Source organism: Pinus tabuliformis, chromosome 1_1 (genome assembly GCF_031772625.1).
Source record: "Pinus tabuliformis cultivar Carrire ecotype Pingquan chromosome 1_1, CPIR1, whole genome shotgun sequence".
NCBI classification, from domain to species: Eukaryota; Viridiplantae; Streptophyta; class Pinopsida; order Pinales; family Pinaceae; genus Pinus; species Pinus tabuliformis.
Genome location: NC_142297.1, coordinates 465,562,540 through 465,634,628, shown reverse-complemented (window position 1 = coordinate 465,634,628; position 72,089 = coordinate 465,562,540). Strand labels below are relative to the sequence as shown.

Genomic DNA, 72,089 nt, shown 5'->3' with positions numbered 1-72,089 from the left:
TGCCTAGCTTGGAGGCAATTTGTTGACCTACTATTGGAAGGGGCTCTAACTAAAGAATGGAACAAATATATTGAAACTCTTAGTCATAATATGGTATCTCTCTCAAATTCTAAAGACACTCTAGTCTGGTCAAACACCCCCTCGAGTAGCTGCAATCCCAAGTTTGGTTATTTGTCTTTATCCCATCAACCTCAGGCTTACCCTCCTCCCTGGTGGGTTAAAAAGATCTAGAATCAAAACTATTCGCCTAAAACTAAATTATTCATGTGGTTTCTCCTTAAAAACGAAGTGCCAACATGGGATATCTTACAAAAAAAGGTTTTTCTTTATGCCCAGTAGATGCCCACTTTGCTTGAGGACATCTCACATCTCTTCATAAATTTCCCCTTCACTATCAGAGTATGGCTTGAAATTCAGAAGTATATTGGTAACTCACATCAATGGCATGGGGACTCTATGGATATGTGTAAAAAAATGGCTATAAAGAAAACATCCAAAAAACATATGAGCTCTCCCTTTGATGGTCACTTGGGGCATATGGCTGGAAAGGAACAGCTCCATTTTCGAAAATCAAGGACAATCCTTTCTCAAAGTCCTTCCTAATATTTCCTCCAAATGTCTTAAAATGCAAAACAAAATTCAAACATCATCCTTAAACATCTCCCTTAAATATAACGTTGGACCATAAATTCTTCACTTTTATTGTTATCGGCTCTGGAATGATTTTTCTATATGCAATTATATAATGAAATATGTGTGCATTAATGAAAAAACATTGAGTTTCATTTTTCATAATCACAAACAATGAAAAAAGAATCACACGTAACTAGCATAATTTTGGAAATTTTATATTTATTAAAAATCTTTAACATGTTTTCCTCCCATATCTCATAAAAAGGTGTGAAATTTTTGATATACTGTCCAATAAGCCCAAGGATCGCATACCTTTTAAAACTTTGCATTACCATTATATGTTTCTCCTTGAAGATATATAATATGTTTCTTCTTTAACATATATATTATGTTTCGCATTTCTTAATATTTGACAAAATACTAAAGTTGAAAAGAATATAAAATCTCACTTTTTAGAATATTTTATGATATAAGAGATTGATTTAAGTGATGTTTTGGGTTAGGAGAGGTTAGCTTTATATAATAAAAAAATATTAACAATTTTAAAGTCTAAATTTTGACAATTCAACATAATTTGGCTTTACATAATAATAATAAAAGAAATTAAGAATTTTTATTTCATATATCTTATTCATAACATTTTAATGGTTTATTCATATAGTAATAAAAAAATTCATATTTATAGGCAATTTGAAAATGATAATTTTAAGAGTGTTTACATCTAAAAAGTGCGGGAATAGTTTGAGATATGGTAGCACACACTATCCCATCATTGTGAGTTTTTAATACCATGAAAATGATCATTTAAGAGTGTTTACGGCGAGGGAATAGTTTGAGATATGATAGAACACATTATCCCATCATTGTGAGTTTTTAATACCATGTTTGTTAACTAGTGAGAAAAAATCACATGGAGAGAACATAGAAAAATAATCCAATGTAGAGAATAAAAAAAAAAAACAAAAAACAAGAAAAAACAAAAACAAAATTTGTAAAAAAAATCATAAAACAAATATTATATACTTTTAAATTTTGTATTTGTAATTTAACTTAAAAAAAAAAAAAACAAACAAACAAACAAACAAAAAAACAAAAAAAAAATTAGTAAGAAAAATTCATAAAACAAATATGATATACTTTTAAATTTTATATTTGTAATCTAACTTAGAAAACTAACACACTCGTAGAGGAGCTAATTTATTTGCAGATATTTCCTGGTACCTAAAGCCATCACTTATATTTTATTAATTTATAAATAATTTTGATTCTATTAATTTATAAGTAAATAAACAATTAACACTGTAAATTGTTACACCCGGATGCGGGTGACACTAACAGCAATCAATGACAAACTCCGCTCTTCAGACATCTGGCCTGACGGATGGCAGGCGGATGGTATGCAGGGTACGCGTCGTAGGATGGCGTATTAAGTTTAAGGCAGATGAAGTAAATTTCGAGCAGTCTCGAATTTGGTCTGGCATTAATGCGAGCATGGCTGCACTGCAAACAAGTTGGCTTATTGGCATGGATCCGCTCAACGCCCCTGTCGCAGTTAATGGCTCTTTTTATTATGAAGAAAAGCCGCTTCAGCTCCCCTGTCTGGTCTTTCGTGTCTGGCTGTTAGTTTGGCTCTGGAAGCGCCCTGAATCTTTCAGCGCTCTGGCTGTTTCTAGTCTGCTTTGTCTCAATCGATCTCCCAGCACATTTGCCTCTTTGATTATGCCTCGCAGCCGAGGAATCCCACGTCGAGGAAGCCATTCAGGGAACAGAGGTCGCCCTTCTCGCCCTGCTCCTCAGAATGTTGCTCCCATCGCCTCAGCTCCTCCTTCTTCTCCGCCTCTGGATCAAGATAGGCTTATCCCGAACAATTCATACCAGACCTCCAGGTTTACGTTTCAAAGTCGGCTCAACAGGCCTGTGGTGACAGTAAATTTTACCATATTTGTCTCGGAGGAGGAGAGCAACCAGCTCAGTTCGACTCCTTCTATCTCCTCACACTCTCAGGATGATAGTGTTCTGCTAGGGGACTTGACAGGGATAGTGTTCCATGCGGATCACATGCAAGAGGATGCCCCTGTTTCGGAAGCGCCTCAGCAGCCAGTTGATCCGACTCAGAATGATGCTTTAGTCTGCGGGCCATCTCAAAGGGCAGTTGGTATTTTACATCTGGTTACTACTCCTGATGGAGGTGCACCGGCACTGGATGAAGACGGTTTCGTGACCTGGGCAGCTTCTACCAGCCAGGTGAATGAGGATACGCCAGCTTCACCAAAACATGCAGATTAATCATGTCTCCTCTCTGTCGGGTGGCCTTCTAGCCTATATGCTATGCAATTTTGGTTTTGTGTCTTTGATTCTGAAGTTAGATGTCTGTGTCTGGTTCATTCTCATGCTACAGGCAGTGGCAATAACCAATATAGGTTCTACTTTCTATTATAAATACGGCTATGCTAGTTGCTCTTTTGTTTTTTTGGTCAGTGAAGGGCATGACGATTGTAGTCCTGGTAAAATTTTTCAGTATGTCAGAGTCCAAAGTCAAAATTTTGAAGTCTGTACTGTAAATCTGGTTGAAGGCCTGAACTGTAATGTCTCTGAGTTTCTGGTTGAGGAATGGCCTCGGCCTCCTCTGAGGTCTTGACCTCATTGTATATATTTTTTCACCTTTTTTAATAGAATTAGTATTTACGAAGAAAAAAAAAACACTGTAAATTGTTACACAATTTTTTCCCATAGGAAAAATCGTAATTTCATAAATTGTTACACAATTAATGCTATATAAAAAAGGTTAAAATTTTATCTATGATTTAGTATTAATGTTTTAACATGGTCTACGATGAAGCCATTATCACCTAAATCAATTTAAACTATTTATGATTTAATATTCAATAATCCAACAAAACTACAATGAACATCTTCCACGAGCTTATCATCTTTATAACATATATTGCTTCAGCTGAGATTCGAGTGTGTCGATTTTGTTTCATAACTACGGGTTATCGCTCTGTATAATTTTATTGGTATTAACGTGACCTCGGAGAATTTTTCTGATGAGATAAGAAAAACGCTCTGATCGAAGGATGGTAATGTATTCATAGAAATCATTGGAAAAAATCATTTGGGTATGAGGATTTTCAGGATTTCAATGGAAATCTGGATGTGGGATGCGATGTTACGATGTGGGTCGAAGAGATTGAGCTCTTTCTTTTTCTGGATTATGGGATTTGAATGCAAGAGTTGTTTCTATGGATGATAAAATTATGAGATTGAGGATTGTGGTCTTTGAATGCAGAAATTGCTTCTCTGGATGATAAACTTGTGCTTTTTTTATAAACAGTTGTGGGGATTCTCCTAAGTTTTTATTGATTTCTCTTTTGCGTATCATTCTTGTCATTGTCAACCCCATTATCATATCAATGTCTTGGATGAGAAAGACAGGGATGGGATCAGTGAGGGCTCAATGTCTTTGTTGTCATCAGAGTCCAGGTGGGTTGATGGCAGTGAAATGGAAGGGGAATCCCCAAGGTGGTTTGTTGACGATGATCAGACAGGACACAAAATGAGGCGCGGGCTCGTTCTGAAGACCAAGTGAGTGGATTCCTTTGATGTGGAGGCCATGGAGGTGCCTGGTGTTCATAAGGGCCATGATAAGGACCTTTCATTAGGACAGACGCTCGGCTTGGCATTCCAAACACTTGGAGTGGTCTATGGTGATATGGGTACCAACCCCTTGTATGTTTTCACTAGTGTATTCATCCAAGCTCGTACCAAAGGAGAGGAAGATGTTTTGGGTGCATTAGCTTTAGTGATGTACACAATAGCCCTCATCCCTTTGGCTAAATATGTGTTCATTATGCTCAAAGCCAATGACAATGGTGAAGGGGGGACATTTTCCTTGTACTCTTTGATTTGCATATATGCAAAGGTCAATCTGCTCCCCAACCAGCAACCATCAGATGAAAAAAATTCCAGTTTCAAGCTCAAGTTGCCCACCCTGGAACTGGAAAGATGATTAAGAATCAAAGAAAGCCTTCAGAGAAGTACAAAATTGAAGACCCTACTGCTACTCTTGTTTCTCATGGGTACTTCCATGGTAATTGGGGATGGCATACTTACACCTGCAATATCAGTCATGTCTGTTGTGAGTGGCCTGCAAGATGAAATATCTAGCTTTACGGAAGACACAGTGGTCATTGTCTCAATCATATTCCTGGTGATCTTGTTCAGCATAAAACAGTTTGGTACAAGCAAAGTAGGCATGACATTTTCTCCAACACTCATGATATGGTTTTTCTCTATTGGTTCTATTGGACTTTACAATATTATTTAACATGACATGACAATTTTAAGGGCATTCAATCCTGTTTATATCTATTACTTGTTCAAGAGGAACACTATCAAAGCATGGATGTCCCTAGGAGGTTGCGTGTTATGCATAATAGGAGTTGAAGCTATGTTTGCTGATTTGGGTCACTTCTCAGTAAGATCCATCCAGATAGCCTTCACATGTGTAGTATTCCCATGCCTACTATTGGCTTACATGGATCAAGTTGCATATCTTATGAAGCATCCCTCTGTGGTGGAGAAGGTATTCTATGCTTCAATTCCAGATGGTTTTATCTGGCCAGTCTTCGTGATAGCTACTGTTGTTGCCATGATTGCAAGCTAGGCAATGATCTCGGCAACAATTTCATCTATTAAAATGTCCATGGCCCTAGGATGCTTTCCCAGATTGAAAATAATTCACACATCCCGACGGTTCATGGGTCAGATCTACATTCTTGTCATCAACTGGGTTCTAATGATAATGTGTGTCTTGGTATGTGACTGTTTTAGGAGCACGACCGAGATATCAAATGCATATGGCATTGCAAAGGTAGGGATGATGATGGTGACTACAAGCCTAGTGACTCTTGTCATGGTTCTTATATGGGCAAAAAATATATTCCTTGCGATTGGATTTCCTGTTCTATTTGGATCAATTGAGCTGATTTATTTTTCTGCAGTTTTGATGAAAGTGGGGGAAAATGGTTGGATAAATGGTTTTTGCCACCTGCTTCCTTCTTGTGATGTACATTTGGAACTATGGAAGTGTTCTGAATTATCAGGAGTTGTATATCTTGTTGGTCACGGAGATGTCAAGGCTAGAAAGGATTCATGGTTTCTTAAGAAACTAGTTATAATCTACTTCTATGCTTTCATGAGGGCAAACTGCAGGGCAGGCCCTACAAGCCTCAATGTACCTCACACCAATCTCTTGCAAGTTAGCATGACATATACTGTCTAACTTGAAGGTTTCAATGAGTCAGACATGTTGAATGTTTTTCAAGGACCAAGTCACAACATCAATATGGTGATGGATAACAAAGATTTCCTTGAAGGTGGCGGAGATGAAGTGAATTTTAATGTGAAGTTAATAATCATAAGTTCTGTTGTCGACCAAGATCTTCATTACTTAGTCCTTGATTTTGTTTGATAGAGAATAATAGCCATTCCTATGATTAATCACTGATATTTATGAACAAAGACACCATTCTTTTTTCAATAAAGGTGATAGGTGGTATTTTATATGCATGGTTAAGCCTAAGATAAGCCATGTTTTCTACATTAGAAAGTTATATTACGTTATATCCATGAAAATGAGAGGAAGATGACATTGCATGTTTCCTTGTATAGCTAACCATCGCTCAATAACTTTGGATGCTTCTCCACCTCATTCATTACATCATTGCTTAAGAACCTCAGATACTTCTTCATTTTTTTTGACATCATGTATTGATTATGTCGATGATGGAGGTTTTACACTAGGTTTTTCAGCATCGAGCTTACTAGTACGAATCTTACTAGGGGCTTGCACTAGAGGGGTTATTAGTAAGAATCTCATGAGGTTTGCATAGCCATGATTATTAGAATCAAAATAGTAGGATTTGCACTAAAAAACAATTCATAGAGCTTTCCTGCCTGCTGGCGATGTTCTCAATCCTCTTCCTCTACATCTTTCCCCTCAATATTCTTGTATGTCCTCTTTCGTTTTTCCCTCCAAACAAACCCTCTCAAATCGAGAAAGCAGAACAACTCACTCGATGAGAATCCAATTATCGCTTCTAACGATAACCCAATACGATACCAGAAGTGATCACACAAAACCTCATTGACTCTTCATTTGTTTGGAAAAGACCCAAGCATATATTTCTGACGAGGGTTTTCGTCTCAAGTCTGGCTCGCAGGACGTCGCTTAGTCAATTGCGAGAAAAGTTTTCCACCTGCCTGTCACATACGGTCTGTCACACTATATATTAAAATCAGGGACAATCCTTTCTCAGAGTGGACAATCCATTTGAATGCATTGATCAATGCTTTGTGCAACGCTGGTAGAGTGGACCATGTAAGGAACTATCTAATGGAGATGAAAAATTTTAAATCCTGATATAGTTTGCTATAGGACATTCATTGGAGGCCTATGCAAGTTGGGTATGGTGGATGAGGCAGTGAATCAACTGGAGATAATGATTAGAAAGGGTCTCTCACCCACATATGCTCTATACTCTTCACTCATCAAAGCTTGCTGCAAATCAAAGAAAGTTCAAGCGCTACCCAGATACTGAACCAAATGCTTAGGGAACGTGTTGTTCCAAGTTATGCAAGTTTTATCTATGGCATGCATCATCTTGGGAAGGTAGGAAAAAAAATTGAGGCATAAAAAGTTCTTGAGGAAGTGATAGATTGTAAATTCTCTGTACATGTTAAAGTATACACAGAAGTAATGTCTGCTCTATTTCAGGCCAGTGAAGTGGAAAAATCATTACAATTAGAAGACAAAATAATTAGGAGAGGTTGTGAACTGACTTTTTGACATATGGCCTTTCTGTAAAACAGTGTTTCTCTAAGGGAAAATTTGATGAGGTATCCAAGCTTTTAGAAGGCATAAACCAAAGATATCTGGTACCAGGTATTACATTATGAAAAAATTGAAATGGTCAGATTTATTGTTTTTCCAAGGAGACCACTCTTGCTTGAAGGAATGGAGAGGGCTCTGCTCATAAGAAAGTACTGAACCAAGACCATTGTCAAAAAATGTTGAACCAAGGGTATTGTTAAAATGCAATGTTGCTTAGTTGCATGAAAATTTAATTGTCCAAAATTTAATTTGGACTCTTGGCTGGCAAAATTTCATATAAAGGTATGCCCTTTTGCCTTATAACAGGATGATTTTTATGAAAATGGAGGAAGGGAATCAATTTCAGAGAATCCCCTGTCGTCGCTAATCTCTTCATGGAGGAGTTTGAGTCTAAGGCTTTGGCCTCCTCTCGTCTCTTACCAAAGCTTTGGAAAAGATTCGTGGATGACACTGGTGTCGTCTGGTCTCATGGTCCTGACGAGCTGGATCGTTTCTTCAGTCACCTCAATAACCAATCCGCCGCCATTAAATTCACGATGGAAAAAGAAGATAATGGTTGTCTTCCGTTCTTGGATGTTCTCATCTCTAAGAAGGTGGATGGTTCCTTTTCTCATCAGGTGTATAGAAAGAAGACGCATACTGAGCAATACTTGCATGCTTCTTCGCATCATTTCCCCGCTCAGAAGTTAGGGGTTCTTAGCACGCTTGCCACCCGTGTTGTTAGAATTTCGGATGAGGAGAACTTGGAAACGGAGAAGGCTCACCTCCTAGAAGTCTTTGAGAAGAATGGTTACAATAGGCACCTCGGTCAAAAAGCCTTCCTCAGGGCCAAGAAGGAGCCTTCAATCCGAAGGGTTCCCAATGATCTTATCATGGGTGTGAACCTTCCTTACATCCAAGGAACCACGGACAAGATTGCGAGGATTCTGAGAAAGTATGATGTGCCCACAACTTTTAGACCTCTCAATACTATCCGTGGCTCCCTCAGGTCTGTGAAAGACCCGATTGACCCTAAGGACATGAAGGGCGTCTATGTCATTCCCTGTTCCTGTGGGACCCCTTATATTGGTGAGACTGGTCGCTCTATCAATCAGCGGATTAGCGAGCATTCGGCTGACTTAAGACATGGTAGGACCAAGTCCTCGGCCCTGGCTGAGCATGCGGGGAAGACTATGCATCATGTATGTATAGAGGAGGCTCAAGTCATTGCCAAAATTGCGCAGTTTCACCATCGCAAATTTAGAGAGGCCCTGGAGATTGAGAAAAGGCCGAACAATCTTAATAGGGATGATGGCTGGAAGATTAGCAGTTGCTGGGTCCCAGCCTTGTCTTCCTAGCCTCCTCATTCTCCTTTTTTGTTAGGTCTTAGGGTTTCTGTCTTCCCCCTCCTTTAATTTTTCTTGTAGCAGATTTGTCTTATTATTATGGAGTGGGAGTCATTAATAAGTTTGAATTAGTTTCGGGCTAATTATTGTATTAACCTTAACCTGTTTATGATTCTATTGAGCATATTAAAATTAGATTTGATTTTTTCCATAATTTCATTATTTATACATTTTTAAAAAAAAAATTCTATTATAACCTTAGAATTGAGTTTCCCTTTAACTAATAAACCCCATTTTAAACCTTATAAATAATAATATATTTACCTAATGACATAGTTAACTTTAATATTTTTTGGAATAAATAAATATTGATTATTAATAGAAATTTGACCATTAGGTTTAAAGGATAAATTATGATATACCAATAATATTAGTTATACTATTAGTAATAAACATGGACTTTATCAACCCTAAAGTATGGTATTTACCTTATAAGTAATAATATATTTATCTAAGGACTTAGTTACCTTTAATATTTTTATTGGAATTAATAAATATTGAACTAATATTGATTATTTGACCATTAGGTTTAAAGGATAAATTATGATACACCAATAATATTAGTTATACTATTATTAATAAACTAGAACTTTAACAACCCTAAATTATGATATTTACCTAATGTAACTAAATTCTAGGAATAATAATGATATAACGATTTGTTTGGAATTATAAATTATTAAGTAGATATAGATTATTTAATAAACATATATTATTTTATATAACTTATTATTTTAATGGACCATTATATTTAAATAATAAATATGATATATTTTAAAGAACAAAATAGGGAAGATCTAACTTACCAATGGACCATTAAATATTTATTACACAATTACCTAGTGTAACTAAATTCTAAAAATAATAATGATTTATTACCATTTACTTGTATTTAAATAATATTGGAATAATAATAGATATAAATTAATTAATATATATTATGAGATATAATTTATTAATGACCATTATAATTAAAATATATTAATATTATACTATGAATTCTATTAATATTTGAGATAATAATAATATTATATCTATTTATTTTTAAATTAACAAATAAATTCATTTATTTACCTATTTTAGCTATTTCTAGAAATATTAATTAACTAATTTAGTGGTTTGACCAGGATCATTAGGTCAAAATTAGCCGTTAGCATTATAGCTGTTGGAGTCTCTGCACACTCTATTTAATCATGCTTATCCGGATTGGTTCTTCAACTTGTCCTGACGATGAACCACACTGGTTGGTTCGAAACGCGTCGACAAAAGATTGGTTATGTGATTTTGCCGAAGATTATCTAAACAATGTTATGGATCACAGAAGTCTAAATTCCTTAATAATTTCCCTGCACGGAGAAGCCGCTGCTAAGAAGGTTCATCAATTCGAGCGGTCACGCATGCAGGTTACTAAGTTGAAATCTGATCTGGTATTTCTTAAACGTTGCAGAGATTCCTCGGTTATTCCTAACTTTGCCCGGATTAAGCATAATCTCAATATTCCAAAAAATCATGGTGTTTTTCTGAAGGCTAGCTTAGGGTTGGTCAGATCTGAGATTAGCAGAGTTAGGAGGGATCTGGATCATCGATCCAGACTTCTTCTGGCGGCTCATTTGGAGCTGGCGAATATTTTCCCTGCTTCTCTCTGGTCCAGGATTGATGCCTGTTCGGCATTGAAGTCCCTGAGATTGGAAGAGTCCCTTAAGCTCAGACAGTCCGCGAAGTATAATAAACTTTCGGGCTGTGCGATTCAGGAGTCAAGTCTATTCGATGATCGGGGTTCAGACTGTCGTGTCTCCTTTAACCAGGTCTCCTCCCTGAGGGCTTGGGTTTTAAGCGGCCCTTCTTCTGATGGTCTCGAACCGCCAACCTCTGGCTCTAGTTTAGTGAGAAGAAGCGGTGGTGTGAGTAGCGGCAAGGTATCGAACAATGAAGAAGTATGCGGTAACCGAGGGCCCGTTAGTCTGATCAACCAAGCAGTGGGTTCTATTGTTCGCTCTCCAATCCGTTCTCAGTAGTCAGAAGGTGTTGCAGCTGACTCAGTGAATGAAAAGCTGCGCGTAGGTTTTGTTCCGGATGGCATTACTATTAGTGGGTCAGCGGTTTTAGATCTGCGCGGAAGCTCTGATGAGCTGATATGCGCGGAGGGATCAGGCCATTCTAATGTGCGTTGCTTGCGGAGTGATCCGGCCGTTTATGAGCTGGAGTCGGTGATTCCACGTACGTCTTTTCAGGGGAGCGTTTCGTTGGAGAATGAGACCGTGAGTAGCTCTTTAAGTAATAAAGACCCAAATTCGGGCAAGAATATTAGTGTTAATTTGAATAGCGAGAAGGATAAGCATAATATTATTATAAACAATTGTGATTATAGTAATAAATCTGTAATATATAAAAGTAACTATGATGTAATCGATATTCCTAATTGTGATTTTATTAAAGTATATAATAATAATAGTGGTCGTGGTAATAAAGTATTGGATGGGATTGATAGCCTTTATTGTAAGATTGATATTAAGGGTATGTCGGTGGGTAATTCGAGTTCCCTACCTCAGGGCAATAAGGTGGTGAATCTGTTGAGTTTTTCCTTTCCGCCTGCGGTTTTTAATCTCTTAGGGAAAGGTCTTAATTTTGCCTTAGCACCCAAAAAAATCTCGGTTGAAGACATCATTTGCGATGTAGAATATGGCATTAAGAACCTTCCGGATAAGATTAAAGACACGATTAGGCAGGATTGTGTTGTTACCCTGAGGAGGGCTAAGCCTCCCCGTAGCAATATCAGCAAGGCTAAGTTTGAGGCTCTGAAGAGCTTGAACGGAAATCGTGACGTCGTGGTCTTAAAAGCTGATAAAGGTGGGGCTGCTGTTATCTTGGATAGAAAGGATTACAGAAATAAGATGCTTGACCATCTTTGTAACAGTGGGAGTTATAAGAAGCTTTCGAAGAATCCCCTCAAAAAGGTTTCCAGAGTGGTCGCTCTTGCGATCAAGTCGTGCAATTCCACGATTCCTCTAGCCCAGAAACTTATTGAGGGTAACCCCATCACTCCTAGGATTTATGGTCTTCCTAAAATCCATAAGGATGGGGTCCCCCTGAGACCCATTGTCAATACCATCGGTGGTCCGACTTACCTCCTGGCCAAGTTCCTCGCTGCAAAGTTGAGACCCTTGGTTGGGCAGACTGAGTCCTTTGTCAAAGACTCAGCTTCTTTTATTGAGGATCTTAAGAAAATTAATCTTGAGCCCGAGGACATTTTGGTAAGTTTCGACGTGGTCTCTCTTTATACTTGCATTCCTATCAATGAGGCCATGAAGGTAATTAATAAGCTAACTGACCCTGATACGGCTAAGTTAGTTGAGCTTTGCCTTACCTCTACCTTTTTCAGCTTCGAGGGAGAATTCTATGAGCAGACTTGCGGAGTTGCCATGGGCTCCCCCTTGTCCCCTGTCGTCGCTAATCTCTTCATGGAGGAGTTTGAGTCTAAGGCTTTGGCCTCCTCTCGTCTCTTACCAAAGCTTTGGAAAAGATTCGTGGATGACACTGGTGTCGTCTGGTCTCATGGTCCTGACGAGCTGGATCGTTTCTTCAGTCACCTCAATAACCAATCCGCCGCCATTAAATTCACGATGGAAAAAGAAGATAATGGTTGTCTTCCGTTCTTGGATGTTCTCATCTCTAAGAAGGTGGATGGTTCCTTTTCTCATCAGGTGTATAGAAAGAAGACGCATACTAAGCAATACTTGCATGCTTCTTCGCATCATTTCCCCACTCAGAAGTTAGGGGTTCTTAGCACGCTTGCCACCCGTGCTGTTAGAATTTCGGATGAGGAGAACCTGGAAACGGAGAAGGCTCACCTCCTAGAAGTCTTTGAGAAGAATGGTTACAATAGGCACCTCGGTCAAAAAGCCTTCCTCAGGGCCAAGAAGGAGCCTTCAATCCGAAGGGTTCCCAATGATCTTATCATGGGTGTGAACCTTCCTTACATCCAAGGAACCACGGACAGGATTGCGAGGATTCTGAGAAAGTATGATGTGCCCACAACTTTTAGACCTCTCAATACTATCCGTGGCTCCCTCAGGTCTGTGAAAGACCCGATTGACCCTAAGGACATGAAGGGCGTCTATGTCATTCCCTGTTCCTGTGGGACCCCTTATATTGGTGAGACTGGTCGCTCTATCAATCAGCGGATTAGCGAGCATTCGGCTGACTTAAGACATGGTAGGCACAATTCCTCGACCCTGGCTGAGCATGCGGGGAAGACTATGCATCATGTATGTATAGAGGAGGCTCAAGTCATTGCCAAAATTGCGCAGTTTCACCATCGCAAATTTAGAGAGGCCCTGGAGATTGAGAAAAGGCCGAACAATCTTAATAGGGATGATGGCTGGAAGATTAGCAGTTGCTGGGTCCCAGCCTTGTCTTCCTAGCCTCCTCATTCTCCTTTTTTGTTAGGTCTTAGGGTTTCTGTCTTCCCCCTCCTTTAATTTTTCTTGTAGCAGATTTGTCTTATTATTATGGAGTGGGATTCATTAATAAGTTTGAATTAGTTTCGGGCTAATTATTGTATTAACCTTAACCTGTTTATGATTCTATTGAGCATATTAAAATTAGATTTGATTTTTTCCATAATTTCATTATTTATACATTTTAAAAAAATAAATTCTATTATAACCTTAGAATTGAGTTTCCCTTTAACTAATAAACCCCATTTTAAACCTTATAAATAATAATATATTTACCTAATGACATAGTGAACTTTAATATTTTTTGGAATAAATAAATATTGATTATTAATAGAAATTTGACCATTAGGTTTAAAGGATAAATTATGATATACCAATAATATTAGTTATACTATTAGTAATAAACATGGACTTTATCAACCCTAAAGTATGGTATTTACCTTAGCAGTTGTCTATAACACGACTTTTTGAAAGCCTTTCTGGCGGGTTTTTCCGGTCGAAATCCGGCAGAAATTTATTGGAATCGCAAGTTTGATAGCTAGTTTCTGCACAATGAAAGCGTCCAAGGGGTTTTCGAGGGTGCTGAATCCAAATATGCAGTTAAAAAACCATTTTAACTGCAACAAATCAAGATTTAACCTCAATTTCTTCCGCCGGATTCCGTCACCGGAATCTCCAAAAAGTCGCATTATAGACAACTCCTTTACCTTATAAGTAATAATATATTTACCTAAGGACTTAGTTACCTTTAATATTTTTATTGGAATTAATAAATATTGAACTAATATTGATTATTTGACCATTAGGTTTAAAGGATAAATTATGATACACCAATAATATTAGTTATACTATTATTGATAAACTAGAACTTTAACAACCCTAAATTATGATATTTACCTAATGTAACTAAATTCTAGGAATAATAATGATATAACGATTTGTTTGGAATTATAAATTATTAAGTAGATATAGATTATTTAATAAACATATATTATTTTATATAACTTATTATTTTAATGGACCATTATATTTAAATAATAAATATGATATAATTTAAAGAACAAAATAGGGAAGATCTAACTTACCAATGGACCATTAAATATTTATTACACAATTACCTAGTGTAACTAAATTCTAAAAATAATAATGATTTATTACCATTTACTTGTATTTAAATAATATTGGAATAATAATAGATATAGATTAATTAATATATATTATGAGATATAATTTATTAATGACCATTATAATTAAAATATATTAATATTATACTATGAATTCTATTAATATTTGAGATAATAATATATTATATCTATTTATTTTTAAATTAACAAATAAATTCCTTTATTTACCTATTTTAGCTATTTCTAGAAATATTAATTAACTAATTTAGTGGTTTGACCAGGATCATTAGGTCAAAATTAGCCGTTAGCATTATAGCTGTTGGAGTCTCTGCACACTCTATTTAATCATGCTAAGCCAGATTGGTTCTTCAACTTGTCCTGACGATGAACCACACTGGTTGGTTCGAAACGCGTCGACAAAAGATTGGTTATGTGATTTTGCCGAAGATTATCTAAACAATGTTATGGATCACAGAAGTCTAAATTCCTTAAGTTAAAAAATATTAGATTATCAATTATAATCCATAGGAAGGGGGGAAATAAAGGGTATGGTTGTGCTTAGCCTAAAACGTTTGCCTCTCATTTGAGAACTTTGCAAAAACTCAACTTTATTTCTGAATCTATAAACACAACTCTAAGTTTACATCTCAGTTTACAGGTAAAGATTCGGTTTAAAGCAAATCTAGAAATGATAATAAGCAAATCCAGAACTAAGAATTTGAAGCATTATTATTGTGGCAGAGCAAGGCAACTAAAATTTGAGTGCGTGGGAACAAAGTGGGATCTAGAACATGGAAAACTCACCAAAAAAACAACGAATATTGTGGAAAGCGGAAAAGAGGAAAAAGAGCATAATTCCTTTGTTAATTCTCATACAGAATACAAATTAGATGCATGGTGTGAAGGAAAATGAAATTTACAGGCTTGTGGTTGAAATTTATTGGTGTATCTGTACGTGTGGCCCCAAATCATTTGTAGGTATCATACCTGTAATTATGGGTAAGGCCATATTTAATTTGATTTATTTGAAACTAGGTTTGTGGTTAATTCCAACCTAGGAAAACTTGATATGTAGGTTCAATAACCTTCTTGTGTTGTATGCCCTCATTGTGTAGGCTCAATAACCCTCTTGCTGTGTGTGCCCTTGTTATGTGGGCCAATAACCCCTCTTGAGAGGATGCCTCATTCGAGTTCAACTCGAGCTCTCATTTGTCTCGTCTCATCTTGTGGTTGGAATTTTCCCACACTCTTGCATCTATGTTTTAACTTTTCAGCACAATTGTACTTGGGTTTTGCTCTCTCTGGTGCACTTTTGAGGAGGCTATTTCAATATTTTGGGTGAGATTTGATTCCATCACTTCTCTCATTGACCCTTGTAAATATCAATGGTCGTAGGTTATGTAACAAATTCACATGCTTTCATAACTTCCAGTGTTGTAAGTCGCAGCTGCAATAGCAGTTCATTGCGGCACCATAGGTTTTGGTATCAAGTTCTTCTGGATTATCTGCGATTAAATCCATTTCTGGTCATTATTTCAAACCTTCTATCAACAATTCATTTTCAGGACAAGACAATGTCAAGGAAATTAACACACCTCTCTACTATTATTTATATTAATATTTATTCAACTATCGTTGGTTGAATGACTATCAACTTTTCCATAGAATTCATCACCTCATAACTCCTTCAGAAACCATTATATTCATCTTGTTCTTAACAGAAACAACCCCCCAATTTTAAGAGTTGTTATCAAGCGCTGGGAGCTATTTCCACAAATGCAACATTTTGGCAAACATTTCTTTATCCACCCACGACACACACATTCATTTATCCGTTTAAGGCATGTTCACATTCAACAACATTCCAAGAAAAATACAGTGAAACATGGCATGTAAACTAATGCAGCCTTGCAGGTGCACACATATCTATTACTCTTTCATATTCACAAACTTAACCTATAATTGCTCGTCTTTATATTCATCGACTTTCAAACTTAATAAATAAAATCAGCCCAAGACAGACTAAAAGTAAAACCTGAGAACTATAATTATCATGGACACCATAAATAACATGCACGAACCAAAGAGGGCCTACAAGGCATAACACTAAAACCATTGATGATGTTAATAACAGAGTGCGTGAGGATGCCATCACATCATACCGAGAACTTCCAGATCGGAAAAATTTAATAAATAAAATCAGCCTAAGACAGTGACTAAGACTAAGACCTAAGAACTGTAATTATCATGGACACCATAAATAACAAACACAAACCAAAGAGGGCTTACAAGGCATAACACTAAAACCATTGATGATGTTAATAACAGAGTGCAGGAGGATGCTATCGCATCATACCGAGAACCTCCAGATTGGCAAAACTTTGGGCACATGTAATGCCTTATAAACCACTTCGTCCATACACACATAATTAGGAGGAGAGTCTTAATGTGGAATCAGATCCCAACATAAGGATAAGCCACTATATGGATGTGGAATCAGATGTCCAACCATGGATACTTAAGATAAATCCATATGAGGTTTTAGTAGTAAACTTTGCATTCCAACTGCATCACATGCTCGATCAAAGTGTGTCTACAAAGAACCCATGTGACCGACTTCTGAGGATGGTGAAGTCTCTCAACCCTAAAGTAGTCATAGTAGTAAAACAAGAGGTTAACACTAATAATACACCTTTCATCCCCCGGTCCATGGAAGCATTAAACTATTACTCATCAGTGTTTGAGTCGCTAGATGCTACACTTAAAAGGGATAGCAGAAATCGTATGAATGTTGAAAAACAATGCCTTGCCTGAGACATAGTGAACATAATTGCTTGTGAGGGAGAAGAAAGGATTGAGAGGTATGAAGTTACAGGAAAATGGAGAGCTAGAGTGATTATGGCAGAATTTAGTGTATATCATCTCAGTGCTAATGTTAAGGACACGGTTAAATCTTTGCTCTGTTAATCATATTGCAATAGCTATAAGACTAAGGAAGAAGGAGGAGCTATGTATTCACTATTTTGGATGGTTCGACAAAATTCTCATTGCAACATTCTGCTTAGCATTGAGAGGCAAGGACTATAAGAATGTTCTTGTACACGAATTTCTTACAATTTATCAATACCATTGTTGAAATTGCATGTGACTTTAATGTGTGTGAGGGAAGAGTTTAGAAACCTGACACAATAACTTATTATAGGGGTAAAAGATGAAACTAATTTAAGGAAACAATGGTTTTTACCTGTCCTGTTCAACCAGGGATAATAGTGATAGTTATTCGTTTGTATTTTGCTTCCTTATCCAGGTAGACAGGAAAATGCTAAGGCTTGCTAAAATCAGTGATATGCCTGCGGGTAATTGGATAGAGATAGTTACTATTTAACTTTCAAGAACTTATGCTTCACTAGCTAAAAAGTTTTGGATTTTTTTTTTCTTATGACCTTGAGTACAGAGTCTCATAATCAACTAGATGAAAAATCAAGTCTATCTTTCAAATGCTTGAACCAGGACTATATCACGGATATTACAGCAATAAAAGAAATAATTCTAGTCTATAGAAAGGTAGCATAGTAATAACATACTTGAGTTTTCGGGGTGCTTCAAACAATCTCGTCCTAAAGATAGGATTCCAGGTTGTTTGCAGATTTTAATTGGTGAGGTTGGCTCTAATTTTGGAACTTTGTTGGCTCTGCTACAGGTATCATTTTGCACCAAATCTTCGCCAAGCCTTTTTCATGGACTCACTAAAGGACTCTCATTTTCTGCATCCTTCATATGAGTAAACCTTCGACCCAGCACTGGTTTTCAATACAAACTTTCAAAGAGAGAAACTGGCAGTTTGGAGCAGGTTACAAGACCTCCTTCTATAATGAACAGAGATGACCCCGGAATGTGGCAAAAGTTCTCCCCTTCAGCCGGTGCTAAAGAAAACAAAGAGCTTCTCTCTAAAATCTCTAACGGCGTGCTTGGATGGCCTACCAAAACTACAAAAATGTACCATGAGTTTTCCTCTACGTTGTTATATTGTGAAGGATAGTGTTTCCCTCAATTACTAACCGTTCCAATAGCCCCTGCTTCCTGATCCATTAGTTTTGACTTCTCCAGACACTAAAGAGCATTAAAGATTGTATTCCATTGCACAAAGATGAGCTGGAAGGGAAAACCCTTCGGAGCATAGTATTTCATGTTGAGGTATCAAATTCTTGGTTCCATGCAAATAGAAACCGCATGAAGATATCTACGAACCACTTGAACATTAAAAATGTTCAGTCTCAAAACTCTGAAGTAAATTTGTAAAGAATGTAGCATTAGCTTTCTTGGCTTAGTGAAATCCCTAATGTTCTATCCTATTTGCCAGTCTTAAAAATCTCACGAAAACCTGTAAAGATTGTGGCATTGTGTACGCTTAGCCTCTAAAAGCCCTAGCTTTCTATCTTCTTCTGTGTAATTTGAATAGAACACCATCAAATACCAGAATTATCAATTCCCATTCTCCAAAAACTTTGAAATGTGCGGAACTGAGACAGAAATCATTCAATCAAACCACTCGAAATGCATCTGAATGCTGATCCATTAACTCAAAGAACTTCTTCCCAAACTCTGCCGTTTTTTAAACAAAATTTTGAGCACAACCTTGTCTAGTCCATTTATAGAGAGCGTTAGTTTATGAAATCTTGCCTGTAAGCCAAAATAGAGTCAAAATTTTCCATTGAAAGCTCAGAATAACTGAACCAGAAAGAACCCTTGTGAAATTTGTTGCTTAAAACATTGTTTTGAGCACGACCTCTTTCATCAGATTTAGTTTAGATAATACGATAGCTTATTTAATGAAATATTTCTAGAAAGTCGAAATATGGCAAATTTTTACAGTCAAGAACTCTAAATAATTTCATTAGGACAAAGCGTAGAGGATTCATGACGGCGACAAGAAAATAATGGCGCTTTGCAATTTTAGCACTCTCTTGCAGAAAAATACCTTTTCTGAACTCGTTTTGACCACGAAGAAACGCAGATGAACTGTTGGAAGTCGTGCAGAGAGAGATCTGGTGGCTCGTGGATCAATTCTGGGGCAATGTTTATGCGATTGCAAACCATGATTGTTCAAATGCGAGCTACTGAGCTCGTTGAGAGGGATACGCGCAATGGCGCCAAACTACCAAGAGGATTTGAATTTAAAGGCAGGATAGAATATCTACCGTCCGATCATGTCATCGACGACCATATATTTGTGTTTCAGTAAAACGGATTTTCAAAGAATTTGAAATATTATACATTTTATTATTTAAGCTGAATAATAGTTTTACTTGGAAAAATAATTGGGCACATCAAATAAAATATTGATGCGACGGACATAGAACTCTGAAACAATAATGCACCCTTCTCTAGCTGATGTGTCAGTGCTTTCTTTGAAGTAGAACTTAAAGAATTTGAAATATTATATATTTTATTATTTAAGCTGAATAATTTTTTTACTTGGAAAAATAATTGGGCACATCAAATAAAATAATGATGCCACATCCGGACATAGAACGAAACAATAATGCACTTTTCTCTAGCTGATGTGTCAGTGCTTTCTTTGAAGTATTATGAGAGTCCTAGGCTTTGTAGATGGATAGAATTTAAGAAGACAAAGGAATGAGCCTAAACCTAAGTGTGTGGGATAATAATGGTTTATCTCAATTTTTTGAGCCACAAAATTGATATAAATTAAGATTCTACATAAATCAATTAAGTAATTATTCATTATTAAATTGGGATTTTATATAAATTAATTGATTATTTATTAATGTTAATTTCATTTTATAATTTTATAGTAATTTTTAATAGATTTTTGTTAAAGATAATTATTTGAGCTATTATTGTATCAAGATTTTTGTTGTGTCTTTTATTATTATATTTTAATCCACTTTAAACATGCTCAAAATATGTTTTCATCTTCATTTGTGGAGATTATCTACTTGCATATTCAAAAAGTTTTGATGTAGTTTTTGCCTTAAAAAATGACTATTGTGATTGTGATGGTGAGAAATTATTCTATAAACAGTGTTAAGGGTTATTTAGAATAAATGAGAAATTCTTTTTGAATATATAAGACTAATCTTTGAGAGAATAGATATATATTCCCTAATTATCACATAAACAAGGGGTTAATCTTGCATTTAGTGCTTTATCTCTGTGGAGTTTCGCTAAACAAAGGGAATACCTCCTCCTGCGTGACTTCGATTGTCCCTCCCTCTTACAGGATTGCAAAGCATTAAGAATTGAATCTTCTTTATTTTAAAGATGTAGTCTTGTCGAATATACCAAAAACATAGTAGGATTCTTTCATTATTGACAAAATCAAGTACATGTGCAAGGGAAGTATTCATCTATGGATGGTTAACAAGTTCATTAATAACTACAAGCAAATGCTTCAAACTATGTATTTAATGATCTCTAGTCATCATCTAAAGAGTTCAAGAATCAAATCAATTCCAACCTAAGTTCTAAGTATATGGTAAACCTCTACTCTAGAGGTTCTATTATTGTAAAATTTCACAACTATGGAAGTTGTGGCAAGGTCTCGAAGGAGGGACTTTCTTTTTGGGGCAAAACTAACCTTTTTTCAAAAGATAGTTTCTATAATTGAATCCATCTTCAATGTCCATTTCTTCAGCCCCACTCTGGATTTGAATATTGAATCTCCCCCTACTTATTTTGGGATGAGATGATCTTTCAAAAGCCAACATAAATATATTGGGGACTTACAACAATATACAAACCAAGCAAGGAAGGGTATACACACATGTGTTAGAATTTGCATTGAAGTTGACTTGAGCAAAGGTATAACAATGCATATTTAATTAAATATTGGTGATTTTAACAACCACGTCCATTAGATTAAAATAATGATACTTTATGTGTATCTATGTGCAAAGACAAAATACTTGAAAGGCACCTTCCCAACAACAAAGGTCATTATAAGAAAAATGGAAAAATAACAAGTTGATGGGTGGTATGATTGAATGAAGAATCAAAGGGCAAGAAAGAAGAGACATCCAAGTTTAGTCCCAATAAAAGATTTTATGACCCCTTCCAAGGAGTGCATTATTAAGAGGGACACAAACATGATCATGGAGTCCGTGCTAAAGTCTTATGGGAGAAATAGGAAGCATGTGAATGAGATATTATGGATTTCAAAGAGAAATCATGTTATTCAATCCAATAGAAGCAAGGGGATTGGTGCTACTTGAGACTCCATAAGCTCTAAATCAATTGGTGAAAGCAAGAAGTCTAAAAGATAAATGCAAAGAAAGGAATATCCATCTATGTACAAATTTACAATAAATAAATTCAAAATTATACAGTGTTTCCATATAGAGAATGTTAGGTCCCTATAATACTAGTGATTCCCCCATTACTATTGTCATTGTAGCGCTTATTGTTATTGTTGTGCCCTTATTGTCCCCATATTGTTATTATTGTGCCCCATAGAAGTCCACTATTGTTATTTTTGTGCCCTTATATTATTATTGTTATGTCGACTTTGATTATATTGTGACCCCTTAGACTCCTATATATAGAAAGGAGGTTTTGTCATTTGTATCATCCAATAATTGTTCATTTGTGTAATGTAAAGGAGGTTGCCCCCTCGAAGAGGCTGATTTCTAAGTTGTTGATCTATCTTTTCTATCTTTTTGTGAGTTGGTTTCATAACAGACAACCTAGGTTCAAACCCTAAAAAGTGTAGGGCCTTTGTGAGTGTTTGTGAGGGAATGTGTTTGACATCACATAATTGGTCTCCCTTCATCATCAAAGAGACATGTGTCCCAAAAGTCAATTTGGTTTAAGTGGATGTTAATATGATACATTGTATATTGTTTGAGGGTAGTAGCACAATTGGAAAAAAGCATGTCGGCAAGCCCTTGTGTATCCAAGTGATCGAAAGTTCAATCCCCTAGACATGTCTCACCAATTGAACTTAAAAAAAAAAATGATAGATTGTATATTGCAAAGCCATTAAGTTAAGTAATGACCTTGGCTAACCCAAATATTTAATTAGAATTTAAGCTCAAACATAACATTAGAAATGAAACCTTCACTATAGATCTAAGGATATAGGGGTCAACATTGGATATAGGATACGAGACAAGGTGATCAAATGTATCTCTTGGACTAGCATTTTTTTACAAAGGAACACAAATTTTAATGCTTATATTAATATGTATGTATAATATAATAATGAAATGGTCACTCTTTAGTTCATGGAGAAAAGTGTTGGTGTGGAAGGAAATCTCGAGGGATGTGTCACTATAGTCATAAAAATTGCATTTATTGTGGCACATGGAGAACTTATTAATTGGGTGTAACTTTAACAATGGATATGAGTGTTATCCTCCCCACCTAACTGCAATTCCTACAAATGACATATTCAATGATTAATGGGTATATTGTTGTAATAATTTTGAACCCCGTGTTAAGAAATCCCTATGCAATCCAATTTAACTTGGGTACCATCCTCAAAATGAGGAGAAGTCATTTGTGGGTTTCCTTAAAATGTGTATTTCAAGGAAGAATGTGTACTATGTCGATATGTTGAAAGGTTTTACGGTCTTTGTGTTTTAGTGTACCATGTCATGTTTGGCATTGAACGTTGGGTGTGTTGGAAGCCAACTCTTGGTAAAGTCAGATACACTTGTCCTAAGGAGGGAGTTGGGGTTTTAAGGTTCTCTAGTTGTAAAAGCTTTCAAAGTCAATGTTTTTTATCCTCTTCTTGCATATCACAGCCTCAGGACCATTCGATGAGTTGGCGTTCATGCTTAAGGTTTTCATCCTATTCTTGCATTGTGCTTAAGGTTGATTGGTACCTTGTTCCATGAATTATGATCAACTTTGGGTCCTCTTTCAGTAGACACCTCCTAGCCACATTATTAAAGGCAACATATTGGGTTCCTTTACTAATTTTAGCTTGTAATAAATTTAGATGTAATGGTTGTCACATGCGTTCATATACAACTACCTCATAACAAAGCTAACACAAGCACTTCTACCCATGCCTACATCACATCACAGAGGAGGAATCAATCAAGATTATTCAATATCCTGCATTCGAGTATCCCTCCTTTGAGGATTCAATCCAACATTTCTGGAGATTAGGTCATCCATTTACAATAACTAGCTTTGCCATATAGCATGTTCATATTCCTATTGTCATGGCCGAAAGTACCACCGACATATATCTTATGCAATACGAATAAATAACTAGAATGCCTCAATGGATGCAATTCATCCTATAATGCATAATGCATATATTAGATAACTCGAACCATAGGCTCTACCATTTCAAAACAAAATCATTTATCATACATAATCAATAATCCGTCTGCCACAGTTGCATGACATGTTAACATGTGTATCTTAGGGATTATGCACAATTAATTAGAAGAGCAGCATTGGATGCATAGCATAAATAACTTGTACCATAGTTTATACAGTTGAGCCTTAACCACAGTTAACAAATTTGCATAGCGGCTCAAGCACGACTATTCACTATCTTAACAAAAGACAGGTTAACACCAATTCTACATAAGATCCACATATTGTGACTGTAATTAGAATTTCATTTATGTGCATCCATAAAATCATCTCATTAACGCCACATGCAGTTCATTTAAAACTCAAGCAAATTCTCTCATATGCTAAGGAATTTATAACATAGAGGGTAAGAAACCAACATATAGAACAACCCACGCAAGTGAGTCAAACTAGATCAAAAGAGAGAACGACACTTGGAAAACAGAGCACCGCCACCCAACCTAGAAATGACTCTTCAGTTCACCACCGAGTCGAGGTTCTTGCCATGGATCAACCGCCTCCAATTGATCTATGCAATGGGTATTTAATACCTTCTTTCATGATATGGTTTCCATTAGTGGCGTCCTACTTTTATGGATCTTTTTATCCATTTTCCTAGGCTTATCTCAGAAAATCTCGCCTTTCTCTCCCGTGAGGATTTTCCTCATAAAAGATTGCCTTTCTCTCCCGCACAACTTTTATGTTTTTCTCGATGGATATTTATCTCCAATCCATCCAACTTATCTAGAATTAAATCTAGAAGCTTTATCATGAAAGAATTATCCTTTCCCATTCACCAATGTGATTTGGCAAGAATCTCATCTCTTGGTGTCTCGCTTTTCCAAGTGATTAATTTATTAATAATGTATTTACTTTTTATATTACACATCATACCTAGCTTTTCTCAACTTAGGTTTGCAAAGTTTGACACACAAGGGAGGGGTGTTACATTTTGGATCCCTTTCTTTCCTTAAGATCCCTCCAACTACGGCTAGAGTTCTTAGATGACTGTAAGGAGGAAGCCCCTTTCAGAAAGGGACAGATAGTTTGAAGGTGTCTATCTTGTTGGTAATTCCTATATCGAAAAGTTGTATTTTCATAGTCCAGGGGTTGGGAATACACAATGCCCATCCACTTGAGCTCAATTTTATCTCGCAAAACTTCATTGAGATCTACCTAAACACATATGCAAACGTAGGTGAAAATGCCTTTCAAAAGTCTTTCCCCGTCTACTTTGACGAATCTTCCAATAAAATTGCCCACTTTTTCTAAGAGATCTAGATGGGTAAAGTGAATGCTAAAACTGGGAATCTTACCCATACTAGAGTAGTCATCGGCAACATAGTGAGAGGATTGAAGTTGGGAAACCATGGCTTCACTAGAAGACCAACTCATCCCCAAAACCATGGACCTTGGTCAAGGATTTTTTTCTTATCCTCAAGACATTTGAAGATCACCACAAAAAAACATGGGTCTACATCCACCCAAACCGGCGTTCATCCAATCCTATCATAATCGAACAGAAAAACACTACTTTTTCAATAGCAAATGGGGAATACAAGTATCACCCAAGGATAATGACCATCACATGAAGCGCTCAATCATAAGGGAGGAGCAATAATTCGACAATCACACGTCTTCGATTTCTGTTGATTTAACTCTGAACTCTCACGTGATATTCTCTTGCTTGGCAAATTGAACACCACTGCATGGAATGGATGAAGATTGAGCCGAACCCTAGATGAAGCCCACTTCATTCTCATCTAAACACAAAACTGTATATACGTCAAAGCTATTACAATAGATTTTGATTGTCAACACCCCGAGGCTCTGTTTATATGTGGCTACCTTTTATGGTTACTATTGAATGTGTGATTGACAATAGTAATGGCAACTTAGGGCTGCCAAATTTCCTTCGATTCCATCACTACATCCTAACACAAATAGTTGTTCAATGCCTTGGTTGTCTTTCAAAACTGGCAGGCAGCGTCTTCTCTGATATTTCTCGGTGGTTTTAATTCCACTACAATCACAACTTTCATTGTTCCAAGGTGAAATGTCACTTGGATGGTTTCAATGTTGTTGACCCGTCATAACTAACTAATGGATATGCCCATTACAATTTTTATACCACCCCATTATCAATATCAATTCTGCATGGGAACCAATTAAAGCAACTTTTCACATTAATTTTATATGAGCATGAGAACATGTATTAACAAGCAGCCCATAAAGCCTCATTTTGAATGCCATAGTCGCTTAGAAGGAATTCCTCTTGTAGCATCCTGCCTTTGTAGATAAGCCTCGAAAGCGCAACTAGAATTCTTATACGTTCCTAGAGTTTGGTAGCAAGCATGGCTACCAAGTTAGCTGTTGACATCGTGATACAGATAGTCCCTTGTGAGAGAGGTTTTACAAATATTATGAAAAGGGGTGGTTATGAATTTGAAAATCCATGCTTTACTAGTTTTTTCCACGGGAAGTGAGGGACAAATTCATGCCTACCCTCTTCATCATGGTGAAAATTTTTGACAAACATATCCCAAATGGCCCAAGTGCTGCCCCACTTAGCTCATTCAGGTGTTTCTTCAAACACTGTGTGAGCAACCAAAGAACTTGTAGATTTGGGAAGCAACTTGGCAGATTGGACAACTACATTGTAGTAGCTCCCATACCCTGAGCGACCAACTCAATCCAATGCCTTGGGCCATGGTCGAGACCAATGATCTTTCAAAAAATAGTTTGATGAACTGTTGTTTCAAGCCTTAAAAGACAATGGCCACCAACGCCCATATTCCACTGCACGATATTGATCATCCTTGGTGCCACTACCAACAATCTAACGAGAGGTGGTGATACCAAACCCAGTGCTTTGAAAACTGGAAACCTCTGAGCTCCTCTCAGTTGCCTCGGGGTGGCCCACATGAGATTGTGGTGCCGCAAGTTCCAATGTCTTCTCCTTCTTGGCATCCTACTTATGGTCGTCTGGGGAGCCCTTGTGATTCAAGCCACCATTGATTGTGGTGCCACGAGTTCCAATGTCTTCTCCTTCTTGGCATCCTACTTATGGTCGTCTAGGAAGCCCTTGTGATTCAAGGCACCACCATGCACTTACCCCTTTACCTTGACATGATTCAAACTCAGAACAACTACAAAGATGTGATTCTCATAAAACATTGAAATCTCTTCTCATGTGAACCTAAGTCATCAACCACACTCTTTAAAAAAAACCTTAAAGTGAATTGAACCTAGGTAGAAATATCACCATAGTCATCTAATAAGTGATGGGGAGATTTTCAATAATATTAAAATACAATAAAAAATTAAATTAATTGTTCACATGAAATTTGAACAAAGAGATTATTAATTCCTCCCTGCCTGTTAAAATATTTTCAATCAGCTAAAATTGCAAAAAAATAAACAATGTAACTAAACAAACTCATGGGCCTCTCGAATCATTATTCGACTTTCATTCAGGGACTTCGGAGCTTCATTACTGTGGGAATTCGTTCAAGCGATTCAGATCCATTCACATCTTTGAGCTTGCCTCCTCCTCAGCTATCCGTGGATTTTCATTTTGCAGGATTTGGCCATTTTTTCACCGTTAGACCCTTGGCGTCAGGTTTTCTACAAGGTATATTTTCCTCTAATACTGAGGTTTTACCAGGCTTTTAAAGCTGGAGAGGTTACACAGAGACCAACAAATTAATAGGTTTAATAATAAGCCGCAGTTCCCAGCGGCTAAGCTCGAGGCCTCGTATAGTTTGAGGTATCCAGTGAAACGTGGTCCTATGGGAGGAGGGCAGTAGCAGCGGGGGCTGGTAGTAATAATACTCATCACAGTAATAATAATCATAATGCCCAGATATATTCATCAATGGAATTTCATGGACCTGGCAATCGGTGCACGGGGCAGAAGTCCTCGAGTATGGGAAGCACATCGTCGACCATAGGGCAGAAACTGGTTAACATAATTTTCATCACCTAAGCCCCCAGCCAGTGGCAGTTTCTCCAGGTGAGAAAAATTTCGAGCCCATCCACATCTGTTAGGGTTCAATATGGAGTTACATACCTTTTTGAATTCGATATCCGTTAATTTTAAGTTGTCGATGCATTGAATGAACTCTGTTGCCGCATTATTCAGATTGCATTTTTTGCAGATTTTGTTGAGATATTGTTGTATTTTTTGTTGTCGTTTTAAAGTATTCCCTCTCTATTTGTTTAATTAAAATGAAAATCACCATGAAGGTGATGCACATAGTGCATAAATATAATAGTCTTCCATAACCAGGTCCCCTATTTCATTAAACACTGGAGACCAAAACAGATGACTTAGCGTACGCATCTGGCCTTCCTACAATCACTTAGATTTACAAAAAATTCTTTAACAAGTTCTGTGATTTGGATTCAAACTTTCAACTCCAACAAACAGAAAGGTCGCATTATCATTGTAGATATCCTATGGATCGTTTGAATTTCTGCATCTAGATTACATGCCTTGCTTTCAATGAAAGTTGGCATTGGTATTGTATGTACCATTTGGCTACCTATTCTCTGGAATGACATTCTCTATAATGGAGAACGGAGCACGTAAAGGGCCACTATTCAAAGCCCAATTTGAAGGAGAGATCTTGGAAGAGAGATTTGATCCTGGGATCAAGATATTTCATTTACCTTTTTCCCATTTCTTTCATCGAACTTTGCCTCTGCATCCCGAGGATCTACTATAGGATATTGGATTGGATCTGCTGCTAGTACAACATTGCGCCTGGTCGAGTTCTCAGGGAAGGAGTGATGCGGAACTGTAATGTTTCTAACTAGGAAATTAAGTGATACCAAAGCAAACAGACAATCCAGCAATCAGAAATGCGAAATAAACATCATACACCCATGAAAACATTGGAAATAGAGAATTGCTGAGCCATTTTATTAAATCATCAAGGGAAAATACAACATTGAATGGAATGGTGCCCCTGGGCTTGGGCTTGTCTCCAAGGACAAGCGTGACAAAACCCAGGTGAGCAAACGCCGATCTGAGAGCTGCCCAACTGCTGCTTTAGAACTGATTTGCGCTATCTGCTGGAACAAAAAGGCTGGAATCACTGCTTCCCGTGCTTAGAAAATTATAAAACTTCAGCTCCCGGATCCTCAACAAAAACCCACCAAAACCCAGGAAGGGTTTGGCCTAGTTCAGACTTCTGAAATTCAATCCCCAAGGAGTCCGTCCTCTGCCGAAGCTGGCAAACTCGGCCTGTCTGAATGAAGCTAGGAAAGCTCTCCAAAACTGCCCCAAATCATCGGAATGAGACCCCTTGTGAATTTCCTTCCTTCCCAACTGTAATTCCGGTGCTATGGCTCTCTCCCTCAAGACCCATGTGTTGCTCAGTCTGGCCCTCTGCGCTGTCCTCCAAGGATGAGTTTTGAACTGCCCAATTGTTGCACTCACCTGCTCCAAAACTCCTCCCAAGTGCTGACCTCCTAAAGTCCCTCAACTCTTCAGATTCCTCCGGCAAGTGCTGACCCAATAAAGCTTTGTCCCCAACCGCGTGTTCCCTTCTCTGCTGGCCCAAAAATACGCACTGCTGGTTTGTGGCTGAATGTGCTGGCTATGAATCCTCCCTGGTGCTCCTCAAAGTGCTCTGAAAATGCCTTCCTAGGGTGGCACTCGTAGTCCCCCGAAGGTAAGGTTGAATCTCCTGCTTGAGAGATTCGTGGCTATTAGCTAAGCAACCAGTTGACTTAGCTAAGCAACTTGAGCAAACAGTCAAGTGATTTTCGATATGCAAGAATGAATGAATCCCCAAGTGAGGAACTCTTCCTTCTAATGACTTCATGGACCTCCCTTTTCCCCATGTGGGCCCCTCCAAAATCCATACGATTTCCCTCCAAGGCAATTCGAATTGCCCAATGCGTTTTCCCATGTGGGTGGCCCCCACCTTCCACTAGCAAATTAATTTGGCCTTCATTTCTCCTAAGTTCCTAAGTCAAAATTGCTTAGGTCCTTTTCCTTAACAGAATTTGTACAAAATTGTGGAGAGACAAAACCTGTTACAAATTCTTTGGGGAAGGGACATGACAGGAACAAAACTCCCAGACTTGGATTTCAGGCAAACAACTCACACTATCTACCTTCTTTTGCATTACTTTATTTTGTTGTTCGTGACAATCTCCTGTTACCTTGAGCTTCTGAATTGAATCTGGGTGCTACTAGACAACTTCATTCACCAATTGTTGCAACTCAGATAATTTAAATTCTTTGACCGATTAGGATATTTTTTCATTTTTATCTTCATCCCAGGAAGAGCAACTAGTTGCAACTTCACTATTTTCTAATGGGGAAAATCCTTTCCGCCTGCTGCTGCGGCATCTTCCTCCGACCATCTTGGTAAACAAATAAAAGAGTTTGCAGGTTCGACAATCCACTAGTAAAGTCTGGTAGAACCGTTGAATTGATGATTACTTCTCCACCAAACGACCCACAAAAAATGATATTCCCTTCAGTTTATAGATAATGTTTCGACAACGATTGCACGACACGCAGTGTCAAGCGGTGATGCGATGGAAAATATAGTGAGATAAAGAACCAATGATAATGTTGATGTTATATGTTGTCTGTCAATATAAAATTTTGAGGCCTGTGACCGAGATATGATATCATTTTCATTAATTATTGGGTCCATGCGATGGATCTTTTCTTTTGGTTGGGGATGGTCATGGAGTTATTTTTAAATTTATTTGATTACGGTTCATTTTTTTAATAAATGAATGAATGAAATTTTAACGTCCATGAGACTAAAAATAGTCTATGGGATCACCAACCTCCATGCTTTTCGATTTTTGTAATTCAACCATTTTCTTATTCAAATTGATGATGAACTGACCCAACCTTCTAACAATCACCTCGCTGAAAAGACAATGCCAAGGGACCGATGCGAACATATTGCCATAATTGTCCCTGATGTTTCTGAAAGCCTCACATTCCAAAGTGGAATGGGTCGTGGAGCGAATTTTTGGCATGGAAAGATAAAATAAATTAATTAACTGGATTTGATTGCATTAAAAACTAAAAAACATGACAATTATTTGTGTAGTAGTAGGGATTGATTGAGGCTACTGCTTTCCCAGTGCAACTTCTGCAAAAATTGACGAAATTTATTTTCTAGTACTCACATTTTGGTGTGAAAATGTCTTGTTTTGAGTGCCTCTTGAGTCAATTGGAACTTATTGCTTCTGTAGCATTTTTTATTTGCAACCAAATCTTTGTTGAGTTCCAAAAATTTTGGGAGTTAACACCACTCTTTGACTTTTACCTGAGTTCGATCGAGTTTTTGGTGATATTTTTTTTATTTGATTTGTTTTCTCCCCAGGCGAAGGAACCCTTTTGGACCTGTTAATTATTCTATGTGTTATCGAAGACTTGTGTTTATTTGGTAAAAAGTTGAGTTCGAGTTTAGGAATGGAAGCTTGAGACCTCTTTTTGTTTTTGTTTTATTTGATTTGTTTTCTCCCCAAGCGAAGGAACCCTTTTGGACCTGTTAATTATTCTATGTGTTATTGAAGACTTGTGTTTATTTGGTAAAAAGGTGAGTTCAAGTTTAGGAATGGAAGCTTGAGACCTCTTTTTGTTTTTGTTTTATTTGATTTGTTTTCTCCCCAAGCGAAGGAACCCTTTTGGACTTGTTAATTATTCTATGTGTTACTGAAGACTTGTGTTTATTTGGTAAAAGGTTGAGTTCAAGTTTAGGAATGGAAGCTTGAGACCTAAGTTACCAGAAAACGGATACGGGTACGGGGTTTGAAACGGATACGGCAAATTTTCAAAAAATCTGGATACGATACGGTAGGAAACGGCACATAATAAATATATAAAAATTTAAAATATATATATATATATATATATATAATATATATATATATATATATATATATATATATTAAAAATAAAAAATTCATATTACCATTCATATTTCAGAATCTAAATTATCATCTATGATCTATCATGATTCATGATTCATCATCATCAATTCAAGTTTCAACTTTCAACATATGCCATATGGCATAAACATTCAACATTGCCATCATCATTAACGATTATTATAACATTCATGATTCAAGTTTCAAGTTTCAAGTTTCAACATATCATCAATGATCAGACATCAAGTTTTTGTTTCAAATTTCAAACATCAAGTTATCAACATGACAAGTTACACAAACACCATCATTACCAAAATTAATAATGCATACTAATTACTACATACTATGAAAGTACAAAATGAACTATGAACTTTTAATATTAACAATTTAATAAAAGGAAAATATGAGTAACAGCCTGGAACTGTGTAAAAGGAAGAAGCTGAAGCCTGAGATAGTCCTGGAATTATGTGAAGCCTGAAGGGTAAAGCCTGAATTTTGAAACTCTATATGAACTCTTGAACGGATTGCTTCAGCAGTAGTGTCATTGAAATAGATATCAAGTACTGAGTCCTGACACTAAACTGTAATTCAGGGAGGGTCTGATAAGTAATTATGAATGCCCATAATACTGTATTGTCTTTCACAAGTGCTGACTCCTGAGCTAAGAGGCCTCCATTGCATTCTGTTTGTGGTACTGGTGCACTGGTTTTAATGATAACTATTTCTGAGCTTATTTTATAGGTAAAGTCGTTCAATAGCATCGAATAAAAGGTTGTGTTTTAAATTATACATGTAATGTTTCCATGTTTTACAGATCTCCTTTTCTGACAGCACATTGGCGAACAAATGTGTAGCAATAGTAAATACCAATGTTGTTAAAAGCGCGAGCGGGATTAAATCGGCGCCGGGAATGAAGCGGAAAAAATCGGAAAAAGCGGGAAAAAAGCGGAAAAAAGCGGGAAAAAAGCGTTTGGTACAAAAATATTCATTTTTTTTCAATTTTCATTATAAATCGCGCTGCCAGGGACCCCCGAGCTTTTTTACGAAAAAAGCGGCAAAAAAAATTTTAGGCGCTTTTTTCCCATAAAAAGCGCGATTAAATCGGCTTAGGGAAAAAAGCGCGCTTTTAACAACACTGGTAAATACTTCCATGTACCTTGTTTGTTTTATCTGAAAGACTGGAAATCAACAGAACTGAGAAGAGCTTTCACTAGGGGTGCAAAGAAACACGCTATTGTTTTATCTGAAAGACTGGAAATAAACAGAAGAGCTTTATTAGTAAGAAAGTTACGCTGAATTATTGAAATACTTTAATCAGTGAGAGACTTCTTGAAGGGATTGATGAGTTAGGTGAAGAACAACCTGTTCATTTATTGGTTGGAAAGAGTTTGATCATATACGTTTCAGGAAAGGTATAATTTCTGTGCAATAATCGATTGATGTGAAACTCACCTAATGATCCAAGTCTGTCAAGGCCAGGGCCTACATGAGGAATAACTGAGCAGCGAGAACCAGTATATAATATGTGTTTGTAAATTTACTATAGTCACTGACACGTATCTGATGATGTAATGCATATATGCAAAGGTTTTTGAATCGGGCCCTAGGTTTTTGAATCGGGCCATAGGATCGGGTCAAAATATGATGCATATATATTATAAATCCCAAACTTATTTTTATGAAAACCCAAGCAAAGCTATTAAAATACGTTTTAAGTTTCTCTGAAACGTATCAATTTTTTTTAAACGGGACGTTTTTTCCTTCAAAACGCCTGAAAAACGGCAAAAAAAAATTTGATACGTTTCCAAATAAAAAAAAAACGTTTTTCAGCCGTTTTTTGGCCGTTTCTGGGCTGAATACGTTTCTGATACGTAAAACGGCGTTTTTGCCTGCCAGGGAGCCGTTTCCGGTATCTTAGCTTGAGACCTCTTTTTGTTTTTGTTTTTGTTTTTGGTGGGTAATGCTTCTTTTTATTATTAATGATGACAATACATACATGGTGTGTTTCAATCGAAAAATGGTGCTACTAAGGGCTACAAAACTGGTTTGGAAGAAAACCATATAAAGTCTCAAACCTTGACCTTAATACGCCTAGCTAGTAAAGTGCCATATGACATGCCAAAACCAAAATCAAGGAAAGTCCAAAATTAAAGGCCCTGATCATTAGTACATCATAACAGTTTGTATCAGATCCCGATGTGGGCATTTCATCCTTTTGTCATTATGTTGGTGGCTTCTTGATGGATTGTTTTTTGGCTCAGTCTTTGGGGCACTAACTTCTCAGTGATTATTTTCTTGTTGCTTCTCACCCTTCAAAATTATCGATGGACTTTGTTTAGCTTATCATTTGGAGGCTGGTCTAGAGGATGAGGCCACCTATGGTGATTCTAGGTATAGACAATGATATGCAACCCAACAAAAGTCACTAATGACCAGAGTTTGATTAAACAATATATTATTTCCTGTTTTTCTAAATGAATAAAAAGTTTTCAGTTCACATAAGCTGCCAAGTTGAGTGGAAGTCCACAGTTTATTGTAATTAATCTCCAAGGAAGGGATTCCTTTTACGGGATGGAAATGTGAAGTAAGTGACTACAGTAGGTCAATACCTATTGCCAAGCAGAGTTGGGGAATTGGTACAACTAGAATATATGTTTTCACGGCTCAAGTCATTTATCAAAAATTATTTATCGTGGGGATGCCAAGGTGGATTATATGGAGGTTTTGGCTTTATAACCTTCCAATTTTTACATATGCTATGGACCAGAAAGGTACATTTAATCTTAAAATTGTCCGGGGTAATGCTCATTGATAAATGATTGAAGGTTCAGTCCCCAATAGAAATTTTTACTATGTGAATGCAATTTACTTCCTTTCCTTCCAGAGCAAAAACAATCCACTTAGCATAGAGGGATGAGTTGGAGTGTGAGTTTTGTGGATACCCAAGCCACTCCATTCCTTCCATGTGTATTAAAGGTTCCTGAATCTATGAAAAGTTGAAGACCATCCCCCCATCAAAGTTGGCACAAAGAAGCAACCAAGGGCACATACAATAAATAATAACATGCATGGGAGCCAACTTTTAGTGCAGATTTGAAATCATGCTGCTAAAGTCTTGGGCTTATAAATCCATTTACCAAAATTCTTTTCCCGTATTTGGATAAGCATGTCCCATTGTTCCTCAAATGTTGCTTGAAAAGAGAAAGAAATGCCTAGGAATTTGAAAATTTGGCTTGACTTGACACAAGCCCGCCCTTGTAATTTAAGTCAATCTGGCATCTTCTGTGAGCTCTACCTTTAAGTCAATCTGGCATGTCCTGTGAGCTCTACCTGTAGCAATAGGTTTTAGCTCACTGAATGTTTAGAGCTTAGGGCCTTGCAGAAAATGCCTAAGTAATCCATAGCACATTATTAATTGACTCCTGTTCTAGAACATTGAGTTTTAGCACATTCACAAGCATCATTGGGTATGGTTTGTGCAGACGAATCCACTTTAATGAGACCTTGCTTGACCCTATGAGTTATCAGACATTGGGTATAAACTTGATAATGCCTTTGTTTAAGTTGGTTCTCAATGATTGCTCTGTGATGGATTCTTTGTAAACCTCTGCAAAATGTCTGGATTGACAAAGTACTAGGTGGCATTATAGAATTCACATTGGAATCTGTCTAATCCCAGGACTTACCATCATCATTGTTCATGTTTGAGAGGGTAGCAGCTAGCTTACCCAAAGTCAAAGACTAGTCACACAATATTCTTTGCGCTTCATAAAGTTTGTGACATGACTCCAAAACAGGGTTGCATGGACGTTCCTCATTTAGTATTTGCAATTGAAAAATCTTTTGTAGGGAGAACTGAGAAGTAAATTGTTTCTCAATTTCATCTTTTAAGTAAGCCTACCCTTGGTTGATTTGATAGTGGAGATTCTCTTCAAGCCTTCTTTTGAATATAGGGCCCCTAAAAAATTAAAAATCCTTTTGTAGGCCTATCGCCTGTTTTAAGCCAGTGGATGATAGCCCTGGAATTGTGTCCCTTTGACACTTTGAATCTTGACAATATTCAGATGACCACCGAGTGTGGCCACCCCGACTTGAAGTGCTTCATTGAAAAGGATATTATGGAGGCATTGTCTTATAGATTCCCTTATTCTTTGATAACATTTACATTTTATTTGGATGGAAGCAATTTTCCCTCCCATAGGCTCTAAGGAGAGAGGTACCTCACAAGTTATATAAACATCTTTTTGCCAACCCCAATCAGAACTTATTCTTTAAGGTCTTTGGACAAGTTAAACTTCAGACATGCTTTTCTGGCCCCTGAGGGTTGTAAAGTTTCTTAGGCCCGTGATAGTTAAAGTGAGTGAGAGAATCAGAAATATGTTTGTGGAAAGGCCAATATTGCATGGCTATCCCGGGGAACTTGATGCAAACAGGAAACATAACTGTGCATTTCTCTTCGCCGAGAGTTTCTCATACCACCAGGAGAAGACAACTAAGGTGTTTATATGTACCGAGGATTGTTGGAAACACTTTCATCAAAGACAACTTTATTCAAAAAATAAAACAAAAAAGAAGCCCATGGTCAAGCTACCAGTAGTTTTCCAAAGCCATCTGAGACTCCCCTACCTCCTGCATCCATGCCTTGATGATCATCCACAAAGGAATGTGGTCCATGAAATGGCCAAGCAGTGATTGTTGCTGATAATTAACACACAAAAAATTGTATTCAGAAAGCTACATGACTATTGGAGTTCCATCAGGATCAGATCCATTTCATTGTGGAAGACTTCCAAAATGAACTTCCTAGGGCATTTTGATCATTCAGGGATTTATGTCTAGACACAGTTGCAACAACACTGGAATCAACAGTAACCAGAGCAGATTTGTCAATAGAAATGTTGGATTCAAGGTTTGATTTAGCCATTATGGGCTCACAGACTCCCCATGGCATGAAGTTAGGGAAATCAAGGCTAGCACGTGCCAGCCAGGTGACAGGACAGTCATTGCATCATATCCTAAGAGTGTAAGAGCCAATATATTGGGTGATTTGTGGAGTAGGATTGTACTGAGTTTTTCTGAGAGTACTGTATTGCAGCATTACATGTGTTTGAAGTGTTAATGAAAGCCCCAATGTGAAACATATTGTAGCCGCCTAACATGTCAGTTATTTGTTACTGTTTGCATGGTATACAAAATGCTTGGAGAAATAATTTATCCATTATGGTTTGGCTTTATTCTTGTTTTCTTTTTACTGGGTTATTTGTCAAAGTTTTATGTCAGGAAAGGAGAGGAAAAATTATGCTAGAGAGCTATTTTAATAAATGCAAAATAAGAGATCTAGAATTTGTTCAAGAAATGCATCTCTTGGAATCGAAATCATGGAACACTGTTTCCATGCCAGAAATTGCCAACATGCTTCACATATTTGAAGTAAAATCAGAAGGTGTATAAAACTTTAGGAGTTGAAGTCATAAAAAATTTTATGGTCATTTTGTTGAACTGTGTTTTAGCAATAAATGAGTCATTGATTGATATCTTTGAGATGAATTATTTGCTAAGCATTTGACCTAGCAGGTCTCATTAGTTCAACTAATCATGTGAGATTCATCATTTTAGTGCCTTATATAGGTCCTGGACTCTTTCAATCCGTAAATCCAGAAATATAAATGCCGCAAAACTATCTTTTTTTTCCTCGGAAAAAGCGTAATTTTCATTAAAAAGATAAGAAAATTACATGTTGTATGATACTGCAGATATGAACTGCTGTCAGCAAAAAGGGAGTACTGTTTAGAGCTATTATAAACTTTACAAAAACTATTATGATGCTTACTGATAATAAACTTCTGAGAAGTCCAGTAAGTTTATGAGAATATGAGTTTTGTCCAAAAATATACTGAAAACTGGTAAGTTATATACATAAAAGGAGAAAGTAAAAGAAAAGCTGCTGAATGATCTAGCGATCATTCTGATAGGAACCAATCATGTCCATAAAAGGACGATGATAGTAACTGTAGAAACTGCCGCCCCTGTATTCCTGTATCTGCCATTGACCTCTGTTCAGCTGCGCTGCCTCTTTGGATAAACGATCAGCGATCTCATTCCTTTCCCTGTATATATGTGAGCATGCAAATGAATCAAATTGGGACTTTAGAGAAAGGATATCAGTCAGAATATCTCTAAGTGTGTGCAAGTGACAATGATTAACTTCATTTGTCCAGTTAATTATGAGCTGTGAGTCTCCGAATATCTGAAGTTGTTGGCAATTTTGTTCTTTTGCAAAAAGGAGAAGGTATTTTAGACTGCTCAATTCAGCATAGTTGTTGGTGCCTCTGCCAAGGCCGACCTTGATTCTATAAGACACTATATTATCCATATGCAACACCGCCCCTCCACCACAACCTTCAGCTTGTGTTGAGCCGTCAAAATAACCCCAGGGGGAGTTTATGTCTATGGATTCCTGGGTAATGATCCGAGGGGGTCGGATGTCCTGGTCCTCCGGGAGCGAATTGTATAAAGCCAACAGTGAAATACTGGAGGAGTCCCAATCTATTTTGGCATTCTTGAAAATGGATTTGTTCCTGTTAAGCCAGATTCCCCAGCAAATTAGCAGTGGAAGGCATCTAGTTTTCTGAGAGTTGGCTTTTATCCACCATCTTTGCCAAGCCTCTTCAATATCTCGTCCCGACCAATCAATATGTAGATTTAGTGAAGTGAGGATCCTTTGCCAGAAGGCTTTCGAGACAGAACAGGTAAAGAAGAGATGAGAAGTATCTTCCTCTTGCATCCTACATAGACAACATCTAGAAGGCCCGCAGTTTGCACGATGCCTCAGCATTAGTTCAGTGGGAACCTTGTCTGTTAAAATGCACCACATGAAAAGCCTAGATTTGGGAGGGGCCTTTAATTTCCAGATATGACTCCACCACCAAGAGAAATCACCCGTGTGTCTGGCTGCCATTGTATAAGCATAACCTAATTTGGGGGAGTATCTGCCTTGGGGATCCAATGCCCAGATAAGGACATCTTGATTGTCGTTTATACGCACATTGGCCTCCTCTAATGAGCCTATGAATCTCTGCCAATCATCGACCCAAACTGCCGGAATGTTGAGCGTTTTGTGGTCCTTCCAGGTCTGGTTTTGCCACCTGTCCTGAATATCATCTGCTATATGTGATAAGTGGGTGATGCCTGAGTCTTGAAGGAAATTGCAAAGAGGACGGGGGAGAATATGGCCATTCCCACATCCACTCCACGCGTCCAAACCAATCCTCACTTGAACTCCATTGCCAACTTTCCAAGCCAGACCACGCTTGATCAGAGAGATAGACTAAGATCCAGCTGTAGGAACTGAAGGTCTATGGATCCATTCCAGAATTGAGAGCGGATATATGTACTTATGATAAGTGATTTCCTGCCAAAGACTTCTGGAATTAATAAGTTGCCAGCCCAGTTTTGCAGCCAAAGCCTCAGCGAATAAATGCAATTTTTTTATGCCCCAACCCCCCAGTTTTTTGGGTTTGTCAATGCTGTCCCAACGGACCCAAGCAAAAGTTCTCCCTGGAATTTGTCCGCGCCAAAGGAAGCGACAACATAATTGTTGAATTCTTTTTAAAATGCCTTTGGGAATCCAGGCCAACGACATCCAGTAAACCGGAATAGCTTGTAGGACCGACTTGAGGAGAGTTAGCCTACCTGCTCTAGAAAGCCATCTCTGTTGCCAAATATTGATTCTGCTTTCAATCTTGGCTATAAGCCAAGTCCAATCTGCTATGCGATAACCATTTGGTTTCAATCTGAAACCCAAATATTTAAGACCATCATCCAGATCTTGACGCTCATATTCAAAAAATTGGCTAGCTAATCTTGCTTCATTCAGCTGGTAGGAAACTATGATAATAGTTGATTTTGCAATATTTGGCTGCATGCCTGTAGCTATACAAAAAAGATCTAGAATAGCCTTGAAAGCATATGAGTCTTGAAAAGATCCATTTAAAAAAATCAGAACATCATCAACAAATAAAAGATGGGTTATAGAGGACATATCCGAGAGCCTGACTCTAGCCAAAGAGCCTTCCTCTCTGCCTTTTGTTATCAGTCTGCTGAAGCCTTCCATGATGAGGAGAAAGAGCAGCGGGGAGAGAGGACATCCCTGCCTAAGGCCTCGTTCCGCATGAAAGAAACCCAAAGCCGCTCCATTGATGAGAATACTAAAGGAGACTGAAGTAAGACAACCCATGATCCAATTGATGAAAGCAAAGGGGAAGCCAATGTGAGTGAGAGTTATCCTGAGGTAGGACCAACAGGTACGATCAAAGGCTTTGGAAAGATCAATTTTTAGGATGACAGACTTTTTATGGAGCTTCTTAATCGAGTGAAGAGCTTCCTGAGCAGTACCAATTGCTTCATGGATTTGGCGATGGCTGAGAAAGGCAAATTGTTCCTTGGATATCATTCAGGAGAGAAAGGGTTTAATACGGAGGGCTATTGTTTTGGATATGATTTTGTAAATGCTATTGCAGAGGGATATGGGTCTGTAATCTTCAAAAGAGGAAGGGTTATCAGATTTGGGTATAAGGGCCAGGAAAGTCGAGTTGAAGGCCTCCAAAATTCTGCCAGACTTTCGGCTTTCTTCAATGGTCTGGATGAGATCATCTCCAATTAAATCTAAAAAGGAACTGAAGAATTCAACCGGCCACCCATCAGGACCCGGGCTCTTATCCTTATGAAAGCACTTCAGCACAGCTTCAAGCTCTTCTCTAGTAATTTGAGAGTTTAGTTCTTCAATTTCCTCCGGCTCGATGAATCTGGGCAGAGCTTCAACAGTGCGAATGATGCTTGGAAGGGTTATTCCAATGGGGGCTTTGTAGATATTAGAGTAATGTCTAATCCCCATGTCAGCCAGTTGTTCAAAATTGCCCGCTTTCCTTCCTTCCGAGTCTTGTAATTCCCAGATTGAGTTAATGGCTTTCCGACCCCTTGCATATTGTTGAAAGAACTTTGAATTTTCATCACCTGCTTTGAGCCAGATTGCTCTGCTCTTGAGCCTCCAGGTTTCTTCTTTTAAGCGAAGAAGCTTTATTCTGTCAGTTTCCAGCTGAATCAGTTGCAACTTTTGTTCTGCCGAGTTTGATCCTGTGGGAGTTGATTCTTCGAAGGCTAGTAGAGCCTTTTCAATTCTTTGAAGATCTTCATCTTCTTTTCTTTGTTTTAATCTGGCCCAGGTTATTGTTTTGCCTTTTAGAACTGCTAGATTTTTTGCAAAGAGCTCCCCTGGGGAGGAGGTTTCATTATGGGAGCAATGGATCCAAGTGGCCGAGACCAAGTTCCTGAAACTCGGCTCCAACAACCAGGAGGAGTTAAATTTAAAAGGTGAAGAGGGTTTAGAAAGATTACCCTTGAGCTCCAGAAATATAGGAGAGTGATTAGAGATCCCACCACTCCCCACCCATTGACGAAAGAGAATTAAACTTGCCATAAGAGGGGCTTTGATCAAGAATCGGTCCAATCTTCTAGCAAGGGCATCTACCCCCAATCTGCGATTCCTCCAAGTTGGCTTGAGTTTAACAGGGTCAATATTTAGAAATTCGTGAGCATCCAACAAGTTTTCAAAAAATGCTGTGAGATGATCACTTTGACCCCTGAAACCCCAAGATTTCGCTGATTCGAGGGAGAAATTTAAATCTCCACCAATAATGATATTATCTTGATTCATAAAATTAGCCTCCATGATTATGTTCTAGAAGAATTCTTTGTTCTGGCAAGGGCCATAGATGTTGATGATCCTAAATGGTTTGTCGAGCTCCATAGACCAGATATCTGCACCAAGAAAACCTTCTCCTCCCCAAAAGTTGAGGATTTTTGTAGAACGAGTGTTAAACCCCAAGGCGCAGCCACCAGAGTGACCCTTCACATCCAAAAAATGAAAATCCCAGGTTGGGAGAAAACTTAAGAGAAGCTTATTTATCTGGTGACCTTCCCCCAAAGTTTCTTGAAGGAAAATAGCATCCAGCTTTTCAGACAGACAGAGCCTCTTGAGAGCCAGCTTTTTGTTAGGGTTGGCTAGACCCCTACAATTAAAGGAAAGATAGATCATGGGGGAGAGGAGTGAGGGTTGCTCTTTGCTTTAAGAACAAAGTCGGTTGGGGATTGGATCCCAGAGGCTACTTCAGCACTAGCCCATTTATGTTCTAGAAATTTTTGATTGACGGCCTCTCGGAGGCTTGAGAGTAATTGAAGGAGGGGGGTCAAGGTCCAGGCCTAAGATCGAAGAGGGAGCAGCAGAAGGGATCTGAGGAAATATCGGTGAGGCCCACTTGATAGTGGGCGATCATCGAGCGGGTAGGTGGTCCTATCCACAGAGGGTTGGGGAATGGGGGAGGACAGTGAGGGAGGCACAGTGACCGATGGACATAACTTATTAACTTCAGCTTTAGAGACGACACAGTTCAAAGAAGATGATAAATTTACTGAACCTTCAATAGAATGAGAAAAAAGAGGAAGAGTGGAGAAGGGAGTACCCGCGAAAGTCGTGTCCCGGGATCTAGATTTTTCAGGGGGTCGATCTGATGCCCTTGCGAAATGGTGAGCTACGACCTACTGCAGAGTTAGACTAGAGGGCGGAGTACTTTCTTGGAGGTCCAATTGAGAATCGAAATCTGAATCCAGAGTTTGAGTGGAGGCTGAGACCAACAATTTGGCCGGGATCTGATTCTTCCCTGAAATTCTTGGACAGTCTTTGTATAAATGCCCCACTTCGTGACATTTGTGGCAACGGAAGGGAATGCCTTCGTAATCTAGAATTTGCCTCCGAGTGATGTCGCCCATCTGAAGCAGGTAGCTCTCTACCAGACCTTCTCTGGTATCTAGATGCACTAGAATACATGCCAATGCTAGGCATCCTGTGTCTTGGTAGGTTCTATCATGATCTAGATAGACACCCAAATCATCTCCTATTACCTTGAAGATTTCTTCCCCCCAAAATTGTAATGGGAGAGCAGGCAATCAGACCCAGATTGGCCCCGCTCCATGATTTTCCTTTTCTGGGTCAAACATTGGCGACCATCGCTTCAATAGCACTGGTGTCATCTCGATGTGCCAGTACCGCATGAGGACCCAGTCTACCTGGTCTGGATGAGCGAAAATCAGAGCAAACCAGCCCCTGGAAAGCGAGAGGATACCTGGGAGCTGTATGAGGAGATTCCCCCAAATTTCCGCTGTCCACTTTCAGAAGGCGTATCGGGGAGTAATTTCGGCCTCTCACCCTTCCAACTAACACCGTGCTCTCCGTGAGGGCTGCTTGAGCCATAGAGATTCCTTCTCCGAAGATTAACTGCTTGTCCCTTTCTCTGATTTTTGAATTCCTTGATTTTTTTGGATGTTTTGGCCGCGCTTTAGCTGCTTGCTCTCCTTCCTCAAGGCCAATGTCTTCTGAATCAGAACGATTTCCTTCTGAAGCGTGGTCCAGTCCGGGAATGCCAATGAAGCAGCCTGAAGGAGGGGCTGAGCCGACTGGTTGGAATGCTGTATAGAAGGGGGCAGTCTCGAGGATTCCTACTTGTTCAGGCAACAATCCTTGTGCTGTTTGACCCAAGTTACTCGGTCCTTCTCCTGAAACACTCGCACCACCTTGGGTAATTGTTGCTGCCGGGAAGGCTTGCGACCATATGTTCAGGTCCGACAGGGAAGGAATGGGTAGGAAGGGTAACTCCGGGCCTTCTTCCGGGATGAATATTCCTTCTGTAACTGTCGGGGGTGGAGTCGATTCTAGGGTTTGCGGAGAGACCGCCATATCTTCCATTTGAGTTATAACTGCCTCAACCCCTGTGACTGGTAAACTGGCTATCACCGGCGTAGTCAAAGCTGGAGCCGGTCGGGAGAAATTGACCCAAATATCCTCAGCAGCAAGGGAGTCAGAAGTGTAGTCAAGTAGCTGTTCATCCATCCGGGAGCCAGCTGCCCAAGAAAACAGTGCGCCGTTCCGCCGCGTCTTCCTGTTGGGGTTACACTTGCCCGAGACCGCCGTTCTTGGCAAAACGCCCTTGTGCTCTGCTTCAAACCCTCTTGCAAAAAATGGATTTTGCTTTGACACAAAAAAGACAAGGGTTTATTTTAATGCTCCTGCCAGACTGACCCACAGTCCTGTAAGCTTTCAGCAGAAAACTCGTGACCTCAGAAGTCCACCCTTGGTTGCAATGTGGAAACTGTAGTTAGAGTATGAAGACAGGAGGTAAACCAAAAAATAGTGGTTTGTAAACTACCCCCTTCAAGTGTAACCAATGTCACTCAAGCCGCAAACTGTGGAAAGAAAAAACCCCTGCAGAGCGAGTACTCTAACCGTGAGCACCCCCAAATGCCGCAAAACTATCATAAAACAGTTTGTGATTGTTTCAGGTGCTCTAAACCAAAGCTATGATTATGTAACATAACTTTTATCTTTTTTGAAATCTTTAAACCTATAACAACACCCTTGCGACATGAATTTCTGGTTGAAATGTCCTACAAACTTAAAACTGTAGTTTCAATTTCTCCATGCACATGTGCATGGATTTAGATGCATGGACTATTTCAATCTTACAAACAGTAAAAAAGTCTTTTTCTAAATTCTTAGACCTAGTATTGAAAGTTTGGAAATGAAAAGTTCTAAGTTATGCTGACAGAAGCCAGACACAAAATCATTAGCCAGAGAAATCAATGTTATCAGAACTAGATTATTTTTGGTTAAACCAGCCTGAACCAATCGGTTAGGGGTCTGTACTGGTTCTATTGAATGTTCCACACTGGAATTGGTGATAAATGTCAAAACTGACTGGTTCTGTACAGAACCGTCCAACTCCATTCTGTCAAAGCCATATAGCTGGTGATGGGGATGACTTGAATATTTAAAAAAAATTCGATAAAATATAAAAAGGTTGAACATGAAAACCTAACCTGAGGCCCACCCTAATGCTATTTAAAGAGCTCCCCACCCTCCATTTGACTCACAATTCATTGCAGCAATTTGGAAATTTTGAGCTGAGTATCTTGGGTTGATTTGGAGAGTTTGAGAACATCTTTGTTGATGTATTTTGGTTCAGATATGGATTGTACTTGGCGCTATTTTGGTTATATGCACCCTTGCTTGCTACATACATGAAAAACTTTTCATATTTGTGTATGATGGCTTGGATTCATATGGATGCACATGAATTTGTAATTTTTCCAAAAGTTGAATATTTTATCTATTTTTTGGTTGACTGGTTTTGTGGCCCAATTCTGTTTTCGGTTTTTGTTTAGTTTTGATTTCTGTTGTCGGTCAGTTCAATGATTGTTTCGATTTTGATATCATTGAGAGGAATTAACTGGATATTTTAGAACTGTTTGAAATGGATGAAGAAAGTCTCCAAAATTTTGAAATAAACTAGAAAAACAAGCCATTGAAAAAATACACCTCAAGTTGGGCAAAGTAAATTCCAGCAAGGATAAGAAGATGATATTATAATGTTTACAGCAAGGATGGGAAGATGATGTCATCATATTTATCAGGAAGGATGAGAAGATGTCAAGGTAACGACAGTAAATGACAAATATGATGGTATGAAACTTTCTTGCTATCTTTCTAGCCCACGTAGCCTTACAAGTAGAGAATTGCTTACATAAGAATAAATTCTTATCACCTAAAGAGTGGGACCCAACGCTCCATGAGAAGCATTCATCTCAATTTGGTGAATCGGGTGACACGGAATATTGAAAAACATCAGCTTATGACTGAATTTTAGAAAATAACACCAATCATTGTGCCCTAGCCAACCAATAAACTATCACTACTGCAGTAAAATGAACCAATGCAGTTTTAGGAATAATATACAAAGATTCCCAAATACTAAGTGTCTCAATCAATCATTGTGGGGCACAAGAAGTAATTCAATTGAATTAGTTAATTAGTAAAATATAAATTTTTGTACCTTTTTTTGTGTCCCCTGTATTTCCTCTGCAATTAGTAGTTGTGCTTTTGCTTTCTCACATGTATTTGTTTATGCTCAATCTAAGTCACACATGACACTGACACTGGGACAGACGGACATGAGTTTTGGGCATGTAGACCATTGAAATGGGACGTGTATATATATATTTGTTGGTTAGACCTATGAAGTTTTTTGTTTTTATTTATTTATTTATTTTTCATTTGGTTTATGTCTATGTGGTTCACAGACCCCAAAGATCGGTGACCGCTATGTCCACAGAATATTTGTATTGGGAAGATACACCTGAAGAGATCACTTCTTGCTGGCTCAACCACAAAGGTCGTTATGCAATCTGCAGGTACCAAGCAATAATCTCACACAACAGTGTCCAGGTTTTGCTGACATCTTATTAAAATCTTTTATTTCTCCCCATGTAGGTTGACCATACCAATGTAAGGTTCCATTGTTCAAAAGTTTAGGGCCTCCTTGGTGCAGCCATGCATGTCATATTCAGTGACTATGGCATACTCTGAGGTCGATTCAGTAATAAATTTTGTGCATCAATAGAGTTTTGGCATTTTCTGGCTAAGCTAAGGCACCAACACCACAACTATTATGAATGACCTAGTCAAGTCTCAAGGGGGAGCCTCTTTTGTCTCATCACTATATCAATCCATGAAATGGTGGAGAGCCTAACAACCTTCTCTTTTAATCACTCAAGCTAGACCAAATTGACAAGCTGTATTCCTACCTAACCAAACATTTGTCATGTTTTTGCTTCCTCATAAAAAGAGATCAGTCTAGGGTTTCTCCTGATGCAAAATGTGTCTCTCAGAAGACTATGTTAACACCTTGTTTCAGGAGATTAACCCACTGGCCTTTGTTCTGTGGTGACTTTCCAAACCCAACAGCTCCTCCATAAGATTACTCATGTATTGAATCTAAAACCTTTTAACTATGATTAATTGGTTAGCACGTGCAATTTGCAAGGAAGGGTCACAGTTTCAGGTTTGAACCATTTAGTCAAGTTTAAAGCTTAGATGGCAGTTTCATACTTCAAGTTAGACTATCTTTTGACATATGTGATATAACTGACCTAGTCCATTTTTATGTCACTACTACAGCAATCCATGAAATGTGCATGCAAGGCCTAATATCAATGCTTAACTTGGCTTCCATAGTAAATGCTTTTGCTTTCTCACATATATTTGTTTATGCTCAATCTAAGTCACACATGACACTAACACTGGGACAGACGGACATGAGTTTTGGGCATGTACACCATTGAAATGGGACGTGTATATATATATATATATATATATATATATATATATTCTGGTTAGACCTATGATTTTTTGTTGTTGTTGTAAATTTATTTATTTTTCATTTGGTTTATGTCTATGTGGTTCACAGACCCCGGAAATCGGAGACTGCTACGTATATTTTATTGGTAAGATCCACCTGAAGGGATCACTTCTTGCTGGCTCAACCACAGACATCGTTGTGCAATCTGCAGTTACCAAGCAATAATCTCACACAATAGTGTCCAGGTTTTGCTGGCATCTTATTAAAATCTTTTGTTTCTCCCCATGTAGGTTGATGATACCAATGTAAGGTTCCATTGTTCAAAAGTTTAGGGCCTCCTCGGTACAGACATGCATGTCATATTCAGTGACTATGGCATATTCTGAGGTCGATTCAGTAATAAATTTTGTGCATCAATAGAGTTTTGGCATTTTCTGGCTAAGTTAAGGCACCAACACCACAACTGTTATGAATGACCTAGTTAAGTCTCAAGGGGGAGCCTCTTTTGTCTCATCACTATATCAATCCATGAAATGGTAGAGAGCCTAACAACCTTCTCTTTTAATCACTCAAGCTAGACCAAATTGACAAGCTGTATTCCTACCTAACCAAACATTTGTCATGTTTTTGCTTCCTCATAAAAAGAGATCAGTCTAGGGTTTCTCCTGATGCAAAATGTGCCTCTTAGAAGACTATGTTAACACCTTGTTTCAGGAGATTAACCCACTGGCCTTTGTTCTGTGGTGACTTTCCAAACCTCCTGATGCAGAATGTGCCTCTCGGAAGACTATGTTAACACCTTGTTTCAGGAGATTAACCCACTGGCCTTTGTTCTGTGGTGACTTTCCAAACCTCCTGATGCAAAATGTGCCTCTCGGAAGACTATGTTAACACCTTATTTTAGGAGATTAACCCACTGGCCTTTGTTCTGTGGTGACTTTCCAAACACAACAGCTACTCCATAAGATTACTCTCGTATTGAATTTAAAACCTTTCAAGTATGGTTAATTGGTAGCACATGCAATTTGCAAAGAAGGGTCACAGTTTCAGGTTTGGACCATTTAGTCAGGTTTATAGATTAGATCGCAGTTTCATACTCTGAGTTAGACTATCTTTGACATATATGATATAACTGACCTAGTCCATTTTTATGTCACTACTACAGCAATCCATGAAATCTGCATGCAAGGTCTAATATCAATGCTTAACTTGGATTCCACATTTGAATGGACTTCCCAAAAGATTGCATTCTGTTTATATAATGATGCTTCATGCATCTCTAGTAAAAACTAAGGGCTAGATGCCAAAGGTGTTTGTCAGATGTTGCTTATGAATGCATAGATAAGATTGGTGTATTTAATATATTCTCATTGCAATACTGAATGCTGGATCTAACTCTTCAATGGTCCATGGATTGAGTTTTAACTCGTTGAGATCTCTGTTTCTATGGAATGGAGCTCAGTAGCAGCATAACCCTTCAAGTGCTATTATTGATTAAGTTTTGTACCTCTTGAATTGGAATTGGGTTAGGTCGCTACATAGCAACTTTGAGTTTTCTTCCAAGTCTAGGTACTTGTCAATGATTTCTAGCACATATGCAAGCTTTGAAAGTGTGAGATTGCACACGAATAAACTCCTAGGATCAATACCCATTTCATTATAAGGACTTCTCTTACATTGATGTCACAGTGTCAGCAAGGACATTTGTAGATATCTTGACACAAAGAAACAAGAAATCAAATTCCCCTAGAATGCACTTAACTTTCCATATGCCCAAAAGCAGAGGCAATAGCTAAGCTGGAATCCGATCCAGGAAAATGCCCCATATTATCATCCTATGCTTAGTAATGCTTACAAGGAAATGGGTTGGGTATGTGTTTAGTTTAAAGTCTGTACAATAAAAAAGAAAGAATCTAAAGGTAGCCCCAGCAATCTGAACAGGAAACAAGATATCAGTTTACCATGTGAATCTAATAATATAGCATGTGTGGACTCATCTTGATATTGCTGCCTTGATTTTACTGGTTGTTTCACTTGTCAAAGTGAAGGATATTCCCTTCGATTATGTGTAATCAATGGGCCAGGATCTTGAGCACTAAGGAATCAGATGAACTTGCAGCTGATTTTATCTCACTAGAGGTAGCACTGGTGTATTCTAGCTGTGTAGGTGTCATTTGATGAGGTTGCAACTTTTCACATATTACAAAAATACGTCAATATATGGAAAGATCTTCTGTGTTCCTGGTGGTAAAGGGAGTAAAACTCCATTAGCACCAGAAGACACAGGTACAATAGACAATGAAGATGACCAGTTTTTTTGTCTTACTGATGCAGAGACCCAGTTGTTACCATAGAAGTTCAGCGGTAATTTAAGACTCCTGATTATAATAACACTTTCATCATGATCTCTATAAGGTAGTAACTAATAATCCTTTGCCTTGTTAAGTGAGGAAGCAAGAGAGCTCAAGTCCTGAAGTACCCTGAGAATTGTAGCACTAGACATTTGACTTGAAAGAAGCATGGCTTCTGCCTCAGCAAAAACACTGGAGTTCACACACTGCAACCTTGGTCAACCTTTTTTATAGCATTTGGCAATTTGGTAATGAAAAGATGTCAATGGGGAGGTGCCAATTTCACTAACTTAATCAATACATCTACATGATGAGAATATACAAGGTCTGACAAACCTTCACATGCCAGCAAGGATGATAACAATCTAAACTCTGTTCCAGGAACACTGAGCAGCATTGTTCATAAAATGCCATGTCTCACCTCCGCACAAGCACAGAACCGAATCATCACCGTGGTGTATGCCTGTGCTGAAGAAGCCACAAATTCACATCAAGATGCACCCTAAATAGATGTGCTAATACCTTCCGTTCATCCAATGAAGGTGGGTTGGCCCTCGGAGTTGTTTTGAGATTGCATGAAGAGAAGACTGCTACTTTGCCTCTGAATTGAGGATCATTCAGCCTAGTTGGAATGGAGAAATATTGAGGAGGTATAGGAATGAGTTTGTCTATTGGGTTTTGATGTTTAGAACAATCAGATGATATGTGTTCTCCAAAACATAAGTAGAAACAGGCCTGTCTGGGAGACTGCCTTTCAAAAATTCACAAGGTATTATTTCTATCCGTTAGGAAGTACATCCTCAGGTGCTCGAGAATAAATAATAGCAAGGTTAGTTGGATAAGCAGGTCTAATTTACAGAATCTCACTCAGATCTACTAGTATCATTTCCGTGATTTAAATAATGAATGGAGGATTCTTAATACTCCCAATCACTTAACATAAAAGCGACTACGGTGGCCAGAGAATAATATCCCATGACTCTCATCATCATGCCATATGTGCCTAGGTCTAATTGGGAAAACACATATATTTTCCTATAACTAATTCAGCATGGTAGTCATTGCAAGTTATGGGATATGGTCACTACCCTGGTATTGAAAGGAGTACAGTTTGTTCACCTTAATTGCACACATATCAATGCATATGCATATTTCAAAGTTTAAGCTCACAGGGTTGTAAGTTGTAACTATTGCGCAGGGATTCCAAGCCCATGAGTACATGATCATCCTTGCTATAGAGTAGAGATTAATAATGTATATACATGTTATGATTCTACTACCATGAGTCTGCTTTATGTGATCCAACCATAACACTAATAACCTTCCATATGGGGTGTTTCATAATTTCTAGGCAAGTTAGTAAGTCAGCGTTATACATCGAACCCATCATACTATTATCAGTAGTCTATGAACCATCAGCTTAAATTTAATCCAACACGAGTAAACCATGCTCAAGCATTTAGTGATCATAACAATAGGTTATATAACATGAAATTTCATGGCATATGCTAAATGGGATAGATACTTATCTTGGAGTATGGATCGACAACTGAGTCCGAGACTCCAGCTCTCCACCCAACCTTAGATTGGGCTACATTATGGTCTTTCTTGCAATCCAAGACTCCAATCACCCTCGAGCCAGATTCCAGAGCATGAGTGAGGGATTTGCTCAAAGGATTAAAACCAAATCCGCCAGTTGAAACATGGGTTCTAGATGTCCAACTACCTCCACCCATTAGCTGAGACACGAAAGTCAGATTGTGCACAGGGACCTTCAAAGATGTCAATGGTGTAACAAGGCAACTTATTTATTAGCTTCTTATGAGCTATCATGCTCAACTCCTTTCTTCTTCTACTTTGTGTTTTTTGACTTCATTCAACCACTGCGTCAAGACAGATCTCTGGGAATGCACTCTCATAGTGTAGCTCCCTCCAACGATGCTAGAATTCCTCGTCACTATTCACTCTAGCTCGTACTCTTTGCTCACACTAGGGATGCATGAATTGTCTACTTAGATCTTGGGTGAGCTCTGCTGCTGTCCTCAACCAAACTTTCAAATGCCCTCCCAGGTTATCTGCATCCTCTTGACGCTCCAACTTGTGTGATGTTCAGTCAGCTTTGTTGAAAAGTGTAACTAGGTTCGGTCTTCATAATGATATGTGTAATTGTGATTTTATGAAAAGAAGAAAATAAAATTATCTATGTAAGTACTTGAATCATGGGTTTTATGATCAAGGGATTTTATTTTAGTTAAGGTTCCCATTGTGAACCTTTAGGTATTGTTATCTAGTCATAAAAGTCAAATTGAGTCAATGTCATGTATGAAGGACCCTTCTTGGGCATGTTACATTTGTGTATGAGTCTTTACATGTATAAGAAGGTCCTCCAAGATCAAGCAAAGGCACCTCCTACAAGTCGGCTACAAGATTGAATAAATAATCTTCACAAAAGGACATGTCAGCTCACCCTCTCTCAAGTCAGCCTAATTGACTGGGAAACAACTATAAATAGGCAGCTCAGCCTCATTCTAAAAGGCAAAATTTCGGTGAAGAAATCGGTTTGAAATAAAGATATGCGAAGTTCACTTAGAAGGAAGCCTAATCATCAGCGAAAAAGGGAGAGAAGTAGAGCGAAGTCTTTGGCATCATTTGGATATGTTTTTGGGTCACTTTGATCTCACACGTGCGAAGAAAAGGGACTGTCCTTGTTGCAGAAGAAGCCGAAATATTGTAGTCACATTAGAAGGTTAAGTTAAGGAAGAAGCAAGGGTGTATCTCAAGCCGAGTTGACAAAGAAGTAGCCTCCACATAAAGCAAAGGAAATTAAGGTTACAATCTTGATGATTCACACGTGCTAGGGTTTCTGAAGTAAGCCAAGTACAACAGAAAGTTGAAGTCTAAGGAGTAGCTGAGAAGGAAAGAAGAATTAATAGTTTGACCATCATTGACTCAAGGAAGGAAAGGGTCAAGCTCATAAGCTTTGTGTATTGGTCTTAGAGGGCTCTTGGTCAAGGGTCTAGGTTTTGTATTCGTCAATTGAAGTCTCTATAAGAAGAAGAATTCGTTTGGATTTTCCTCTGAAGTGGGAGAGGTTTTGGCCCTATTTGATAGCCTATATTCTGTGTCTCTTGTCTCTTTATGGTTTATGCATTGGTAACTGTTTGATGAAGAATAACACTATAATAACATAAGTAAAAGAAGATCCTAATATAAGAAGTAAAAAGCATTCACAAGTAGTTATCAATAGAAGAGAAATCACTTAATCTCGATGCTCTAGATTTCACAACAAGTTTTTCCCCAACATTGTCAAGGGCTCTCGACGCTGTTTGTTCACCATTTAGACCCCTCAAATTTTTCCCAAGCTTCTTCGAAGGATCTCCTCTTTTGTTTACGACACAGTGTCCTCTACCATTGCTGTTTATTCTCAATTTCTCTTAGGAGCTCACTACCTCCGCCCTCTGCGCTGCTCCTCTCTTGCCCGTGTCCTCTCGACGCTCCAAATTGTGTGTTGTTCCCCCTTGTCTCCTTGAATTTTCTGTTGTTACAACAGGTGGCCAACAATCCTATGTGCACCTAGTCACAAACTGGTTCCTTGCTACATGGCCAACTTTCCATTGGTCTTGTTGTCCTGTGTTCAGTTACTCAAAGGCATACTCTTGTCCTCATCCTTAGCTGATATTTTTACAACATGTCCCTTGTGCACACTTGTCAGCCTCCATGGATGCTATCAAACAATCAATATCCTAGACATTATTATTTAAATTAATTTACAATGCTTATAATAAATGGGAAAGGTAACGGGTGTTAAAGGCAAAGTGCATGTATGTGTATATGTTTTGGGACCAGAGTATTGATGTGCATATGCTTTTATATGTTTTGAGGCTAAAAAGTTTGGTGTTGCAAATATGATATTTCATGCACACCAATAAACGCATTAACACTATAGACCAAATAAGATGAAAAGAGTATGGGGGGGTAAGACCCAATGTGCATACAAAGCGGGTTTCATATAACATAATAATTATGATAAAAGTGCATTGGCTTCTCAAAAAAGTCCATGACATGACTTGAGGGGTGCTAGGTGTCAAAAAAGAGACATGCAAATAAAAGTATGTGTGTGGGAGCTACTAAGGGTTAAAGTTGTTATGTGCTTATTTGTGCTAAAGGAAATCTAACATTCGTTAGATTTCTTTCATCTTACAATGTTGTTATTAGCAATACACTTGTGTTTATGATAGAATGAAATCTAGGATGTGTTAAATTTCTTTTGCTTGATAATGTTGTTGTTGGCAATAGGCTTGTCTTTTTTCTAAAAGTAAATATAACACATGTTAGATTTTTTTCACCTTACATTGTTTTTATGTGCTTGTGTTTGAGCTAGAAGGAAACTTAACATGCACTAGATTTCTTTCACAATGCAATGTTGTGGTTGGAAATTTGGTTGTTTGTGCTAGAAGGAAATATGCTAAAATTCTTTGACCTTGCAATGTTGTTATTGGAATTTTGCATGTGATTGTCTTAGAAGAAAATTTAACACATGCTAGATTTCTTTTATTGCAATATTGTTATTGGCAATATGTTTCAATTTGTGCTAGAATAAATTTAGTGTGTTATATTTCTTTAACCCTACAATGTTGTTATGTTCTTGTGTTTGTGCTAGAAGGAAATCTAGCATGGGTTAGATTTATTTCATCCTGTAATGTGCTTGTGTTTGTGTTAGAAAGAAATCTAGCATGCACTAGATTTCCTTGCCCTGTAATGTTGTTGTTGTCAACATGGTTGTGTTTGTGCTAGAAGTAAATCTAGCATGCGCTAGAATTCTTTCACCTTACAATGTTTGTGTCTGCTTGTGTTTATACTAGAAGGAAATCTAAAACACATAAGATTTCTTTCACCTTGCAATGTTGTTATTGGCGATGTGCTTATCTTTGGGCTAGAAGGAAATTTTGCATGCACTAGATTTATTTCACAATGAAATGTTGTTGGAAATATGGTTGCTTGTGCTAGAAGGAATCTAGCATGTGTTTTGTTTCCTTCAGCTTGCAATCTGCTTGTCTTTGTGATAGAAATGAATCTAGCATGCACTAGACTGCTTTAGTCCTACAATGTTGTTATGTGCTTGTGTTTGTGCTAGAAGGAAATATAAGATGCGCTAGATTTCTTTCAAATTGAAATGTGCTTGTGTTTGTGCTAGAAGGAAATATAAGATGTGCTAGATTTCTTTCAAATTGAAATGTGCTTGTGTTTGTGTTGGAAGAAAATTTAGCATAGGCTAGATTTCTTATACTCTACAATGTTGTTGTTTCAACGTGCTTGTATTTGTGGTAGACATAGATTCCCTGTTAGCGCAAACACAAGCACATAGCAACATTATAGAGTGAGAAATCTAGCAAGTGCTAGATTTATGTCTACCACACATACAAGCACGTTGAAACAACAACATTGTAGAGACATAAATCTAGCACTTGCTAGATTTCTCACTCTATAATGTTGCTATGTGCTTGTGTTGGCGCTAATAGGAAATCTAACACGTTAGATTTTCTTTTACCTTGCAATGTTGTTATTGCTAACATGTTTTTGTTTGGGCTAAAAGGAAATCTAGCTTGTGCTAGATTTGTTTTGTCCTGTAATGTTGTCATTGGAAATATTTATATGTTTGTTTTAGAAGTAAATATAACGTAGACTAAATTTTTCTCACCTTACAATGTTGTTATGTGATTGTGTTTGCATTAGAAGGAAATATACTATGCATTATATTTCTTTCACCAACGTGCTTGTGTTTTTGATAGGAGTAAATCTAGCCTGTGTTAGATTTGTTTTGTCTAGTAATGTTGTTGTTGGCAATATGTTTGTGAATTTGTGCTAGAAGGAAATCTAGTACGTGTTATATTTTTTTCACAATGCAATATTAATTTTGAAAATACAGTTATTTGTGTTAGAAGGAAATCAAATGCCTTGCATTGTTTTTATTTTGCAATGTGTTTCTGTCTATGCTAGAAGGAAATTTAGCATGCACTAGGTTTCTTGCAATGTTGTTGTTGACAATATACTTGTGTTTGTGATAGAAGTAAATCTAGCATATACTAGATTTCTAACACCTTGCAATGTTGTTATGTGCTTGTGTTTATGATAGAATGAAATATAGCACACATTAGATTTCTTTCACCTTACAAAGTTATTATTCGCAATGCGTTTTTGTTTGTGCTAGAAGAAAATCTTGTGGGTGCTAGATTCCTTTTGCCTTATAATGATGCTATTGGTAATATGCTCGTGTTTGTTCTAGAAGTAAATCCAACATGTATTAGGTTTCTTTAGCCATACAATAATGCTATTTACTTATGTTTGTGCTATAAGGAAATATAGCATGTGCTAGATTTTCTTTTACCCTGTAATGTTGTTGTTGACAACATATTTGTGTTTGTGATAGAAGTAAATCTAGCACATGTTAGATTTCTTTCAACTACCAATGTTATGAGTTTGTTTGTTTGTTTTGTTTTTTTATTGGCAATGTGCTTGTGTCTGTACTAGAAATAAATCTAGCATCTGCTACATTTAATTTTCTTTGCAATATTGTCGTTGGAAACATGTTTGTATTTTTGTTAAACGTAATTCTAGCACATGCTAGATTTATTTCACCCTACAATGTTGTTATGTGTTTGTTTTTATGCTAAAATGAAATTTAACGTGCAATATATTTATTTCACCTTGTAATGTTTTTATTGGCAATGTGCTTGTGTTTGTGATAGAGGGTAATATAGAATGTTTTTTTTTTCACAATGCAATGTTGTTGTTGGCAACATGCTTATGATTGTACCATATCCCATTCTTAGACCACATATTCCATATGAAGGGCCTTCTAATAATTTGAGGGTTTAACATTTTTTATATTGTAACAACAGTCTATGTAGGTATGGACTAAAACCTCATTGTCTCTAAAAAGCAAGGTCAATTTTCATAAGCATGGTGATGTCTTAGGAAGGATTATTATTGCAATGTTTTTATTGACAATGTGTTTGTGTTTGTGCTAGAAGGAAATTTAGCATGCACTAGACTTACTTTACAATGCAATGTTGTTGTTGGCAATCTTCTTTTATGCGATAGAAGGGAGTCTAGCATGTGTTACATTTCCATTGCCTTGCAATATTTTTAATGTCAACGTGCTTGTGTTTGTGCTAGAAGGAAATCTAGCTTGTGTTAGATTTTTTTTTTGGTTTGCAATGTTTTTCTTGGAAATATGCATGTGTTCGTGCTAAAAATAATTCTAGCATGTGCTAGATTTCTTTCACAATACAATGTTTTTATTGACAATATCCATGTGTCTGTGATAGAAAGAAATCTAGGATGCAAATATTGATTTTGCTTTGCAACATTCTTGTTGGCAATATGCTTGTGTTTCTGCTAGAAGTAATTCTATCACATTCTCTATTTCTTTTACCTTGCAATGTTGTTATGTGTTTGTCTTTGTGCTAGACGAAGATCTAGAAGAAAATCTAATGATCGCAATACTTAATGTTCTTTCATTGTATTTTGCTTTTATGGTTTCTAAAACAAGCTAAGACTATACACTGACTATAAAAGATAAATTTTGTGTAAATATGATGTTGTAGTTTCTACAGTTGTTTTTATTTATTCACAATGTAATGTCTTTTGGAAATGTGCTTATGCTCGTGCTAGAAGGAAAGCTAGTAGGTGCTAGCTTGCCTATAGTCACGATTAAAAGATTATAAATTATTTGGGGGTGCCTTTTTTCTAATCAACACCATGATTAGCTATTATTGTGAGTTCTACACTTGTTATTGTTCTTGTTCATTTTGTTACACATATAATGATGCGAGTAGTTATAGTATTTATAAATTCATACTTTCTTCAATAATTCGAAATTGTGATAATAGTTTTTTTTTTTTTTTTTTTTTAGAAACCATGGACTATGAAGCTAGTGAGAATTCAAAGGAAGCATCTAAGGAAAAAAGAAGTTGAAGAAACACGACACCAAAATCTTTAAATGGTATGACAATTTTAAAATTAGTTTATACTTTGTTACAATGGTTAGACATTATGCTAATAAATGGTTGTTGATTAGTTTATATTTATTATTTTATCAGATCGATGATAAAATGTTGTGCTCCTTCTTCGATTGTCCAATTACAATTTTTTCTGATAAAAAAATTCTCATTAGGGGATTTTTGAGGTCTAAAATGGGCCTTCTAAGGAAATTATAAAATAATAGTGTAATCATAAAATAAGATTAGATTACATCATCAAATTTTAGAGAGAAAAAGGACAAAACAATTTTTTCAACTCGTATTTTCAACTTATCTTCGCATGGGTTTACTCAAATTTCTAGCGAAAACACTCGTTGGATGCATAATTTGACTCCTCATCCGATGAGTACCCATGTTGCATACTTTCGATGGACCTCGCTACAAGAAAAATGAGAAATACACGAAAAACGTGATTGTAATCACGTTTTTTCATGTATTTCTCATTTTTCTTGTAGAGTCCATCGAAAGTATGCAACATGGGTACTCCTTAGATGAAGAATTAAATTTTGCATCCAACGAATACTCTCGCTTGAAATTTGAATAAAAGCTTAGGGAGATAAGTTGAAAATACGAGTTGAAAAATAGTTTTATTATTTTATTATTTTTTAATCTTTGTATTTTTTTACTCCAAAAATGGTGAATCATCCCCATGGTTGACATCATCATCTTGAATCCTATTGGTTCTTATAAAGTTTATTTTGGTTGTACATTTTTCTTAGGAGGCCCATTTTAGACCTCAAAAATCCCCTAATGTATAACTTGATCAACCTATTTGGGATAAATGGGACACTGTTTTTAACTGTTACCAACTAGGCACATTAAAGTGTTCTCCAAGCCAACTTGATTTTGAGAACTACAAGAGAAATAGTCTACACAGTTTGACAACAACTACTCTTCGACCCCTTCAGGGATTGACCATGGAAGAAATTGCTTCAGTAGTAAATAAGCTATTGGATGCAACCATTTGGTTTTCTATTCCACTTAATCATCCAATAGATGCCATAAAATTAAAAGATTATTGTTCTAAATTGAAAACCAACAGAACAATATTGGATGCAATGGTTACATATTGTCAAAGTCATGATGAGAAATTGAATGAGAAGACTCTTACCAAATTCAACATTCTTGAGCATTATGATATTTTCCAATTTTTGCAACATGGTGAAGGGGTCTACTTATGTAAAAGGAACACGTAATACAAAGATAGAGTCCCTTTCTCAGCAAGCATGTGGAGTCCTTGATAGAATGATAAATGGATCAACAAGTGTTCAACAAGTTGACAATAATTTTGAATTTGGTTATCATTTTGGGGGCCCTAATCTTTTGTCAACACTTTTGCACTCTTTTCCAATGTCAGTTGCAACCAATTTTACACACTGACCTTGTTGTTTTGGATACAATGGCTTTGAAAAAAGGACCATTCCAGAAGGGATATTATATTGAATATTTTCGACTTCTTATCGAAAAAAATGTGATGAATGACTCTACTACAATTCTCTTACTAGAACTTTGGTTTTGTAATAATGTATGCGAGTTTTTGGAAATTGTCATAAATAACTCTAAGTTCAACTATAAAATTTCTTATTGTTTCTTATTTCATAAAGAACTCCAAGTTAATATGTATATTTCTTATTATTTATAAAAAAATTTGCAGTGATTTTGTTGTATTGATTTTTGTTTTTTGAAATCTAAAAAGTGTGTGCGTGTGCGTGTTCTTAAATGAATTGTTTGCCTTTTAAATTATCTTTTGTTGTATCAATTTGTATGATCTTATATTTTTTGAAATATATGGGAATTGCCAATTATATTAATATGTATATTTCTTATTATTTATAAATTTTTTTGTAATGGCTTTGTTGTATTTATTTATTTATTATTATTATTATTATTTTTTATTTTCGGTTTAATTAAATATAAAATGTGTGTGTGTGTGCTTGTGTTCTTAAATGAATTGTTTGCCTTTTAAATTATCTTACATGAACCATCGAGACATGTTATTTTTAATGACTTTTGTTTACTTATATGCATCAATAATCATATATAAATGTGAAATATAAGTTTTGAAATAGAACTCCTTGCAAACAAAGGTGTAATTCTTACTAAAGAAATTATAATAATTTACTTGATAAATGCTATGTGCACTATTCACTATTCACAATTCATTATTCACTATTAAGGCTAATGAGAAATGTGCCATAGGTGAATGATTTGAACTTTTTGAAGCATAAGATATGTGATTTCTCAATTCATAATTTTCATAAATTTATATGCTTAAATCAATTGATGGTTGTAGCTGCAATCATATCATATTGAAAATCAACAAGGCACAAAGTCAGTTATTCATTGTTTACATATAAAATGCATTAAAATGAGTGCATAAATATGATTTGTAATTTTTGGGATAAAAATATATTGTAAATAGTTTTGCATTTCTTAAAAAAACATATAATTAATGATAATGATTGCTAAGTGGACTATCAAGGTTTGGTTAGACACTATCATGGATGAATTATGTCTTTGAACTGTACGACATCTAATTTTATTACTTAAAGTTAATTTTTTGTAAATTTGTATTTTAAATAAATTGAAATCATATCATTTGAGCTAGAATTATATTGATTTTTACTTAGTTATGTCCATTAATATGAGTGTATAAATGTGATATATAATAGCCATATTCTATGATGCATTTCTTCCAAAAATAAGTCTTATAATTTCTAGATAATAAGTATTAAGTGTGTTAGCCTCACTCTCATGTGATGAAAACAATTCCAAGTCCAAAACAATTTAATTAATTAAAATCAAGAAAGTTGGATTTAATCCTACCTTTCTAGATTGAGTTTGTTCCTCATGGTTAGGAGTCAGTTTAGGCCTAGTTGGTTGAGAGATTCTCTCAAACTAGTTAGACTCCTAGATTAGTGTTTGGTTGAGAGATTTTTTCAACCATAGTGTCCAAGATAGACGTACTATCTTGAGACAAACTTCCTCATATATTTATTTGTACTATTATCATTATTTGTACATTACATTGCATTACATTGAGAGTATGAAGAATATAATACAATGAAGCTCAAGCCTTTTCTGCCTGTCTATTTTTTATGTTTTTAATGTATGTTTATTGTAAATCATTTATTGTGGTATCAAAGCCATATGGACCTCGGCTTTGCCTCCCTTATAAGAGTGTAGAAAATATTTGTGCTTTAGAATAGATTTTTTGCAAATCGTTGTGAGTTTTGGTGTGAAGATAAAACGATGTGTTGCATTATTTGATATCTTTGAATTCTAAAATCATGGAGAATCCTTGTCAGAAAAGTGAAAGAGCAATGAAGAGTTTGTAGCAATGATGAGGAAGGCATCACGACAATACTCACGAGAAAGGCTTTCACATTGAGGGTTTCCCTCGGTATTCAATGATGATATCCTTTTTTACGTGCAACAATTGTTAATTTCTGGATATAGGGCATATCTCAAGCTGTTAATTTTATGATCTGTTCGATGCATACATACTATTTGAAGATTCATATTACTTACAGCTGCTCAAAGGAATTGCGAAAAGGATGCCAAAAGCATGAGGAGTGAAAAAGCGATTAGTGTTACCATGTTTGCTTGTTGCTAAGTGAAGTCAATTGAGATATCAATGGGCACTGGTATTTGGTGCGGTGACACCCTACAACTTGGAGGATGCACTTTAGAATTTTATGGGTCATAACACTGAAAGAGACTTGATACGTCTTGGGTAAATTAAGAGGCCCTCGAAAGGTGGACGAATTTCAAAGGCTCATGGATCAGGGTTGCACTTTAAGCAAATCTTAAATTCGCACGGAATTGTGTATTGTTATTGGTAGTATTGGGGGAGAGTCAAATCTGGTGCAAAACTCTAATCTCCAAAATGCTGGAGAAGCCCAATAACAAGTATTCTCCATTAACACGGAAAAGGAAAAACAACAGAAAAAATCTTAAATCAAGTTTTTATTTTCTTTAATTTCTAAAGGTAATTATTTTCATGTCTGGTGAAAAGTATCTTGGTGATATTGTTGCGAATTGTAGATTATGTGTTAAACGAAAGAGGGTACAGTGAAGGGTATAGTTTCTGCATTGGCGGAGTGGTGGAGAAGAGGAGGCCTGCAAAAGGACCGAACACAGTGGAAGGAATGCTGGAAGAGTTGTTATCACTATATACGTTGCTCTATATTCAAAAGTGTGGAACTAGCGTGCGTTTAAAAAAAAGGAACTAGCATTTGCGTGGAGTATTTGTGTCTTCAACGAGTTATTTTATGGTGCGTAATTGATCTCTCAACCTCTCAACCAATTATATGCATAAGCATATCATGGGGTGTGCTTTATAATTTTTACATTCACATTTGAAACATTAGCTCATTTTTTATAAAGTGATTTGAAAGTTTAAAAAGGAACTTGATTTTAAGTGACTTCATAAAGTTTTAATAATATTTTAATGGAAAGTATGATCATAAAGTGTTTTAGGGAGCTTTTGGAGAGATAAGGTTATGAACGCATTTTTTTAAAGATTTGTAATCATGATAAAGTTAATGGAGTAATAAGGGTATGTTTTAATATTTTGGAGTGAGAAGTGATTTTTGTACATTTTGGAGAGATAAGGAGTATTTATAATTCTTTATGTAATGGAGTAATAAGTGATTTTGTGGAGTCATAAGATGTATATATTGTAAATTTGGAGTGATAAGGGAATATTTTTAAAAGAAAAAGCCATTGTTGTAATTCAAAGTAATTTTTTATTTTGAGAAAGATTGAGTCAGTGAACATCCAGGGTTTTGAAGACAATTTGCCTCCAAGGAGTTCTCAAACTTTGTGCTTGAGAAATTTCAGTGAAGATGTTGTAAAGATGAAAGGTTGATGTACTCAAATACTTAATAAAGACATATTTTTTGTGGTGTTGCAGTATCCTAGATCCGCCCGAAATTGAATAAGGGTATCTTAGGAACACCTTGTGTAGTGCATGATTTTTGATGTTGCTTATTTTTTGTGTCTAGTTTTGACACTACAATTATCTTATCTAACACACACAAGGAGTTTAAAGCAAGTGAATGAAACAAGCACATTAATCAAAGCACATGAAATTAAGAAGTTGCAACAAGCATTCAATCAAGCACAAACAATCACATGCATTTGCGCAACTACAACACATAATCAAAGTTGGCAACATCAGCATTCTACATCAACAAGCAAATTCACACAAGGAAATCAAGTTAATGTAACTACAAACTCATGCATTTCAAAAGACTACATCAACATTCCAATGACAATTGGTCATTGTGCAACTTGCAAAATCATAATTTGTAAGTTAACTTGTAAACAAATTCAAATAACATTGAAAAGGTGCATTCTCGGTTGAAACCGACACCCAAATTGTGAATTTATAGGAGGTAAAGTGAGTCAATTCTCCTCAACTGAGTAAATTAAGTGAGTCAATTCTCTTCAAGTGAGTCAATATCATTTGAACTTGTCATTGTAAACATTGGGTGCATTTTCGGTGGTATCCGACACCCTCATCCTTGTACAAAATTCAAGCGAGTGTGAAGTTAATTAAAGCAAATCAAGCGAGCGTGAAATTGATTAAAGCAAGTTCAAGCGAGCGTGTCAAAGATCAACATGGGTAAAGGAGGAAAACATCTTCAAAGTGCAGAACTGGTGATTAAAGATTTGAAAGATTGCAATCATGAGTTACAAAACACAGATGAAATACTGGAATGGAAGTTGAAGCAGAATCAAAGCTTAATCAATCAAATGACCAGTACATTAGAAGCAACAAAAGACTTTCAAATTGAGCTCGAAGTCAAAGAAAAACTCATTCATGCACTTCAAATTAAGTTAAGTGAAAAGCAAGATTTACTAGATGAACAATGTGTAGAGAAGACGGTGCAAGTTGTGACACAGAAGACCTCATCACAACAACAAATGAAAGTTGTGATACAAGTGATCTTATTTAGCATATTAATGAAGGTTGCAACACAAATGATCTAAGAAAACAAGTTGATATAAGTTGTGACACAAGTGATCTCATCCAATCAGTTGTACTACTAAATGATGCAACAAGTAGTACCAAAGATCAAATTGATCATTTTGATGCAGCATGTCAAATAGATGAACTGTTAATGATTGATGCCCAGTGTGATACAAAAGGTTTAATAAATCAAGGACAGAATGTTAGTAGCAGCAACAAGTATGAACAACAACAATAAGATAGTCTTTCCAAGAAAGTGATCAGACCTTGGGAAGAAATCTCCTTCAACAAAGATCAACATGGCCTAGGATACAACAAAGAAAACACTTTGTTTGTTCTAGATTTCTCAAAGCCAATTCAGTTTGTAAGTGCTGATTTTCTAGACAGTGATCAGAATATGGTTAAGTGTAACCATTGTAAATGAAATGGACATGTGCAGAGTAAATGCTTTGACCTCCATCCTTGTCACCATTATGGCAAGAAAAATCATTCATCTGAAAGATGTTGGAAGAGAAATCAACCACCCAGAGTGAAGATCAATTATGCATGGATTGATCCTTGGAAGTGGTCATCTACAGTCAAACAGTTGTCTATGTGTTACTGAAGGATTCAGTTTCACATGAAGACTAATTCTGCAGTAAAATGAAGATGGTAAAACTCTCCTACACCTGAAGGGGGGGAGTTCAAATATCAATTGCAAATAATTGTCTCTCCTTTCAGCTAACAATGGGGGGAAATGATAATGGAATTGAAGTAGGTTGTCAGACTGAAAGTCTCGACAACATTAGAAAAAGCATCCAGTGGGAAGTCTTCATCAAATTAGCCAGTGGGCATCGAAAAAGTATCCAATCGGCATCATTAACAAATTCGCTAGTGGGCGATCAACAATTTTTTCCATCATCAACATCAAGTAGCTAGTGGGCAGTTTCGCATTAACAAATTCGCCACTGGGCATTCAACAACAAAAGCAACAGTGAGCAGTTTTCAACAAACCACAATGACCAGTTTTGACATCAGCAAATTCGCCAGTGGGCATTCAACAACAAAAGCAACAGTGAGCAGTTTTGACATTAGCAAATTTGCTAGTGGGCGTTCTCAATATTTTGCCAGTAGACAAAGAAAATTCGCCAGTGGGCGTCATCAACATTTTGTCAGAAGACAAAGGATGCTGATTGAAAGACATATGGATCCTTTTGCAGCTTGGCACGTGATGGAGTCGTCAAACAAATTTCAGAGGCGAATCAGACTTGCAGTCGATTCATGTTCTCTTCAGATTGGAGTTTTTCCAGCATCCAGCTTTGGTGGTTTTTCAGGCAGGGTTTTTTGAGGATCAACAGTTTCAGCATGAGAACTTGGAAGATGGTTCTTGGTTCTTATTTTGGACTTATGATTGAGGGGGGCAATGTTAGCCTCACTCTCATGTGATGAAAACAATTCTAAGTCCAAAACAATTTAATTAATTAAAATCAAGAAAGTTGGATTTAATCCTACCTTTCTAGATTGAGTTTGTTCCTCATGGTTAGGAGTCAGTTTAGGCCTAGTTGGTTGAGAGATTCTCTCCAACTAGTTAGACTCCTAGATTAGTGTTTGGTTGAGAGATTTCCTCAACCATAGTGTCCAAGATAGACGTACTATCTTGAGACAAACTTCCTCATGTATTTATTTGTACTATTATCATTATTTGTACATTGCATTGCATTACATTGAGAGTGTGAAGAATATAATACAGTGAGGCTCAGGCCTTTTCTGCCATGTTTGGTTTTTTATGTTTTTAATGTATGCTTATTGTAAATCCTTTAAAGTGGACACTTTAGGCTAATGGGTGATGGCACATAGGTGAATACTAGTTAAATTGTAGGGCATTCGATTTTTAATCCATAATTCTATCACTTAATTTATTAAGAGTATTAATTTCATATTGTATTGTTTTGAAACAAAACTCTATGTAAAACAAAATTATCTTCTTAATAAAACATGGAATAATTAATTAACAATGTGTTAAGTGGACCATCTAGACTCATTAAAAACATGGGTAAAAAATGGTTGTATTTAAACTTTTTTCACCATAAAACATTGATTTTCCCATCCATATTAACATTTTGTCATTTTCAATTCTTAAATAGTTTATTTGTGGTTTAAATAATTTCATAGAATACAATAGGACTTGAAGAATTCTATTTGGTTATATGGATTGATAGAAGTTTATAAATGTGATGCATTTTTTAAATGTAGCTCTTAATATATATATATATATATATATATATATATATAAACAAATTATAATTAATTGATAATGAGTTCTAAGTGGTCTATATAAAACCATTTATCGACTTTTATTTTCCTATCATGAGGTTTAATAAAAATGTATAAATGCGACATTGTTTTTTGAAATAAAACTCCATGTAAAATTAAATGTTTTTCCGAACAACACATGGAATAATTAATTGGTAATGAATGTTAAGTAGATTGTTCAAGTTCATTCATGATACCGGTCATAAATACATGTAATTAAACTTTCTGCAACATACGACATTTGATTTTCCCACCCCTATTAACATTTGGTAAATTTCAATTCTTAAATAAATTATTTGTAATTGAAATAATCTCATAGAAGCCAACAAGACAAGTATGTATTAAATTCTATTTAGTATGTATGTATGTATACATGCAATTTGTTTTTGAGATAAAGTTTTTAATGTAAGTAAAAATATATTTTTTAGAAAATTAATAATTTAAAATCAAATTGTTGATGAGTTCTAACTGGTTTATTCTATTTTGAATTGACAACTTTTTCTAACTATGCATTCTTAAATCAATTATTTCTATATGTAATCATGTCATATAAGTCAGTTAGTCAAGAAACCATTAATTGATTTTTATTTAACTATCATGTGGTTTAATATGAATGTATAAATGTGACATTGCTATTTCTAGAATAAAAATCCATGTAAAAAATGCATTTTCTAATAAAACATGGATTAATGAATTCACAATGAGCATTAAGTAGACTATTTAAGCTCATTCAATAGATGAGCCATAAATGGATGTCTTTAAACTTTTTTCACCATATGACATGATTTTCCCATCAAGATTAACATTTTGTAAATTTCAATTCTTAAAGAAACTATTTGTACTTAAAATAATCTCATATAATCCAACAAGACTTGGAAGTTATTTATTCAATTCCATTTAGTTATATGTATTGATATAAGTTTATAAATGTAGTTTATTTTTGAAATAAAGCTCTTAACGTAAGTAAATATATATCTTTTACAAAACTAATTAGAATTAATTGATAATGAGCTTAAAGTGGTTTATTTAGACTATATGAAAAATCAAGTGTCATAGATGAATGCCTTTTAATACATATTTAATCTTCAAAATCAATATCTTAACGATAATTTATATGTATTTACATTAAGTATTTAATAATTAAAGAACACGAGGACTTATATAAATTTCAACTAAAATCCATGAGTTATGTTTCACAGTTATTTTTTCCCCATTAAAAAATATTTTCATTTTCTCCTCTTAGTGAAAGTAATGGTCAATCAGGGTTTTCCATACAACTGAGACTAGTATTTACATACATCGAGACTATTATTGGTTTTGACAATGTTTACAAGGAGATATCAATATCCACACTACCATCAATTGTACTAATCTTTGAAAACCCTTGCCTCCACTACTTACAAGAAGACCACTAATTCTTGTTTACTTCAATTTGTGACACTGTCCATCACAATGGAACGACTTGAATACCCATTTAAGAAATCTCATTTGATGTACTTGGCTTTGAGTGGAGATAGATCAATGGTGCCTAACCTTCTTGAAATAACTAGATCAACAATGCCTAACTTTTATAATGGATCCTTGGACGCTACGAAGATGAATGATCACCCCCTCATTAGTGCTTCATAAAGGCATGAAGGGACCATAGGAAAATTGAGCACAAAAACATTTTACTAAGTTTTTAGTAGAATAGTTTCAATGCAACGCAAGGAACACACATCCTTGCCATTTACACTAAGATCCTCACATCACCATCATTCAATCAATAAATCCATCGTAGGTTGTGGGGATGGGGGTTAGAGTCATTAGACACAAAATTCAAATATCGAGGAATCTAGTCCATTATCCACAGCTATAATATTTTCATTGGATGTTAGACATACTAAAATTATTTTTATGTTGAATTAAGTTAATATGGCGATTTACAAAAGAATGAATGTTGTTGAAGACCTTGTAATAGAAAACTTCCAAATTTAATAAAATATGTGTTATATTGATAATGAATAAGATGGCTAACTCTAAGAAACAAATGAACCAGTGAAGAAGGTTGAAACACAATTAGAAAATATCCATTGGGCTTATGGAGTCAAATATGCTTCAGTATTGACAATAATGTTAGCTTTACATAGAAGTCAGGGCATAAGAATTCAACATATGGAGAATATACCAGAAAACATAGGACCACACAGTTTATAAATGTGTAAAGGAAGTTAGAGCACTATCAGTGATTTCTAAGTAATCACACATTCATACCACTGTAAATAAAGAGAGAAGAACAACACAAGACATTCTGAATGTTGAATTCCTTCTGATTCCTGAGAAGCAAAGCCAAGTATTGTATTACTAGAAACAGAGTATTACACAAAGCACAATAAGAGAGTTTCTCTGAAAAATCTTCAACCCTTGATACATTGGCTTCTCTCCCATATATAGAGTTCATTACATAACTAATATTCCTCCTCCAGCATGAGGGGAATTCGAATTCCACCTATTATGACACCTATTGACACCTAAAACTAATTATTAAATGAAACTGATTGTTAATTGGCAGTCTTAGAGACCTAAAACAATTAGGAATGTAACTTCTCATTATGATTAAAACAACCTTATCTAGGAATTAAAAACTCCTTATGACACCTATAACTCCATGAATTCGAATTTGATAGTGCTCATAACCCTCCAGCTAGCCCTTGATGACTCATCCTTTTACTGCTCCTAGAAACTAGGAGACTGTTCCTTGCTCTGTTTTGGCTGAAAAATAGGTCTTGGGACAAAGCTCATATCTTTTCATAAAAAATGTATTTGGAAAAATTGAAGGAGGCTTTTGTGGACCAATCCGTGCTGAACAAAAACATCTCTTGGTTTGTTGAAACACCTTTCCTATCGCCCATAATGTGTCTTTGAAAAACAGGTGTAAAACAGAGAAATATGCCTGTGAAAAACTGCACCTACAACAGTTTCGTAGCGCAAGTTTGGTCCTTCATTTCTCCCAGATCATAATGGATTTGAAGAAAGTGGAAGAGTTTTTTGTACTTCAGTATCTTAGGAATGAAAACCTCTTTCACATTTTAGAGATGAGTTTTTAACTGCTTAGAAATGCTTCTAGAAGTTGATTGGTAAAAACAAGGAGACAAAGTTCCTCTCTTTTTGCTTTTGGTCTCCACAAGGATCTTCGAAATCAATTATCCCTGTTGTTTTTCATAAAATTGCATGGATTATCATGTTTTACATACAATTCATACCTTGCCCATATATACATGTGAAGACAAAAACCCTTTAATGCTGCCTGATGTCTCATGAAAAATACTAGCTATGAAATGATGACCTCTTATATAGCTAAGAGTTCATAGATATCCTTCCTTCACTTGATTTGCCTTTGCTGGATACTTACACCTTGTAAATGCTCCCCTTTCAGACATTCCTCTTCAAAAATATTTCCTTTTGTATCCCAAAATTGGTCTACCAAAACATAATATGCAACCACAGCAGTTTCGTAGCGCGCTACGAAACTGCTGTGCATTAGGCATCATTTACAGCAGTTTTGTAGTGCGCTACGAAACTGCTGTGTAATTTTAAAAACACAGTTTGAGGCCAAAACTTTAACTCTTTTGATCTTTCTTTTCCTTGTAATGGCTTTTCCATCTGCCATGAATTTGTCCAAAACTGAAAACATAGACACCATTCTTTTAAAGTAAACTTCAAAAGGCAATCTATCAAAATTTAGGACTTAACCATACTTGCTATGTGATTTTTCTTAGTTAAGAATGTCCTTCATGTTGGCTTAGTTGTGTCTTCAGATCTTCAATTTGCCTTTTCAATTGCATGTTTCCTTTCCCTTTCCTTGAATTGGGCAATCTCAAGGTTGGTAGACATCAATTTCCTTTTTGACTTCCTCAAAGCTACATTCTTCTTCTTGAGTGCTCACTGCCTTGCTTGAATTGAAATGGAGAACTCTGATGTATGCTGACCCTGAGCTTGCCAAGTGCTTCTTATGCATGAAAGGAACACGATAGTGACCAAGACCAATTTTTCCTTACCTTACCCCTTTTCTTTGAAATTTGTTTAGTGATAACAGCAGTGATTACGGAACTATAGTGAGTTTGGTGATGTAGAGGATTTTAGAGAGGGGACTCTTGATCGAAGGAGCGCTCTCCTCTACTAGCTATTGCATTCCTCCATTGTACAACTCCATTGCAGCTCGAGGGTCCGTGGGGAAGAAGAGTACCCAAGGAGTAGGTTGGAAGGTTAACCGGTGGGTCATCACATTCGGATCAAGTATGTCGTCATTCACTCTCGGAGGTGACCGGCAACAAGGGAAGACAAGTAACGGCAAATCAAGTGGAGTCTCGTTTTCTGGGGAATGGTACATGTGTGTTGCAATATTATTTGTATGATTTCTTTATGGCCTTAGTTAAATATATGTAACTTTTATGATATGTTCAATGAAATGAAATTTAGGAATGTGTTAGACAGTGCTGAATAAATTTAATTCCCAATGTTTTTCTCTTCTGGTTGTTTTTTATTGTGAAAAATATATAGTATAGAACTGGTCCTTACACTTGGTATATGTAGTGCCCGCTCTAATTGACTAACAGTGATATGACACTAACATTTATTTAGCCCTAAGGCCCACACATTATTCTTTGAGGACCTCAGGTTGAGGATCTGAGCACATGACACTATTATTAGTGATTGAGATATTCATGGTTGTGATGTTTATGTATGCTTTCCATTGATATTATGATAGCATGAATGGTTATGTATCTTATCTATCAATATTATGATGATTATAACATTAAATAGTTAAGTTTGGGCTCTATTTGAATTTATGATGATGAGGGCAATAAAGGATATGTATGCTCTCTATTAAAATCATGATGATGATAAATTTGATGGATAGGTATATTTCTATTGATGTTACGATGTTGATAGCCTAATGAATATGTATGTTTCCCTTGATGCTTAATGATGATAGCCATGATAGATGTGTCCCCTATGTTACCTACTTTCATTAGTTCGGGCTTACAATGAACAATGACGTGAATGACTAGGAGTTGTTAATGATGCTATTATGACAATGACTAATGCTTGAGAAACCTTGTTACTGATGATTACTGAGTATGGAAGGAAACCATCAGAGGCACTAGCATATGACGAGTTGTTGACATCTGGTTTGATGAAAATTTATATTATTTTATCTTTGAAATTCCAAGTCAATTTTGAAACCTACCATATATGTTTATCTATACTCTGATGATATGTTAATGGTTGTAGGCACAGATTAGTTGCTTGACCAAATGACTCACATATGGGTGATGGGGTGGTACAGGTGGATAGAACTACATGGGAGGGGTGGGACAATGTCCCTGATCTCACCCACTAGCACTCCCACTGTGACTTGGGCTGGAAGGGTTGAAACACTTTCACCTTGAAGATCATGATGCCATGAGGGCAGGTCCCAAAGTTGGGTTGCTCATGAGGATTTTATCGGGGGGCGTGCGTCAAGGCGGGTTCCTTGATCCCAACACCATTAGTTTCACTATAGCAAGAAACATAAGAGATGATCGTGGTCTATGACGTTGCACCTATACTTTCCCCTCGTAGCCACTGAATGTTTGAAGGGCAAGTGGTGTGGCACCCTTGGAGCTTTAAGGGAATTTCTTGAAGGGCACGACCAACTTGGCACCCTTGGCATCACAAATAAACTATTAGGCGTGGCACCCTTGGAACTGCAAGGGAAGTTCATGAAGGGCACGACCAAACTTGGCACCTTTGGAATCATTAAAAATAAATTAATTGATAAATATAATCAAGAAATGAAAACTAGGTAAATTACATCAAGGGTAAATGATGTTAGAAACCGAGGTGATTAAATCAAAATAAAACTTGGGTTAAGAGGATAATAGGAAGAAATAAAACAAATTACCTTAAAAACTCTACCCTTCCCATGTTGGAAAATATTAGGTAGATTATGTAGTTTAATTAGGTAAAAGGGGAAAGAGGGACATAATTGTAAGGATAAAAATTAATCCTAAACTAATTAAACCTAATTAAGAGAAGAGGAAGGTGAATTAAAATAAGAATAATAAATTAAATTTAGAGAAATGTAGAGAACCTCCATGTGGAAACAACCAACATAAGAATATCCATCTAAGAGATAACTTGAGTTAAATTAGGGAGTAGACAGGGGGATCAAATCTTGACTCATTAATTGACTTTAGTATGAACACAAATTAAGGAATAAAAAGGGGGATAAAGAGGCAACTAGGAGAAGAAATAGGAATCTTGTTGAAGTGAGGAAAATATTAGTTTTAAATTAAAATTTAAGTAAATAATTTTGGGAGACCCTTGATGATAGAGTGACACATGGGTGGGTGAATAATCAAGCTATTGAATTATAAAAAAATAATTAATTATGCATGACATGCCAAGTGT

At 36.7% G+C, this 72,089-nt stretch overlaps 1 long non-coding RNA gene and 2 pseudogenes across 4 annotated transcripts; all 3 read left to right on the top strand.

Moving 5' to 3' along the window:
- The first annotated feature begins 4,090 nt into the window (after window positions 1-4,090).
- Window positions 4,091-5,807, top strand: LOC149213767 (putative potassium transporter 12 pseudogene; annotated as a pseudogene).
- Window positions 5,808-16,978: 11,171 nt separating this feature from the next.
- Window positions 16,979-17,879, top strand: LOC149213766 (scarecrow-like protein 1 pseudogene; annotated as a pseudogene).
- Window positions 17,880-27,236: 9,357 nt separating this feature from the next.
- Window positions 27,237-61,220, top strand: LOC149213765 (uncharacterized). Of its 4 annotated transcripts, XR_016250356.1 has the most exons (4): window positions 27,237-27,845; window positions 45,932-46,042; window positions 57,256-57,345; window positions 60,691-61,220. It is a non-coding gene; the product is annotated as an uncharacterized LOC149213765 (long non-coding RNA). The 4 variants fall into 4 exon arrangements; XR_016250355.1 differs by lacking the exon at window positions 60,691-61,220 and having other exon boundaries at window positions 57,256-57,561; XR_016250357.1 differs by lacking the exons at window positions 57,256-57,345; window positions 60,691-61,220 and adding an exon at window positions 46,122-46,699.
- The last annotated feature ends 10,869 nt before the right edge of the window (window positions 61,221-72,089 follow it).